Source organism: Aquarana catesbeiana, linkage group LG02 (assembly GCF_042186555.1).
Source record: "Aquarana catesbeiana isolate 2022-GZ linkage group LG02, ASM4218655v1, whole genome shotgun sequence".
NCBI classification, from domain to species: Eukaryota; Metazoa; Chordata; class Amphibia; order Anura; family Ranidae; genus Aquarana; species Aquarana catesbeiana.
The window spans coordinates 806010557-806082645 of NC_133325.1; the positions used below are offsets into that span (position 1 = coordinate 806010557).

The window sequence follows — 72089 nt, forward strand, 5'->3', positions numbered from 1 at the left end:
AGAAAGATGAACAGGGTAAAAAATTAGATAATGGTAACTTAAGATATCACCTGAAATAAATTCCCTAGTACATCATGATTTTTTTTTTTGTTTTGTTTTTTTACTTTTTTATTTACACTTTTATTTGTAACTGTAATGGTTCAGTTCCAGGTTCGGGTCTCTCAAAATGTGATGGCATCTTGGGAGACCCTGTGAAAGTTTGCCTAGTCTGTGCAATGCTGTACCCTGCGCTAATACTCAACTAGTGTATGGTAGTGTTCAAAACATTCACCAATGCAAAGACCAGGATTATCAGGACAGGAGGGACAATAATAACAGGTGTCACGCCTATATCCGCTCTTTCTACAGACACAACATTTTCTTTGGGGGGCTCATTGGGTAGGGGTACTTGGGAGGACATAAGGAAAATTCCTCTCATGCAGCCGGCTTACTGCATTTGGATTGGGAAGGTGCGGTGGAGCACCATCTGGATACAGAAGGGCTCTGATGATCTCTTCCTGGAATTTAAGGAAGGATCCAGTCCATCCTGAAGCTCTGTATAGCACATGAGCGTTCAGCAAAGCCAATTGAAATAAGTATACAGACACTTTTTTATACCAGCGTCTGGCCTTACGGCAACTAGGTAAAGCGCCAACTGGTCATTGAGGTCCACCCCTCCCATATTGAGGTTATATTTGTGGACACAGAGGGGTTTCTCCACAACACCAGTCGCCGTAGTAATTTGGACAGTCGTTTCTGCATGAAGGGAGGTAAGAACGAAAACATTCTTATTATCCCTCCACTTCATAGCGAGCAAGTTATTACACTTCAAGCAGGCTCTCTCCCCCAGCGTAAGACTGGAATCTACAAGCCACTGGGGAAAGCCCCGGCGATTAGATCGCACGGTGCCACATGCTCCAATCTGAAGATCAAACAAGTGACCAAAAAGTGGCACGCTCGTGTAATAATTGTCCGCATACAAATGGTACCCCTTTCCGAATAATGCCCCGTACACACGGTCGGATTTTCCGATGGAAAATGTCCGATCGGAGCTTGTTGTCAGAAATTCCGACCGTGTGTGGGCTCCATCGGACATTTTTCATCGGATTTTCCGACACACAAAGTTGGAGAGCAGGAAATAAAATTTTCCGACAACAAAATCCGTTGTTGGAAATTCCGATCGTGTGTACACAAATCCAACGGACAAAGTGCCACGCATGCTCAGAATAAATAAAGAGATGAAAGCTATTGGCCACTGCCCCATGTATAGTCCCGACGTACGTGTTTTACGTCACCGCGTTCAGAACGATCGGATTTTCCGACAACTTTGTGTGACCGTGTGTATGCAAGACAAGTTTGAGCCAACACCCGTCGGAAAAAATCCTAGGATTTTGTTGTCGGAATGTCCGAACAAAGTCCGACTGTGTGTACGCCCTATAAGGGTAACACCAAGTCCCACACAATCTTGCCAGCGCTTCCTATGTAGTCAGGGCAGTTTGTCAGCTCTACGTGACTATCTCTTCCCTTGTAAACCATAAAACTACATGTAAAGCCTGTGGCCCTGTGACAGAGCTTATACATCTTGACAAGCGGCCAGAAAACTTAATCAGGGACTCATCAACGCAGAAAACTTGATGGGGAGTAAACAAGTCTACAAAACTTTGGTTGAAGTGGTTTACAAGGAGCCAAATTTTGTAGAGCCGAACGTATCCAGGGTCTCCACGAGGACGACAGAGTTCATTGTTGTTGACGTGCATGAACCGCAAAATCTCCTCGTATCGTGCCCTGGTCATGGAGTCAGAGAACAAGGGCATATGGTGAATTGGGTCAGTGGACCAATATGACCACAACTCACTCTTTTTATTTATGCCCATGTTGAGGGAAAGGCCCAGAAAGGTCTTAAATTTGAAAACTGTAATTGGTTTCCAATCTCTGGCAAGGGAGGACTGGGGATTAGCGGCGATGTATTGACCAGCATTTAAATTGCTTTGGTCCACAATAGATCTATAGAGATCTTCGGTGAAAAACAGCGAATAAAAATAAAGTGACGTAAAATCAACTGTTTCCACCTGAATGCCGGGTTGGCCAGTGAATGGGGGAAGTACGGGTGCTGCAGAAGTGGTGGGTTCCCAATTAGGATTGGCAAATTCTGCAGGAATGCTATGGGCACGATGGGCCTGTGTTCGTCTTCTTGGTGGCAGTGCGACACTACTTGTGCTTGCCACCTCACCAGCTTGAACTGCACTTATGGGACTCGCCACGTCACCAAGTGTTACTGCAGTGCTGGATGTACGACCAGGATGTACTAGGCTGCTGGTGCTTACCAGTTCACCAGAAGGAATAGCGGCACTAGTACTTCTCTGCTCCATATGAGAGCCCTGCGGTTCTTGCACCTCAACAGCAGAAGAAGATCAGGGTCTGGTACGCCTGACCTCGGCAGGGACCACAACTCCGTCGTCAGAGCTATCTGTCATGGAGCCGCTGTCCTCTACAGGATCGTATTCTGAGCCTGAATCTGACAGATGAGTGACTTCCTCTTCACTATCTGTCATGCTCAGAAACGTGTAGGCCTCTTCATTAGTGTACCTTCGATTTGCCATTTTGGGCTCTAAATTTACTGGTACACTAGTGAGACTCACAGGTAAAAAAGCTCCTAGACTGTTAGCAACTGTATCAAATGCTACCAAAAAAACTGTTAGCGATCGCAGGGATCAGGCCTGACTCTGCAAACACTGCAGTTATGTGTGTTTAGTATTTTGTAAGTGACAGTGATCGATTGATACTGCACTTGGGTGGGTTGGGCAGGGCTGGACTGAGGGGCAAAACACAGGTGCTAGCAGGTATCTGGGCTCATCCCGCTAACACCGTGTTTTTGGGAGGCCTAAACTGCTGGGGACGCTAGTATAGATCTGATCAGATCAGATATTGATCCGTTCAGATACTATAGGACTAAGGGAGGTGTATGGTGCGTGCATGGGTATTAGCGGTACTGGCACTAATCCGACACTGCCTGGGGCTACACAGACCCTAACTGACCCTAAAACCTAACTGATATCACACGCCGGGCGATGAGGGGGTTAAACCTTTATTGGGTAACAAATGGCGGGTATAAAAAACAAACTAACCAGTGTCACCCGTAACACTTACACAGTGATCACTGGTGAAAGGGTTAACTAGGGGACAATCAGGGGGTTAAAACCTTTATTAGGTAGTATATGGGGGTACCTGACACTATAAAAAGCTGACGGTGAACCTAAATACTTACCTGGCTAACTAGCGTCACTTGTGACACTAATACGGCGATCAGAAAAAAGATTGCTTAGTGACATTGGCGACAAGCGAAGAAGTTAACTGGGGGGTGATCAAGGGGTTAAACCTTTATTAGGGGGTTTAGGGGGGTACCCTAGACCAAAAGGGGCCTACCACTAACTGCCCTACCACTTATACCAGTCACAAATGACACCAATGCAGTAATCAGTAAAAAAAAACCTGCTATTGGTGTCACTGTGACAGGGGATGCAGGGGGGTGATCGGGTGATTGGGTGGTGGTTTGTGTGCCTACTTGTTCTAATGTTAGTGTAGTGTTGGTGCACACTTACTTGATGTCTTCTCTTCTCAACGAAAAGACCAAGACGAGGAGAGATGACATCACTTCCTCTGCTTCTGTTTACATTACAGAAGCAGAGGAATCTTCTCATTTGTCAGGAGTGATCGCGAGGGGGTGGCCATGAATCGGTGGCCTCCCCCTCAGCATGGATCGCTCATGTAATGATTCCGAACGCCGCAGGCACTGGGGGGGCCTAATCAGGCCCCCCACCCGCTGGGAGGCAGGAACGTACAGGCACGCCCATTTGCCTGCCCGTGCCATTCTGCCAACGTACATCGGCATGTGGCAGTCGGCAACTGGTTAATAAAGGACTTGTCCCAAGGCATGTATTGTCGTTTTCACCATTTTCACACTTTTTTTGTGAAATTGTAAGGGTACATTTGTACCCCGTTAACATTTCACACAGGGGAGGGAGTCCGGGATCTGGGGGTCCCCTTGTTAAAGGGGGCTTCCAGATTCCGATAAGCCCCCCGCCCGCAGATCCCCACAACCACCGGGCAAGGGTTGTGGGGATGAGGCCCTTGTCCCCATCAACATGGGGATAAGGTGCTTTGGGGAGGGCGCTACCCCAAAGCACCCTCCTCATGTTGAGGGCATGTGGCCTGGTACGGTTCAGGAGGGGGGGTGCTTTCTCGCCCCCCCTTTTTTCCTGCAGCCTGCCAGGTTGTGTGCTCGGATAAGGGTCTGGTATGGATTTTGAGGGGACCCCCACGCAATTTTTTCTTTAAATTTTGGCACGGGGTTCCCCTTAATATTCATACCAGACCCAAAGGGCCTAGAAATGGACTGTAGGGGAATCCCATGCCGGTTTTTTCAATGACTTTTATGTGTATTGCTGGGACCGACAATTCTTTATAGCGAGCACTTTTAAATGACTTTTTTTCCTTTAGAAATGTCATTTTGCTCTTCCATAGACTTTTAAAGGGTGTTCCGTGGCTTTTGAATTTGCCGCGAACACCCCAAATTGTTTGCTATTCGGTGAACAGGCAAACACCCGATGTTCGAGTCGAACTTATGCTCGACTCGAACATCAGGCTCATCCCTAGTAGCTGGGACGTAGAAACCTGCCTGCTCAAAGTTGGAGATTGCAGGGCATTGATGGCTGAATCTGAGCATGGTTGTAGCCTATACTTGCCCCCCAGGGCCGTCTTTAATATTTATTGAACCCTAGGCAAACATTTTTTTGCCCCTCCATGCAATTTCGCTCTCCACCTGCCTGCACATCATGGACTGGGGTGGTGAGGGGACCTATCAATAGAAAACTCCTAAGGATCAGTGGCAGCGTTGGGGGGAGGGAAGGGTGTTATCAATGGCAATGCCGATTTTTTTTTTTTTTTTTTTTTTTACCGATTACCAATATAAGATGAGTTTCAACACTGGCCATCAATGTAATAGGGGTTTACACTGACCACTAATGTAATAGGAGCATTCACATTAACCACCAATGTAAGGAGGGATTTACACTGACCACTATTGTAAGGGGAACATTCACACTGGCCACTAGTGTGAATGAAAGGATTCTACACAAAGCCACAATGTAATGAGAAGATTTACACTGACCACCAATGCAACTGAGACATTTAGCCTGCGTTCACATTTGTGTGTGTCGGGAACGCATGCAAAATCGCTTTCCTGACACCACACAAACATGCTGCCCTTTAGCAGATAACACAAACATGCTGCCCTTTAGCAGATATACAGCTGTACCATTAATTGTTAATGACACCCTCACACATCTGCTGACATGTGCTGTGCAACCGTGTGATTTTGAAAAAGCGTTAGGGACTTTCTTCTGCATTTCTAGCATATAGAGCAGCCCATTGAAATAATTGGGCTGCCCTACACGCTACCTACATCTTTATCCACCCTGTCAGTACACCTTTGCAACCTAAAACCCATGCTAACGTCTGCACCCAAAACCATCCTCTCCACTCCAACCCTCCATCCCTTTAACTCTACCCGCCTCCTCTGCTAATCTTTGCACCCACCTTCCTTACCCCTCTATACATCCCCTCCTTGCTCACCTGTTCACCCAAACTGTAATTCCTTCTCTGCCTACCTCTGCACACCCCACACTACCCTCCCCTCACCAATTTGCTTACCTTTGCAGAAAAGGCTGATGTTAGGCTGAATGACCACAGTTGCAGTCAGGACTTTCAATCATGCCCCTTTACCTCCCCAGTGGGCAGCATTCAGTACAGGTGATGGTGGTTGTGACCTCAGGGGGGCATAATGTACATATGAATGGCGCCTCTATTTACATATAAATGCCACCGGTCCGCGGCTATTTAGATATCAATGCCGGTTATTTACATGTAAACACAGGGTCTGCAGGTGAGTCATCTGTACACAACAATAGGGCAGAGCTGGACAGCATTAGTAACAGATCTTCACACTGAGATGTCGGGACACAGCATGGGACTAAAATTTCAAGGGAATTTAAACCGGGATAGTTGGCAAGTATGAGGCAGCTGCTTTGGGCCCCACAACAATGACAGGGCCCAGGGCAGCTGCCCCCTTTGCCCTGCCTTAAAGAAGGCCCTGCTTGCCCCCACCCTTCATGTACTGATACTGAGCTCCCCCCCCTCCCCCCCTAAGAAGTGCTGTAAGGAAAACCTCTGACACTCCTTGAACGTTCATCCCTATCTTTTGAGGTTGATGATAGTTAATCTTGTATAGGGGGAGGGGTGGAAATGGAGGAGCTTGAAGTAGCAGAAGAGTAGAGTGGTTCTTTTACTCTCTATCACTAGTCTTTGTAAATTGCAATCAGAACAAATTTTGGATACTTTACTCATTTATCTTATCCTAGTAGAGATTGTGGTCTCCTCAGGTCAGTCAAAGCTCTTCATGTTTGTTGGTGATTGTCAGGAAGGTGGGAGGATTATCAGGGTGGTATACCAATGAGTCCTAGGGGAAGGAAATGAGATGGAAAGGAGGTGGAACTGAAGCCGATGTCGGTATTATTGGTATAAGAATATTTTATTGATAATACACAAGAAAAAAAATATGTTAATCAATAATAAAGATCTACTGTATCTTCTACGGTGGTTGTCAGATAAAAAGCAACAAAAGCTGCATATAAAAAATAATATATTGTGTGTATATATAAAGTCAAAAAACAACTGTTGAATAATACGACTAAGCACAAATAAAAGCAGAAAACATTCAGATACAGCCACCAATGGTCACCAATCCTTCAAGTCACTTGTCAACTTTGAGCCAAAGATTTAAGCTAGCCCTAGATGGCTCAAATTTCAACCAATGCCTGCTGAATCAGCTGAAATTGGAGAAGTTGGTGGCCCCGAAAGTTTTGCCAGTTTGAGTTTCTTTACATACTGTGTGCTTTGTTCTCATACAATTTCCAGGCCTACAATCTGGGGAGATGTTTCAATTCCTGTCATTATAGTAAGTTGGTTCCATTTCCATCTCCATCTGATCCCTTCTCCTTGTCTTCCTCTCACTCCGATTCTTCTCATTCTTCATCTTCCTCAGGTCATTGACTATAAAGATGAGGAGAACAGTGTAGAAGACAAAGACTGCAATGGGTGACAGGAAGTGACGTATCCTAGACCAAACTTGTCCTAAATGGAGATAATGGGGTATAAAGAGAGAGTTGTACAGAATAGTAAATATTATATACCAAACCCAGTCAGATCTTCAGTACAGCAGTGTCAGTATAACAGGACAGAACAAAATATTATAGGGCTGCACCATCTTTAATGCATCTTTTAGGGTGTGCCCCCAAAATCTTTGTTAGTATAACAGGACAGTCACACTGGTAACAGGGCAGAGACTGGTTGTCTTGATAAGGATATAGCCGGCCATTTAATAACTCGTCCAGTAAACATGGAGGATAGAAGAAGGTCAGATTATCATCACACAATGACAGCGGGCAGAGTGAGGACATGACTATGATGGCCGCTCCCATTACAGTCACCGACGGCCACAGATAGTTCCCAATCACTTCTTGCAATCGGGAGTCTTCCAATCATGTGGCCACCGTGACAGCCAATCACAGTGGTCACATAGCCAAAAGCCCTACCCCGCCTCCCAGAATAGCAAACCCCCTAAAGGGGCGGCGGTAGCTGGCACCAAGGGTTTAAACCTTATAAGCCATAGCAGGGTCCCACATACTGCATGGTGGGTTATGTTTACTGGGTTTGCTGATACCATTCTTTCCTTTCGTTTTCTATGTAAGGTGTTTTTGACTATTTGGCTGTGTGTTAATTGTATAGAATTATTTTTAGATAAGTGATATATTTTTGTACTCGGTTCTCAGTGGCAGTCTGTCCAGCTGTGTTTTCAGATTTTTTTTGGATTATACAATTTTTGTTCTCCTTATCTCTGACCTCCACACTGCTAGACAATCCCTTAGTGACCACCTCCATTCCAATTTTGATCTCCACCTTAAACGACTACATCTACAATGTTATTCCCAGAACAATAAACCCGGAGCTAAGCAATTTAAACGTAGATTGGCTCATGCCAAAATCCCCTATCTCACTGATCATTCCGGCACCCGACACACCAACCCTAAAGATATTGCTGACCAATTTGGCTCTTTCTATGCCAAGCTATACAACCTCACATCTTCCACCACCGCATCAACTCCTGCATTTGCTGATATTGAGAGCTTCTTAAATAATTTATAGTTACCCACACTTTCGCAGGACCAGATACATTCTCTTTCATCCCCTTTCACGCCATCAGAAGTAGATAAAGCTATTGCTTTGCTACCACCCCATAAGGCCCCAGGCCTGATTGTTTTAGTAACAAATACTACAAACTATTCTCCAAAATTCTTACCCTTCACTTAAATAATTCATTCAACCATATCGCCTCTATGGGTTCCATACCTGCAGAATCCTTACAAGCCACAATCACCACCATTCCAAAACCAGGCAAGTCACACGACGATCCTGCCAGCTACAGACCCATCTCTTTACTGAACACCGACACCAAGCTATTCGCTAATTTTCTCTCCAACATCATCCCCTTCTTAGTACATATCAATCAGGTGGGTTTTATGGCTGGCAGACAATCATCGGATAGCACTAGGAGATTTATTGATCTATTGTAATGGGCAGAGCACCATCAAACGCCTTCTTTTCTCATCTCCCTTGATGCAGAGAAGGTGTCTGATAGAGTCGACTGGAACTACCTTAGAGCCATTTTCCAAAAATTTGGCTTCTCTGGAACGATCAGGAAAAGCCATCTTATCTCTTTACTCTTCCCCCAGCACTAGGGTCATAACATCAGGCATACTTTCTGAACCCTTCCACATCACCAATGGGACACACCAGGGATGTCCACTTTCCCCCTTAATATTTGCCCTAATTATGGAGCCCCTGACCCAATCCATCCACACTAATCCCCTTATCTCAGATATTGAAATTGGTTATCAGTCGCATAAAATCGGCCTCTACGCTGATGATATGATTATATCCCTCACTGACCCTGTCAAGTTTGGATGAGCTTCGAGTTCGAGTCGAACACATGTTCGACTCGAACATCGGCTGTTCGCCAGTTTTCTGAACAGCGAACAATTTGGGGTGTTTGCGGCAAATTCGAAAGCCGCGGAACACCCTTTAAAAGTCTATTTGAGAAGTCAAAAGTGCTAATTTTAAAGGCTTATATGCATGGTATTATAAATAGTGTATGGGGACCTGGGTTCTGCCCCAGGGGACATGGATCAATGCAAAAAAAAGTTTTAAAAACGGCAGTTTTTTCAGGAGCGGTGATTTTAATAATGCTTAAAGTGAAACAATAAAAGTGTAATAGTCCTTTAAATTTCGACACCTGGGGGGTGTCTATAGTATGCCTGTATAGGGGCACATGTTTCCCGTGTTAATAATGAATTGCCGGTCCGACAATACACATAAAAGTTCATTGATAAAAACGGCATGGGAATTCCCCACAGAGGAACCCCAAACCAAATTTTTTTTAAAAAATGACGTTGGGGGCTCCCCTAAATTCCATACCAGGCCCTTCAGGTCTGGTATGGATTTTAAGGGGAACCCCGCGCCAAAATAAAAAAAAAAATGGCATGGGGTCCCCCCAAAAATCCATATCAGACCCTTATCCAAACACGCAACCTGGCAGGCCGGGACAAGAGAGCGCCCCCCCCTGAACTGTACCAGGCCACATGCCCTCAACATTGGGAGGGTGCTTTGGGATAGCCCACAAAACACCTTGTCCCCATGTTGATGGGGACAAGAGCCTCATCCCCACAACCCTTGTGGGGGTCTGCGGGTGGGGGGCTTATCGAAATCTGGAAGCCCTCTTTAACAAGGGGACCCCCAGATCCCGCCCCCCCTGTGTGAAATGGTAAGGGAGTACTTTTGTACCCCTACCATTTCACAAAAAAAGTGTTAAAAATGACAGAGTTTTTGACAATTCCTTTATTTAAATGCTTCTTCTTTCTTCTATCTTCTATCTTCCTTCGGTTTCTTCCTCCATCTTCTTCTTCTTCTGGATCTTCCTCCAGTGTTCTCATCCGGCATCTTCCTCTGCTGCGTCTTCTTCCCTTCTTCTCCTCGGGCCGCTCCGCATCCATGATGAGAGGCTCCCGCTGCACTGTGTGACGCTTCTCCTCTTCTGACGGTTCTTAAATAATGGATGGCGGGGCCACCTGGTGACCCCGCCCCCCTCTGATGCATGGGGACTTAACGCGGACATCCCTATGGGTTTCCCTGTGATGTCAGAGGGGGTGGATTCACCTGGTTACATAACGGGTGACCCCGCCCCCTCTGACGTCACGGGGAATGCCACGGGGAAGTCCCCGTCAAGTCCCCGTGCGTCAAAGGGGGGCGGGGTCATGGGTGGCCCCACCCTCCATTATTTAAGAACCGTCAGAAGAGGAGAAGCGTCACACAGCGGGAGCCTCCCATCATGGATGCGGAGCGGCCCTAGGAGAAGGGAAGAAGACGCCGCAGAGGAAGATGCCGGATGAGAACACTGGAGGAGGAGGAGGAGGGAGGAGGAGGAAGAAGAAGGAAGAAGGAAGAAGAAGAAGGAAGAAGGGAGGAGGAGGAGGAGGAGGAGGAGGAAGAAGAAGAGGAAGAAGAAGAGTCAAAAACTGTCTCTTGTCATTTTTGACAGTTTTTTTGTGAAATGGTAGGGGTACTTTTGTACCCCCTTACCATTTCACACAGGGGGGGCGGGATCTGGGGGTCCCATTGTTAAAGGGGGCTTCCAGTTTCCAATAATCCCCCCGCCCGCAGACCTCCACAACCACCGGGCAAGGGTTGTGGGGATGAGGCCCTTGTCCCCATCAACAGGGGGACAAGGTGCTTTGGGGGCTACCCCAAAGCACCCTCCCAATGTGGAGGGCATGTGGCCTGGTACGGTTCATGAGGGGAGGGGGGTGCTCTCTCACCCCCCACTCTTTTCCTGCGGCCTGCCAGGTTGCGTGCTCGGATAAGGGTCTGGTATGTATTTTGGCGCAGGGTTTTTTTTTAATCTTGGCGCGGGGTTCCCCTAAAAATCCATAACCCTTCAGGTCTGGTATAGATTTTGAGGGGGACCCCCACGCCATTTAAAAAAAAAACAATTGTCTGGGGTTCCCCTTAATATCCATACAAGACCTGAAGGGCCTGGTATGGAATTTAGGGGGACCCCCATGCCATTTTTTTGAGAAATTTTGGTTCGGGGTTCCCCTGTGGGGAATTCCCATGCCATTTTTATCAATGAACTTTTATGTGTTTCACTATATTCATTAATAGCCGCGAGTAGTTTTAAATGACTTTTTTTCCTTTGAAATGTAATTTTGCTGTCGGACTGTTCTAAACACGGGAAACATGCGCCCCTTTACAGACATACTATAGACACCCCCCAGGTATGAAATTTAAAGGAATATTACACTTCTATTGTTTCACTTTAAGCATTATTAAAATCACTGCTTCCAAAAAAACGGCCATTTTTAAAACTTTTTTTTGCATTGATACATGTCCCCTGGGGCAGGACCCGGTTCCCCAAACACTTTTTATAACAATAACTTGTACATAAGCCTTTAAAATTTGCAATTTTGATTATTCATGTTTGTCCCATAGACTTTAACGGCGTTCGCGTGTTCGAACAAATTTTTTGCCTGTTCGCATGTTCTGGTGTGAACCGAATGTTCGGCTCATCCCTAGTTATTAACTATGATAGCTTTAAGGTGATTACTTCTATATATGTAAATATGTATGTTTCTGCATACAGTGATCTCTCTGAGCTCACAGATGGTCGAATTGTCCCAGGACCGTTATGGCTAGTCTTTTGTTAGTACCTGATAAAACCAGCTTCTTTGCACCTTCTTTCAAGCCTTTAACCACTTGCCCACTGCCGCACGCACATATATATGAATGGCAGAATGGCACAACTGGGCAAATGGGCGTGCAGGTACGTCCCTTTGAATTTGCCTGCCGGGAGCTCCGGGAGCTCCGTGAGACGGATCGCGGGTCCCGCGGACTCGATCGCCGCGGGGATACCTACGATCGTCTCACGGAGCTGAAAACGGGGAGATGCTAATGTAAACAAGCATCTCCCCGTTCTGCCTAGTGACACTGTCACTGATCACAGCTCCCTGTAATGGGGAGCTATGATCAGTGATGTGTCACATGTAGCCACGGCCCCTAACAGTTAGACTCACTCCCCAGGTCACACTTAACCCCTCCCCGCCCCCTAGCGGTTAACCCCTTCACTGCCAGTGTCATTTTTACAGTAATCGGTGCAATTTTATAGCACCGATCGCTGTAAAAATGACAATGGTCCCAAAAATGTGTCAAAATTGTGTCCGCCATAATGTCGCAGTCATGATAAAAAACGCAGATAATAAAAATGCCATAAAACTATCCTCTATTTTTTAGACGCTATAACTTTTGCGCAAGCCAATCAATAAACGCTTATTGCAATTTTTTTTTACCAAAAATATGAAGAAAACATTTCGGCCTAAACTGAAGAAGAAATTAAAAAAAAAAATGGGATATTTATTATAGCAAAAAGTAAAAAAAAATTGTGTTTTTTTTTTTTTTTTTCCAACATGTCGCTCTTCTTTTGTTTTTAGCGCAAAAATGAAAACCGCAGAGATGATCAAAGACCACCAAAAGAAAGCTCTATTTGTGGGGAAAAAATGATAAAAATTTAATTTGGGTACAGTGTTGCATGACCGTGCAATTGTCATTCAAATTGCGACAGCGCTGAAAATTGGCTTGGGCAGGTAGGGGGTGAAAATGCCCAGTATTGAAGTGGTTAATGCCCTCCAGAAATGCAGATCCACAATGTTACCCGCTGACTCACTGAAAGCAGAAACCCCCTGACAGATTCCGCCTCTGACAACTGCTCACCGAAAATGACAGCTCCCTGTCCCCACCACGGAACTTGCTAGGAGAGTATAGTATATCACATGTAGTTTGTTTATCTATACTTTGATCAATATTGGTTTTGCCAATGCTGGAAAAATATATCTTCATAATAAATTCTCCTCTGCTGGTGTCTTCCTTATTACCCATTGGGGAGATTTTCCCTCATTTGCTATCATGGTGACCACACAGGAAGTGAATAGAAATCTTCCCAATATGGAGCAAGACAGCAATAAAAAAACTGCCAGAAGTTCTGATGCCCTGTATACACAGGTGGACTTTTCGGCAACAAAGGTCCGACAGTCTTTCAGACGGATGGACTTCCAACGGACTTTTTAAGGAATGGATTTTCCTACACATAATCACACCAAAGTCCGACGGATTCGTAAGTGATGACGTACGACTGGATAAAATAAGGAAGTTGAAAGCCAGTAGCCAATAGCTGCTCTAGCGTCGGTTTTGGTCCGTCAGACTAGCATACAGATGAGTGGATTTTTCGATAGGAACTGTGTCCGGCGGAGTTCCGACGTAAAGATTTGAAACATGTTCCAAATCTAAAGTCCATCCGATTTTTGACAGAAACAGTCCGATGAAGGTCCAATGAAGCCCACACACGGTTGGATTGTCCGCCAGATTCGGTCCGTTGGACCAGTCTGGTCGAAAAGTCTGCTCGTGTGTACGCGGTATAACTCTTATCTCTTTTATAATATTTTATAAAAAGTCTTAGCTGGAATTGGGCTTCATCTACAATTGACCTGGTAGATTTGTTGGGGAAAAAATAGAACGTCTCACAATTATAAATTGTGAGATTATGAAGCAGCTCATTCTGGTGTCCTCCTCACATTATGTACTTGTATGACGTCTTCTACTGAATGTTGGGTCTCTGTTGAAGTTTTTTATCTCTGTCCCTCTGCATAAAAACTGTATTTTATATTAGGACTTGTTCTGTGGTGTGTTCAGTGGTGAAGGGTTGGTGGCCAGTGTCCAGGGTTCCCTCCTAGGTAGGGGTGACACAAGTCCAAAACCACACAAGCTATCCTGCCTGAAAGCTATCAAAGCTGACAGCAAATCATAGGTGTTGGAGGCATTGCCCACCCATCAACTGCATGTATACAATAGGCATGCTGTGGGGCAGGGAATACCTGCACTGCCCATTATTGGCTGTCAGCTTGGACAGCTTCTCTGTGCCCTCTAAGAATTCTTCACTCAGGGAAACCAACCCCATGGCCCCATTCATGATACACCTCTATATGGGAAGGTAAAAGGCTCTGATGGAAGCTGATCATTCTGTTATGTTATGTATTTCCTGGATTGTAATCTTTGTGTCTGGAATATTTTATCTCTCAGTAAAAACTTTAGTAGTAAATTCAGCCTGGAGACATTTCTCTCACTCACCTGCACAGGAGATGTTGATGGATCTACTTAGATTATTGATCTGATTGGTGACATCACAGAGGAGGGTTCCGGAGACCGGAGGAGGAAGAGTTACCCGGTTGTGTGGGGAGTTGCTCCCAGCTGTCCCTGATTTGGAACAAAGTCCCTCTGTCCCCCTGTCCGCTAAACTTTTCATCCAAATTCTGAATTGCTGCATTTGTAAATATCAAAAGCCAATATAAAGGAATAGTAGTGGTAAAAAAAAAGCACTTGTGGATTTAACTAATCATTTTTTTTTTGTAGAATTCCCCTTTAAGGGGGTGTGGCAGGGGATGTGTCCTATGGCCACATACTTTTGCTAATAAGTGTCCCTCATTCCCATCTCAAAAAGTTTGTCTCCTCCACCATGTCTCCTCCAACATTGCTCCTCAACTGTGTCTCCTCCACTATGTTCTTTCATGTCAGATGTCAGGAACGTGTTACCAGCCATCAGGCTAAGACCTGCTGTTATTTGCTGACAGAGAGCATCCATAGGCAAGGTCTAGGGATGAGCTTCGAGTTCGAGTCGAACTCATGTTCGACTCGAACATTGGCTGTTCGCAAGTTCGCCGAACAGCGAACAATTTGGGGTGTTTGCGGCAAATTCGAATGCCGCGGAACACCCTTTAAAAGTCTATGGGAGAAATCAAAAGGGCTAATTTTAAAGGCTAATATGCAAGTTATTGTCATAAAAAGTGTTTGGGGACCCAGGTCCTGCCCCAGGGGACATGCATCAATGCAAAAAAAGTTTTAAAAACGGCCGTTTTTTCAGGAGCAGTGATTTTAATAATGCTTAAAGTCAAACAATAAAAGTGTAATATCCCTTTAAATTTCGTACCTGGGGGGTGTCTATGGTATGCCTGTAAAGGGGCGCATGTTTCCTGTGTTTAGAACAGTCTGACAGCAAAATGACATTTTGAAGGAAAAAACTCATTTAAAACTACTTGCGGCTATTGCATTGCCGACAATACACATAGAAGTTCATTGATAAAAACGGCATGGGAATTCCCCAAAGGGGAACCCCGAACCAAAATTTAAAAAAAAAATGACGTGGGAGTCCCCCTAAATTCCATACCAGGCCCTTCAGGTCTGATATGGATATTAAGGGGAACCCCGGCCAAAATTTAAAAAAAAAAAATGACGTGGGGTTCCCCCTAAATTCCATACCAGACCCTTCAGGTCTGGTATGGATTTTAAGGGGAACCCCGCGCCAAAAAAAAAAAAAAAAACGGCGTGGGGTCCCCCCAAAAATCCATACCAGACCCTTATGCGAGCACGCAACCTGGCAGGCCGCAGTAATGGACTGGGGGGGAACCCGTCTTTTTTTCAATGAGTTTCCAATGAGTTTTATCTATATTGCTGAGACCCGACAATTCATTACAGACGCAATCAGTTTTAAATTACTTTTATTCCTTTAGAAATGTTATTTTGCTGTGGTACTGTTCTAAACAGAGGGAAAATTATCTACTTTGCAGGCATACTATAGACACCCCCAGGCACGATATTTAAAGGAATATTTCATTTTTATTGTTTCACTTTAGGCATTAAAAAATCACTGTTCCCGAAAAAACGTCCGTTTAAAAAAAAAATTTGCATTGATACATGTCCCCTGGGGAAGGTCTCGGGTCCCCAAACACTTTTTATGATAATAACTTGCATATAAGCCTTTAAAATTAGTACTTTTGATTATTCATGTTTGTGTCCCATAGACTTTAACAGTGTTCATGTGTTCTGCCAAATTTTTTGCCTGTTCGCATGTTCTGCTGCAAACCGAACCAGAGGGTGTTCGGCTCACCCCAGAGGATGTCTTCTCAAATGTGAGTGACCATATTATCATTTTTTCAAATAAATGTTTTACGGAATCACACTATGTGGAACAATTTTTTCTCCTTTTGCCATATGCCATATTGAGAGGAACCACTCACGCATTCCGGTCACTATTTCTATGGTGGATACTAGGAATGAGGTTCGAGTTCGAGTCGAACTCATGTTCGAGTCGAACATTGGCTGTTCGCAAGTTCGCCCAACAGCGAACAATTTGGGGTGTTCGCGGCAAATTTGAATGCCGCGGAACACCCTTTAAAAGTCTATGGGAGAAATCAAAAGTGCTAATTTTAAAGGCTTATATTCATGGTATTGTCATAAAAAGTGTTTGGGGACCTGGGTCCTGCCCCAGGGGACATGGATCAATGCAAAAAAAAGTTTTAAAAACGGCCGTTTTTTCAAGAGCAGTGATTTTAATAATGCTTAAAGTCAAACAATAAAAGTGTAATATCCCTTTAAATTTCGTACCTGGGGGGTGTCTATAGTATGCCTGTAAAGGGGCGCATGTTTCCCGTGTTTAGAACAGTCTGACAGCAAAATGACATTTGGAAGGAAAAGCGTTTCAGGGGAGCACCCCCTTCTTCAGAGCCTGAACGGGCAATGGCTGGTCAGCCATTGCCCGTTCAGGCTCTGAAGAAGGGGGTGCTCCCCTGAAACGCGTTAGCCATTGGCCATTTGCACCGGTCTGATCCTCTTGGCAATAGGTCCTGGTGTGTCGATCCATAGAACAGCGCATTTGCGCTCTTTTTAAAGCTGGTTTCGATAGCTCGTTTGTGAGTATAATCTTTGCTGTTTTTATGCTGCAATAAAGTTTAATAGTGGTAATGCACTAGGTTAGTGCGCCCTCCTTCTTTTTCTGTTTTTTCTAGCATGAATACCCATTGTTCAGAGGAGGGCTGCAAGACGCTAGGCAATACCTTGTTATAGGTGGTCGCACCACATGTTCAGTTCCTGGACACCTGAGCGCAGGAGAGATTTGTTTTCTGTTTATTTGGAAGGAAAAAACACATTTAAAACTACCCGCGGCTATTGCATTGCCGACAATACACATAGAAGTTCATTGATAAAAATGGCATGGGAATTCCCCAAAGGGGGAATGCGCCCCTTTACAGGCATACTATAGACACCCCCCAGGTACAATATTTAAAGGGATATTACACTTTTATTGTTTGACTTTAAGCATTATTAAAATCACCGCTCCTGAAAAAACGGCCGTTTTTAAAACTTTTTTTTTGCATTGATCCATGTCCCCTGGGGCAGGACCCAGGTCCCCAAACACTTTTTATGACAATAACTTGCATATAAGCCTTTAAAATGAGCGCTTTTGATTATTCATGTTCGTGTCCCATAGACTTTAACGGTGTTCGCGTGTTCGAACGAACTTTTTTCCTGTTTGCATGTTCTGGTGCGAACCGAACAGGGGGGTGTTCGGCTCATCCCTAGCAAGGTCCTCCTTTCAGGCTCCATTTGGCTGAATGGTACTGTCATGTACCTGTATGCAGACCCTGAGATGATGAGGAAGGTCTCTTGTACAGTTCCCATCTGCGAACCCCTGGATGTTGACACAGAGGGGGTTATTTACAAAAGGCAAATCCACTTTGCACTACAAGTGCACTTGGAAGTGCAGTCACTGTAGATCTGCGGGGTAGATCTGAAATGAGGAGAAGCTCTGCTGATTTTATCATCCGATCATGTGCAAGCCAAAATGTTGTTTTTTATTTTCCTTGCATGTCCCCCTCAGATCTACAGTGACTGCACTTTCAAGTGCACTTGTAGTGCAAAGTGGATTTACCTTTAGTAAATAAACCCCAAAGTCTACAGGGTTGAAGGAAAGGCACGAGTGTCAAGGTGTAGACACTGATCAGGAACTTGGGAGCGCTGATATCTGATGAATCAGATGTATAGCTGACAATGCACTGTGCAGATGCCGAGTTCAGTTGAAGGTGGAGCCAGGTGAAAAGCCTGGTTTGGTAACAGCCGTGTAGAAAGACAGCTGGATGTGAGAAGAATCAGAGTCAGGAAGAGGCAGAAGTTGGTAACAATACTGAACAAAAACATAGTCAGTCTCAGTACCGGGATTTGGGCTCTCAGTTTAAGACTAGTCAAATCTCACCTGAGACAGCCCTGGCCTGGGAAGCGATGGTGATTGGCCAGCTAATCACTGTTCACCTTTAAAACACCTGTGTCAAAACACCACCAGTGCTTGTGGTAGCATACCTACCTTTGTGTGTTTGTGCTTGACCCAGCTGAAATATTCTCTGATCTACCTGTGTATGACCCGGCTTGTTCTGACCCTGCTCTTCCTTGCTGCTGATTCTGTACCATTTAAATTTGGATTGTCACACTGACCAACTTAAAAGGCAGTTAAATTTGTAACGCCAAATCTGGGGTTGCAGGAGCTCCCCCTAAAAGAAGGGGGGAAATGTCAGTACCAGGGCTGTCCCTTTAAGACTGAGTAAATCTCACCTAAGGCAGTCCTGTCTGGTAGGTGATAGTGATTGACTTAGCTGTCCCTGATATAAAAGGACACTATGGGAAAGACACGGTGGAGGAAACAAGGTAGAGGCGACATGGTGATGGAGAACTAATAAAGGAACATGGTGGAAGGAGACATGATGGAGGAGACACAGTGGAGGAGAAATGGCGGTAAACGATATGTGGTGGAGGGGACATGATGCAGGAGGCATGATGGAGGAGACACATTGGACATGGTGGGGGAGACACAGTGGAGGGAACATGGTGGAGGAGAAGCAGTGTAGGGGGGCACGGTGAAGGAGACAAGGTGGAGGAGACACTGTAGAGGAGACATGATTGAGGGAACATTGTAGAGAAGACATGGTAAAGTAAACATGGTGGAGAAGACATAATGCAGAAGACACGATGGAGGAATATGGTTGAAGAGACAACTGAAGGAGACACGAGCAGACACAGTGGAGAAGATGTGGTAGAGGAGATATGTTGGAGGGGACATGGTTGAGATGATAAGATGGAGGGGACATGGTTGAGGTGATAAGATGGAGGGGACATGGTTGAGGTGATAAGATGGAGGGGACATGGTGGAGGAGACCTGATGGAGGAAACACAGTGAAAGAGACATTGTGGAGGAGATATGGTGAGGGAAACAGGGGTGGAGGGGACACGAAAAAAGGGACATGGTGGGGGAGGTATGGTGGAGCTGATTTATTAAGGGAGTAGAGCATATTCACTTTACAAGGTGAATTTTAAGTTAACTTATGCTACGTACACACGGTCGGACTTTCCGGCGGACTTGGTCCGGCACACTTTCTGACGGACTTTGTCCGCCAGGTGCGCCGGACTTTAAAACGGACGGACTTGCCCACACACGACCGGACTTTTCCGGCGGGCTAAGTCCGCCCGTCTTTCCGACGGACTTTCGCCGGAGGTACGGCGGACTTTGAGAATGAACGGACTTGCCCACACATGGACAAGTCCATTCATTTTGAACGTGACTCATGTGCGACGGGACTAGAAAAGGAAATCAATCTGGCCGCTTTTATCGGCAAGATTGACACCTTGCGAGCCCCGTCGCGGGGCATACCAGGCCCTTAGGTCTGGTATAGATTATAAAGGGGAACCCCCTACGCCGAAAAAAACGGCGTGGGGTTCCCCCAAATATCCATACCAGACCCTGATCCGAGCATGCAGCCCGGCCGGTCAGGAAAGGGGGTGGGGACGAGCGAGCGCCCCCCCCTCCTAAACCGTACCAGGCCACATGCCCTCAACATGGGGGGGTGCTTTGGGGGAGGGGGGTGCCCTGCAGGGCCCCCCACCCCAAAGCACCTTGTCCCCATGTTGATGAGGACAAGGGCCTCTTCCTGACAACCCTGGCCGTTGGTTGTCGGGGTCTGCGGGCGGGGGGCTTATCGGAATCCCGGAGCCCCCTTTGATAAGAGGGCCCCCAGATCCCGCCCCCCCACCCTATGTGAATGAGTATGGGGTACATGGTACCCCTACCCATTCACCTAGGGAAAAAGTGTCAATAATAAAACACACTACACAGGTTTTTAAAATAATTTATTAAACAGCTCCGGGGGGTCTTCCTCCGGCTTCGGGGGTTCCTCTTCTCCCGGCGTCCGGTTGGTTCTTCTCCGCTCTCTTCTCCCGGTGTTCCAGTTCTTCGGCCGGCTCCTCTGCTGTCTTCAGGTAGCTCCCTTGCCAGCAGAGGTCCGGGCTTCTTGGCTTCTTCCCTCTTCTCTTCTCCAGATGTTGACACGACGCTCTCTCCGGCTGAACTGCTCTCTGAGGGCTCCGTTGTGACTTATATAGGCGGAGACCCCGCCCCCTAATGATGTCACAGTCCCTGCGCATGCTGGGACTGTGACGTTTTAGGGGGCGTGGTCACCGGGCGATGTTGACCACGCCCCCTAAAACGTCACAGTCCCAGCATGCCCAGGGACTGTGACATCATTAGGGGGCGGGGTCTCCGCCTATATAAGTCACAACGGAGCCCTCAGAGAGCAGTCCAGCCGGAGAGAGCGTCGTGTCAACATCTGGAGAAGAGAAGAGGGAAGAAGCCCAGAAGCCCGGACCTCTGCTGGCAAGAGAGCTACCTGAAGACAGCAGAGGAGCCGGCCGAAGAACTGGAACACCGGGAGAAGAGAGCGGAGAAGAACCAACCGGACGCCGGGAGAAGAGGAACCCCCGAAGCCGGAGGAAGACCCCCGGAGCTGTTTAATAAATTATTTTAAAAACCTGTGTAGTGTGTTTTATTATTGACACTTTTTCCCTAGGTGAATGGGTAGGGGTACCATGTACCCCATACTCATTCACATAGGGTGGGGGGGGCGGGATCTGGGGGCCCTCTTATCAAAGGGGGCTCCCGGATTCCGATAAGCCCCCCGCCCGCAGACCCCGACAACCAACAGCCAGGGTTGTCGGGAAGAGGCCCTTGTCCTCATCAACATGGGGACAAGGTGCTTTGGGGTGGGGGGTCCCGCAGGGCGCCCCCCTCCCCCAAAGCACCCCCCCATGTTGAGGGCATGCGGCCTGGTACAGTTTAGGAGGGGGGGGCGCTCGCTCGTCCCCACCCCCTTTCCTGACCGGCCGGGCTGCGTGCTCGGATTGGGGTCTGGTATGGATTTTAGGGGGGACCCCACACCGTTTTTTCGGCGTAGGGGGTTCCCCTTTATAATCCATACCAGACCTAAGGGCCTGGTATGCCCCGCGCTCACCGCAATAGGAAAATCTGTTTTTCCTATTGCAGCGAGCGCGAGATGCAATACCCTGCCCTCGCGTCGTATCTGGTCCGTCGGACCAGCATACACACGAGCGGGCTTTCCGTCGGACCAGCACACAGACGAGCGGACTTTCCGCCCGAAACTGAGTCCGGCGGATAAATTTAAAACAGGTTTCAAATCTTGGTCCGGCGGACTTTGGGGAAAAAGTCCGCCGGAAAAGTCCGCTGGCGCCTACACACGGGCGGATTGTCCGGCACACTCTGGTCCGCCGGACCAAGTCCGCCGGAAAGTCCGACCGTGTGTACGCGGCATGACTAGTGTAGTCCAGATGTACCCCAATTTTACCCATACTGTTAGCCACCCATACTCCACCCTCTTACCAACTTAAATAACGAGACCACACCTTTCATCTGGAGTATAAATGGCCATAACAGCCTTTTATTAAACAACTGTATAAAATTACCTCCAATATTAACTTCAATATGAATAACATATAAACTCAGATAAAACAACATGTTTTAAACAATCTGTTGGTCAATGACGGAGCTACCCCAGTTTACCACATATCCACAAGAGGGCACTGCAGGAACATGTTTCAAAACTGATAAGGCCTCCAGCTGTACCGCTCGGAGACAACCCCCTCCCGCAGTGCAACATACCGGTATTCCTTTCAGGAATACACAGGAGGGGCCATACTATTGCTGACCCCCCACCCCTTTTAACCTTTTATTTACTGCTACCGTCACCGACCAACAACAACAAACCAGCCACAGCCCGAAGGATGAAACCTTATCCTTAAGGGCCCCTCCACACCCTCAAGGCCCGTTCTATTCCTTCCTGCAAACCCATGGTCCAAAGATCCGTCCCCACATCTGTGAGGTGGACCCCATCCCTCCTCAAATAGAGGCCTACATTTATCTCGAGCTCTCTGTGCCGAATCACCATGCCCCCTTGTTGAACCAAAAACCTCCCCACCACCCTGTTGACACGTATACGAGCCTTGTTAATCCTTTCCACAGACCTAGCATTGCGCCACGAAGTTCGTGCCACAATATCAGACCATAGCAACGAAGTGTTCGGATAAGTAGTGTGCAAGTGCAACAAATCTGCTTTTACATCCTCTATCAGGTCCCGGACCGTCCTCACCCCCAAATCGTTACCTCCAGCGTGTATGACCAACACATCCGGAGGTCTATCTAGCCAGGCAAATCGTTCCACCTCTGAAACCACTCTGCCCCACATCATTCCTGGTCTCCCCAGCCACTTGATAAAAGCCTCCCTTCTCGATATGCCTAACTGGCGCCCATCTGGTCTCGCATCACCTCTCCTTGCCCCCCAACAAACGTAGGAGTGTCCCAGTATCCAGACGAGGCGTGGAGACACTCCATCTGAAACGAAAAGACAACAAGGCAGGGTGATATCACCAACGCAACAGACCAAAAACACTCACTACCTATATGGGAAAACCAAACTTATACAACATACGGGTTTCATTTATTTTTCATTTATTTATTTATATATATATTTTTTTTTTTTTTTTTTTATTATTCCACTACTAATTGAGGGCGAATGTATGAACAGAATTTCTTTGATTCCCATCTACCGATCCTCCGCACCGCTGCTTCATCCAACCCGCATCTGGCAGCTTCTGTGGCCGCCCCAATGCGGAAGGAGTGTGAGGCGTATGCCTTCTCATCCAAACCTATCATCGATAAGCATTTTCGAAACACCGCCACAAATTGAAACTTTGAAAGGTAAGCACCATTCTCATGACATAAAAATGGACCCTCACCTACCGGTCTAATCTTCCCAAATTCACCAACCGTCCTCACCGGACATACTGGCGATCCCGGTAATGCATGCAGCCACACATCTATGCCCTTTCCCAATTGGTCTGTTTTCGACCTCCTCAGCCGTAAACACACACTTCCCGTGCGTGCCCGCACGTCTTGCACCAAAATACCCCCCGCTTCCTTTTTGGATGGGCTGACCAACTCCCCTACCCGAAACGCCCCAAAAAACGCCAGCGAAAAAGCCGCTGTAAACAGTAAACATTCATAACTTGAGCTGCACACCAACCCTAGCTGATCACAAATTGCCAACAGGTTGGCAAAAGTGACCGGTCTACGGTTATCTTTTTTCTTGTGCCCTTTCCGGTACCCTTTTAATGCCTGCCGTACCCAAAATTCCTTCGTCCAATCCTCCATCCCCTGTAACTTAAACAGAAACGACAGCGCCGCCAATTTCTTACCAATAGACGATACCCCCACCCCATTTTCCATGTTCCTGGACACAAAATAAAGGACCAATAATCTCAACTCTCCCCCGTCATCCTTTGCTCCGGATTCCCGTACAAGTCTCAACCATTCACCCCATACCTTCACATAGGCTGACCATGTGGACTCACTCACAGACTGTTGTATCCATCCTGCGATGACTCCAATGCCAGCTCCCAGATCCAACCCGGGCAAGGAATCCCTTCCTTCTCTGCAGCCGGAGCTAATTCCCTGAACTTGTCCCACTGAAAGCGAGACAGTGAATCAGCCAGCGTGTTTTCAATCCCAGGTATATGCACAGCATATATAAAAATATTCAATTGCAAGCACCGTAATACCAACTGTCGCAATAGTCTTATGACAGGTTGAGAAGACGCTGACAAGCGATTGACTACCTGCACCACTCCCATATTATCACAGTTCAGCCGCAACTTTAAATTCTGACAAGCCTTGCCCCATAATTCCATAGCCAGAACTACTGGAAACAATTCCAATAGTACCAAGTTACGAAGGAAACCTGCTTCAACCCAGGATTTTGGCAATGGTTCTGCACTCCATTGACCCTTAAAGAACGCCCCATATCCAGTAGATCCCGCCGCGTCAGTAACCAATTCTACATCGAAGTTGCTTACCGGACCAGACATCCACACTGACCTCCCGTTGTATTCCGACAAAAATTGATACCATACCTTTAAATCCTCACGATGATCCTTAGTAAGCCTAATGAAATGGGCCGGTGCTTTTACCCCAGCCGTAGCTGCAGACAGCCGTCGGCAAAAAACCCTACCCATGGGTATGATTCTACAAGCAAAGTTCAACTTACCAAGCAAAGATTGGAGATCCCTCAGCTGTATTTTTTTCATCCCATGGACCCGCCTTATTTCCGTCTGCAGATCCAGTAACTTTCCTTGCGGTAACCTACATTCCATTGCCATTGAATCAATAACAATGCCCAAAAAGCTAATCTCCGTGGTGGGGCCCTCAGTTTTGTCAGCAGCCAGGGGAACACCAAACCGTTCTGCAGTGTGTTGCAACGTTGACAATAAAATCGCACACACACTGGAAGACGGTGGGCCTATGCATAGGAAATCATCTAAATAGTGTATCATAGATTCAAGGCCGGACAAATCTCTTACCACCCACTCCAAAAAGGAACTGAAAACTTCAAACATGGCACAGGAAATGGAGCAACCCATAGGCAAGCATTTGTCCACATAAAATTGTTCCTGCCACTTGCAACCCAGCAGCCAAAACTGTCCGGGTGTACTGGCAACAGCCCAAACGCTGCCTCAATATCAGCTTTTGCCATCAGTGCCCCCTTTCCATAGCGCCTGACCCATCGAACCGCCGCATCAAACGAAGTGTATGACACGGTGCAGACGTCAGGGTCAATGAAATCGTTAACCGAACCCCCTTTTGGAAATGATAAGTGGTGAATGAGCCGAAACTTATTCGGCTCTTTCTTGGGCACCACCCCCAGAGGGGACACCACCAAGTCATTCAATGGTTTTGCCTCAAATGGCCCCCCCATCCGTCCTAAAGCCACTTCCTTTTCCAATTTCTCCCCCACCACCCCCGGGTGTTGCAACGCAGATTTTAAATTCCGTGCTACTGGAGGAACCACCGCCAATGAACATGGAATTTTGAACCCCTCTCTAAAACCCTCAGTGATCAGTAACGCCGCTTTCCTATCCGGATACTTACTTAGGAAAGGTTGCATCCTTTCCACCTTCACCGGCGTCATCCCTCTTGTGAGCAAACTCCCCGGTACGTTTACCTTTTTTGAAACACCGAGACAGGGTGTGGGCTCCCCCACAGCCTGAACACTCGTGCTTGAATTTGCAGGAACCCCCAAATTTACAGGATCCTTCATTATACTGCCAGCATACCCCCCATTTTCTGCCGGCCGGTAGTCCTGAGGAGTTAGTACCCCCGGCCCCCCCTTGAAATAACTGAGGCGGGGTCCTAGCCGACGACATCAGCTTCATCCATAGGCTAATATCCTTATGGTCCCAACGCAGAGCCGGACGCACCGCTCTGCGTTGACGAAACTGCTCATCGTAAGGTAACCACGCAGTTCCCCCGTACACTCTGTGTGCCTCACCTATAGCATCCATATAACAAAACAACCCCGAACAATGTTCAGGGTTCTTTTCGCCAATGACACTAGCCATGATAGCGAACGCTTGCAACCAATTCACAAACGTCCGCGGTATCAATCTATATCTCCTCTTCTCCTCATCCTCCTTCTTGGAATCATCGGGTTTAACCCTATCCAGGTTAAACTTTTCCAATGGCAACAAGGAGAAAATTTCCACGTACTCACCTTTTATGAATTTTTTCTCTCACTTCAGGTTTCAAGTGTGCCCCTAACGGGCCTTCAAAACAAACATATATCTCACATTTTGCAGCATCTGCCAGCCTAACCACATCAGTCCTGCCTTTTGTTTCTGCAGCCCCCTTCTCACCTGCTGTTTCCTTGTCTGCCACCTTCTCTGGCGTTGTGGTAGCTGGCACCTCTGTAACCGCAGCCCCTGTCGCCCTTTGTGCATCCCCTTGCGGAGCCTGCCCTGGTCCCTCTCCAAAGCGACCAACCAGGGCCCTTAAACCCTCCAATAGCTCCTGGAGCTGTCCCCCTGACCCCGAACTGGCGGGTGCAGTACTCGCCAGTTGTTGGTCAGTAACCTGACCCACCCCGCTCTGCGAAGGTGTCACCATCCCTCCTGCAGTTGTTGTTATCCCCCCCAGCAAGTCCTGCAAAGCATTGGTAAAGGAAAAGTTATCACTAGACTTACCGGGCTGACCAGGATTCCTCCCAACAGCCGCTGTGCTGCTCTCTCTTGCTGGTTCCGGCTGCTGTAGCCCATCTTCCTCATCGGACACCTCGTCTTCGGACTGTTCCCCTTGCACTGGGACTGGTGTCAGAGGTAGCCCCCCAGGAGAAGCCCTCCTGGAGGCCGGAAGCCCACGCTGGTGTGAGGCCTGCACCGTGCGACGAGTCACTGCTGCTCCCTGCTGCCCTGAACTTCCAGCTACCAGGCCAGCCTGGGCGCTGTTTCCATCGCCATCTTGGGACATGTCCCCCCCACCCGGTAAGCTCCGCCCACCCGCGGTGCCGCTCGATCCACGCGACCCGGACGCTGCTGCTCTCGGCGCCGTTCTCCCCCTTCTGTCCACCCGCTCACACTCGTGCAGAGGTACTGAGGGGCTGTTCGAAATCCTCCGTGCAGTGCCAGCGTGCGGGGAAGTGGCGCCATGTTGGCCCGTGGCCCCGCCCACCGCTCCGTGACCGCGGCGTGTAACCCGCCCGGGCCCCACCGAATCACCCGCGTGGCTCCTCTTGGCCGGCGGTGCCGATTGCTCCCCCCTTGGGCTCCGTGTCAGACGACCCTGTCCATGTCCTGGCCCAGGTGAATAGCGCGCGCCGGAGGCCGCGATCTCTGCGCACGCGCAGACGGCTCACCTTCACCCCCTGCATGGCTTGCTTCTCCCCCGAGCATCGCTGTGACCTGGCTGCGAAGCCAGTCGGATCCATTCGCCGCCGCCGCCTGCCGCAACCGCGCCAAAATCGCCTCAACGTCCGCCATTGTGTCTGAGGAGCAGAGAAATTCTGCCTCCTCGTGTCTCCTTCCCAGCACACTGTTCCGTTTTTGCTCCTCCCCTCTTTTATAAGGCCACTCCTCCTTACTTTCCTGTTATCTCCTCCCACACTTTTCCTTGAAACATTAACCCTATGTGTGTCACTAGACACACTGTCATGCCCGGCCCTGCACTATTCCTCTTCTTTCCATCATTCCGGGCCTCACTTTAGTGAATGAAGTAAAGATAAGTGAAAATTTATTTTGCAAAGATTATCCAATCATGTGCAAGTAAAAAAAAAGACAGGATATTTCCTTACACCCATTCACTAAAATAAGTGGAAATAACTGTGCAAAGTGAAGATGCTCAACTTCTTTAGTAAATCTACCTAAAGAGTCACTTTATTGAATATGATGAACCCAAAGGATTGATATATCGATATAGATCTCTACTGGTTTATTTCAGACAATTAAATACAATTTCCTTTTTTAATAATTTCAAATGAAGAGTGGAGACGGGGGGGGGGGGGGGGGTTGGTTCTATTTCCCAGATTGGAGACAAAGGAGCTATTTATTGATATAAATCTCATTTACTGGATCGCAGACAAATATATATTGTCAGGGATTTTATTCAAGGGGAACGCAGTTCCGGGAACCTCCATCACTGAATGTGTGTAATGGAAGGGATGCTGGGGGGTGCGGGAGGGTCTATTGTTGCTGGGATCTATTGTTTCGGGTGGGTCTGTTGTAGCTGGGAGGTTTATTGTGGCTAACGGGGGAATCTATTGTTGCTGTGGGGTTTTATGTTGCTGGGAGGGAGAGGTGTATTGTTGCTGGCTGCTGGGAGCTCAATTGTTGCTGGTGGAGGTCTATTGTTGCTGAGAAATCTATTGTTGTTAGGAGGGGTCTATTATTGCTGGGGGGGAGACTACTGTTGCTGGGAGGGGTACATTGCTACTGGGGGATCTATTGCTGCTGGGATACAAATTATAATTCATACAAATTACATAGCACCCCAAAATGAATGGTTCTGTATTCTCTAAAAGGGGGAGTGCTGGGAGGTGGGTAGGGGGCGGAGACAAGGGGTAATTCAGAAGGGGGGGTATCTACACCTATTCTCTTAGAAGAAAATCCCTTTATATTGTCATCTACAGACATTTCTTCATCCACTTCTGATGTCTCCTCACCTTGACAGGTGACCCCGGCTCTGCAGTCCTCCAACCGGCTGACCCCATTCTTCACAGTACAGGTGATGTTCCAGGGCCCCTGTGACTGCATTGATCAGATCCAATATATACACAGCATGCCCCTCCCCCATCCTTACCTATAATCAGGTGTGCAGACATCTTCCTGGAGACTGGAGGAGATAGATTGTGTCTGTGTGCACCCCTCCCCCAAACACTAAATCCCCCAACTAACATGACACCCATTTTCTTCAGTCATGTGACCCCCATCAGGGTTGTCACCCCACACAGCTTTTATTTACTGACAAAACATTTCGAATCTACAGAAGAAGCTCATTATATTACTGACAACCTGAAATATGACAGAAACTCCTATTAGAGACGACTCTTTCCTAAGAGGTGAAACCTGATTGGTTGCTGTTGGCAGAAGCTCCGCCCTCCATTGGGGATCTGTTACCCCGCCATCAATGATCACATCTACCACATGGGGACCCCGAGCAGAAGGCACAGCACAGTTCAGATCACAGCAACTTCAGGAGGGCTGAGCACTGCAGATGTGAATCCACAGGGAATGGTGAGGATGGGGCAGTAATCAGAGGACATTGTACATACGTCTCTCCCAGATCTTCTACTATATAATGTATGGATAGAAAGACACGGGGAGGACACTGCTAGGACTGGGGGTGGGGGTTGGATGGACTTACCTTCTACATGGATGATGTATATAAAGACACGGAGCGGGGAGGACACTGCTAGGACTGGGGGTGGGGGTTGGATGGACTTACCTTCTACATGGAAGGTGTATATAAAGACACGGAGCGGGGAGGACACTGCTAGGACTGGGGTGGGGGTTGGATGGACTTACCTTCTACATGGAAGGTGTATATAAAGACACGGAGCGGGGAGGACACTGCTAGGACTGGGGGTGGGGGTTGGATGGACTTACCTTCTACATGGATGATGTATATAAAGACACGGAGCGGGGAGGACACTGCTAGGACTGGGGGTGGGGGTTGGATGGACTTACCTTCTACACGGACGGTGTATATAAAGACACGGAGCGGGGAGGACACTGCTAGGACTGGGGGTGGGGGTTGGATGGACTTACCTTCTACATGGACGATGTAATAATCTCTCTGTATACGCTCTCCTGTAGAGTTGTATACAATCACAATGTATATCCCATCATTCTCTGGAGTCACATTGGATATGATCAGACTTCCATTCTCTGATAATCTTGTATTGGTGAAAAATTTCTTCTCATATTTCTTCAGTGTACATTCATAGTGTAGAAATATTCTGGTGTAATCAGGTCTGGTTGGGTCTTTATATATCCAATCAATCAGGTCACATCTCCCTCTATCTGTATGGTTGAGGGTGAGATGATGTCTGATGGGGAGGAGAAGGTCAGATCCCAGCCGGGTGAATATTTCCTCCGGGACATTTCCTGTACAGACAGAATACAGATCCCAGTCAGGTCACAGTGTACGCTCCCCTCCCCCTCATATAACACACATTGATGTAGAACCATCTGGAATCTCATGATACTAATGAATAAAAAATCTAACATCTGGATCAGAAGAGGGGCTTGTTGTCTAGTACCCGGGAGCTGCAATGGGCACCAGGTCCCGCCCCCCTATCCCTCCTTGTCCGCCCTCTGGGCATGGGGGATTGGGCAGGCTGGTGTCCTCATGCACATCGGTGGCGTGCATGAGGGCGTACGTGTGACGTCATTCTTCTGCGTCACTGTGCTGGTGTGCTTTCCACCATCTTGGCTGATTCATGTGTGGGGGGTGGTTTTTATCTCCAATTTCTTGGCGGCGGATGCCTCCCACTATTTATCATGCCAGCGTGATGCTGGCAGAGACCCAGGGGGTAGACATGTGAAGAACGAAAACATTTGAATTTTCGAAATAATTTTCCAAAGAATAAAATAGCATAAAAAAGAATAGAATAGAAAATATAACAGAAAATAAAATAGAATAGAATAAAGTAAAACAGAACAATATAGGATAGAAAATAGAACTGAATGGAATAGAATAGAATATAATTAAATAGAAAGATTATAACCATCTTCTGAATAGAATTATAATCATTTTCCAAAATTCAAAAAGAATCAATTTGAATAGAAGATAACACAATAGTATAGAAAAAAACAGAATAGAATAAAAAAGAATAGAATGAATATAACCATCTTCCAAATCTAATCTATTCAAATTGATTATTTTTGAATTTTGGGAAATGGTTATATTTTTTCTATTCCATTGCTTTTTTTTCTATACGATTGTTATTTTCTATTTTAATCTATTCTATTATATTCAAATTCAAATTGATTCTATTTGATTTTTGGGAAATGGTTATATTCTATTCTATTAGTCTATTATGCTTTTTCTATTATCTTATGTATTAAAATTCAAATTTATTCTATTTGGAATTTCAGAAGATGGCTATATTCTATTCTATATGTTATTCTAGTCTACTCTGTTTTTATTTTCTATTCTATTTTGCTCTGTTTTACTCTATTATATTTTATTATATTATTTTTTTTCTATTCTATTTTATTCTCTTTGGAAATTTGAAAACTATTTGAATTTGAAAATTATACAAAAACGATTTAAATTCAAATTTCGTACACATTTTTTAAAAAAATTCGGACGAAATTGGATACTATTCGGTACTATTGTAATTCGGAAATTCGGATACATCCGAATTTCCAAAGAATTTATTTTCACCTGAATCTCAATTCGGAACAAAACAAACGTCAGACGTCTACCCGGGGGACATGTCGGTTGCATATATACATCCCCACATGAAGCAGATCGCCTTCCCTGCTGCACTATTTGATGGTATTGTACTCCATACTTGGATCATGGGATCACGTAGTACCAGAAGGGACTTCACTTGGGCGTTGGATTCCCTTTTCATTCATTCACATCTCTCATTTTATTTTCTGTTTCTTTTGGAGAGAGGTAATTCTCCATGAAACTCTCAGTGCTCTATCTGCACCTTCTGGTGACACGAGGTGACATTCTCCAACTCACATCTTCTGGTTTTTCTCCATTCCTGATGGGTATGAGCTCTATCTATCACTCTGAGGTAGCAGCATCTGATTGGTCACACTCATATACATTCATTTATCTTATAGATCGCTTTGGAGCCGTTATTTGGCTCTATTACTTAGCACAATATGACGACCTTCATCCTTCTGGGAAGAGTTGTGTATGTGCCCGATGCTCCTATGGACCTCTATGACCTCAGCTCCCGGGATAGACATCTCTAGCGCTCCCTTATTTACAGTATCGCATAGGCTGAATCCAACACTCTATGTAAGTCACTTCGGGTTGGATAACTTTTCTCCTCCCGATTTTTACTTCTTTTTCAATACTTGGGTTTTAACCTAGACTACAATGGTGTCCATGTAAATTTTTTTCAGAAATGTCCAGCATCCGCTCCTGATGAGTGGAATGAATCCACAAAACGCGTTGAGTTTTATAGGATGCAGTCTCGATTTTCTATGTAGGGTTTTAACCACCTTATTTACAAGCCTTGACTCTAATATACGATCATACAATGCCAAAGGTTTATTATTTTATTACACTATAGACCCCATGACACTTTATATTATGTCTTACCATACGGTCAATTTCAATGTGTATTTTCTATATTCAGGTAACAACCTTTTATGATGTGTCTTACATACAAGAAATGACTGTTATTTATGTACCCAATGCAATGTCTTTACATTGTTTATGCTAATAAATACATTATTACTTTTTCACCTAGTTGATTATTACTTGCATCATTTAAAGTCCCAACCTCTCCCATTGTATCTCAATGAACAGGGATGGAGATGCACACATACACACACACAGTATCTCACAAAACTGAGTACACCCCTAAGTAAAAATGTCCAAATTGGCCCCAATTAGCCATTTTCCCTCCCCGGTGTCATGTGACTCGTTAGTGTTACAAGGTCTCAGGTGTGAATGGGGAGCAGGTGTGTTAAATTTGGTGTTATCGCTCTCACTCTCTCATACTGGTCACTAGGGATGAGCTTCGAGTTTGAGTCGAACTCAAGTTCGACTTGAACATTGGCTGTTCGCCAGTTCACCGAACAGCAAACAATTTGGGGTGTTCGCGGCAAATTCGAAAGCTGCGGAACACCCTTTAAAAGTCTATGGGAGAAATCAAAAGTACTAATTTTAAAGGCTTATATTCATGGTATTGTCATAAAAAGTGTTTGGGGACCTGGGTCCTGCCCCAGGGGACATGGATCAATGCAAAAAAAGTTTTAAAAATGGCCGTTTTTTTGGGAGCAGTGATTTTAATAATGCTTAAAGTCAAACAATAAAAGTGTAATATTCCTTTAAATTTCCTGTGGGGTGTCTATAGTATGCCTGTAAAGGGGACCATGTTTCCCGTGTTTAGAACAGTCTGACAGCAAAATGACATTTCAAAGGAAAAAAAGTCATTTAAAACTACTCGCGGCTATTAATGAATTGCCGGTCCGACAATACACATAAAATTTAATTGATAAAAACGGCATGGGATTCCCCCACAGGGGAACCCCAAACCAAAATTTAAAAAAAAATGGCATTGGGGGTCCCCCTAAATTCCATACCATACCCTTCCGGTCTGGTATGGATTTTAAGGGATACCCCACGCCAAAATTTAAAAAAATGGCGTGGGGTCCCCCCAAAAATCCATACCAGACCTTTATCCGAGCACTCAACCTGGATGGCCGCAGGAAAAGAGGGGGGACGAGAGAGCGCCCCCCCTCCTGAACCGTACCAGGCCACATGCCCTCAACATTGGGAGGGTGCTTTGGGATAGCCCCCAAAACACCTTGTCCCCATGTTGATGGGGACAAGGGCCTCATCCCCACAACCCTTCCTGGTGGTTGTGGGGGTCTGCGGGCGGGGGGCTTATCGGAATCTGGAAGTCCCCTTTAACAAAAGGACCCTCAGATCCCAGCCCCCCTGTGTGAAATGGTAAGGGGGTACACAAGTACCCATACCATTTAACAAAAGTGTCAAAAATGTTAAAAAGACAAGAGACAGTTTTTGACAATTCCTTTATTTAAATGCTTCTTCTTTCTTCTATCTTTTATCTTCTATCTTCCATCTTCCTTCGGCTTCTTCCTCCATCTTCTTCTTCTGGTTCTTCCTCCGGTGTTCTCGTCCGGCATCTTCCTCCGCGGCGTCTTCTTCCCTTCCCTTCCCAGAAGACGAGAAGCATCACGCAGCGGGAGCCTCCCATCATGGATGCGGAGCGGCTCGAGGAGAAGAAGGGAAGAAGACGCCGGACGAGAACACCGGAGGAAGAAGCAGAGTATTGGAGGAAGAACCAGAGGAAGAAGACTGAGGAAGAAACTGAAGGAAGAAAGAAGATAGAAGACAGAAGATGGAAAAAAGAAGCATTTAAATAAAGGAATTGTCAAAAACTGTCTCTTGTCATTTTTATCATTTTTGACAGTTTTTTTGTGAAATGGTAGGCCCTTACCATTTCACACAGGGGGGCGGGATCTGGGGGTCCCCTTGTTAAAGGGGGCTTCCAGATTCCGATAAGCCCCCCGCCCGCAGACCCCCACAACCACAGGGGCAAGGGTTGTGGGGATGAGGCCCTTGTCCCCATCAATATGGGGACAAGGTGCTTTGGGGGGACCCCAAAGCACCCTCCCAATGTTAAGGGCATGTGGCCTGGTACGGGCTAGGAGGGGGGCTGTCTCGTCCCCCCTCTTTTCCTGCAGCCTGCCAGGTTGCGTGATTGGATAAGACTCTGGTATGGATTTTTGGGGGACCCCACGCCATTTTTTTTTATTTTGGCATGGGGTTCCCCTTAATATCCATACCAGACCTGAAGAGCCTTGTATGGAATTTAGGGGGACCCCCACGCCATTTGTTTTTAATTTTGGTTCGGGGTTCCCCTGTGGGGAATTCCCATGCCGTTTTTATCAATGAACTTTTATGTGTATTGTCAGACCGACAATTCATTAATAGCCGCGAGTAGTTTTAAATGACTTTTTTTCCATTGAAATGTCATTTTGCTGTCAGACTGTTCTAAACACGGGAAACATGCACCCCTTTACAGGCATACTATAGACACCCCCAGGTATGAAATTTAAAGGAATATTACACTTTTATTGTTTGACTTTAAGCATTATTAAAATCACTGCTCCCGAAAAAACGGCCGTTTTTAAAACTTTTTTTGCATTGATCCATGTCCCCTGGGGCAGGACCGGGTCCCCAAACACTTTTTATGACAATAACTTGCTTATAAGCCTTTAAAATTAGCACTTTTGATTATTCATATTCGAGTCCCATAGACTTTAATGGTGTTTGCACAAATTTTTTGCCTATTCGCATGTTCTGGTGCGAACCGAACAGGGGGGTGTTCGGCTCATTCCAACTTTTCACTAAAACTATTGCGTTTTTTGTATTGAATTTTGGTTTTAGGTGAAATCTCTACTTTGCACTGAATTTCAATAGATAGTCTCAGAGGGCAATTCATGCCCCCGCCCACCCATTGTTTGGGGTTTTTAAAGCTGAGGTTTGTATTGTATAGCATGCAGTAGAAAAGAAAGGCTTCCCCTCCCCCTCCCTCTTTCTGTCCATTGATTTGTAAATAAACCAGTTAGATGGGTTTTTAGAGCTTTGCAAGTATGCAACAGGAAGTTCTTTACAAGATGTGATGTACAACAGGAAGTTGGTGGAAGGATCTGGGGGTCTTTTGGAACAAGCATGTGGACAAAGGGACTTGTGTTTGGAAGGACGAAATCACTTTGGTTTTTAAATTTAATTCCAGTTATTTTGTGAAGTTTTATACTGTAATAAAGTTTTAGGTATAGAGTAAACAGGAGGCATCCATGTTATTGGTGTAATATGTAGGTACAAAGAGAAGCCACATTGTTCTGTAGAGAAAGCGGGTGTAAGTGTGCTGTGCAGTTTAGTCTGACGACGCAGTGTACGGTCGTACAGCGCAATGCGCTTTTGTATGCATACACTGTGAGGGGTAGAGACATCATTTGGGGGTTGATCTGTGGTTGATGACTAATTGTTTGGCATAGTTAATAGTGGTATTGCAGTGTAAAAGGGTGGTGCTCTGTAGTTCTGTGCCAAAAGTGTTGGGACAACAAGCCATAGAGTTATAACACCTCGGTTAGGGTTTCTAGTTGGGGGACTGGACCAGATATAGTGGTTGTAGTCAATCAATCCACCATAGAAGAAGGCACCGGGTGGTGCTCTCCTAAATGGGTGCAATGGTTTCCCTGGACGCAGGGGTAAGACGATAAGCCGATTTGAATCGCCATGGGTAATGAGCAATCCGTGCAAGGGAAGGAATGCAAGGCTTCCCACAGTCAGACGGTTGCACAATACATGAAGTCTAGTTTTGAGGAAAAGGCCATTAAACCCCTTAAAGACTGGCATATACGGTCAGAGGGTACAGTAAGGTGTATTCCTTTGGAAGGTAATTTTGAGGTCTGGTGGTACGAGACCCCAGAATAAAAATACCTTGGTAATAGTTCAGCTGTGGCTTCAGAAATCTGTAATAATGAGTGAATAGATGGATGTGTAGTACACGTTTTGTGTGATTAAAATTCTCAGGCCTGTTTTTGAACTTTGTGTGGCTGGTCCATGCAAGATTTCAAGATGCTCTTGTGTTTCTCCCATTGTATTTTTTTCTATTGGTTTTCTTTTGTTTTTGTTTTTTCATTTTTGTTTTGGGAACTATGAAAAATCTCCCCCACATTTGTATCTCAATGTTTGTCTCATGTTTTAGTCTTCTCATTGTTTGTATGTAGTAACATGAATATGTTTGAACGTACTGCGACAGTCCTCTTACGTGTCGTGGGTGTTGTATTTTAGTAAGAACGTGAAAGTAAGGGTTACAGAGGGTTTAGCTATAGTCGGTGTTGAGGAATGTCAGTGATAGGGATGAGCTTCGAGTTCGAGTCGAACTCATGTTCGACTCGAACATTGGCTGTTCGCAAGTTCGCCGAACAGCGAACAATTTGGGGCGTTCGCGGCAAATTTCGAATGCCGCAAAACACCCTTTAAAAGTCTATGGGAGAAATCAAAAGTGCTAATTTTAAAGGCTTATGTGCAAGTTATTGTAATAGAAGGTGTTTGGGGACCTGGGTCCTGCCCCAGGGGACATGGATCAATGTAAAAAAAAGTTTTAAAAACGTCCGTTTTTTCAGGAGCAGTGATTTTAATAATGCTTAAAGTCAAACAATAAAAGTGTAATATCCCTTTAAATTTCGTACCTGGGGGGTGTCTATGGTATGCCTGTAAAGGGGTGCATGTTTCCCGTGTTTAGAACAGTCTGACAGCAAAATGACATTTCGAAGGAAAAATTACATTTAAAACTACCCGCGGCTATTGCATTGCCGACAATACACATAGAAGTTCATTGATAAAAACGGCATGGGAATTCAACACAGGGAAACCCCGAACCAAAATTAAAAAAAAAAAAAATGACGTGGGAGTCCCCCTAAATTCCATACCAGGCCCTTCAGGTCTGGTATGGATTTTAAGGGAAAAACCGCGCCAAAAAAAAAAAAAAAAACGGCGTGGGGTCCCCCCAAAAATCCATACCAGACCCTTATCTGAGCACGCAACCTGGCAGGCCGCAGGAAAAGAGGGGGGGACGAGAGTGCACCCCCCCTCCAGAACTGTACCAGGCCACATGCCCTCAACATTGGGAGGGTGCTTTGGGGTAGTCCCCCAAAACACCTTGTCCCCATGTTGATGAGGACAAGGGCCTCATCCCCACAACCCTGGCCGGTGGTTGTGGGGGTCTGCGGGCGGGGGGCTTATCGGAATCTGGAAGCCCCCTTTAACAAGGGAACCCCCAGATCCCGGCACCCCCCCTGTGTGAAATGGTAAGGGGGTACTTACCCCTACCATTTCACTAAAAAAACTGTCAAAAATGTTAAAAATGACAAGAGACAGTTTTTGACAATTCCTTTATTTAAATGCTTCTTCTTTCTTCTATCTTCCTTCATCTTCTTCTGGTTCTTCTGGTTCTTCCTCCGGCGTTCTCGTCCAGCATCTCCTCCGCGGCGTCTTCTATCTTCTTCTCCTCGGACGGCTCCGCATCCATGGCATCTGGGGAGGCTCCCGCTCTTCTCTTCTTCTTTTCTTCTCTTCTTCTCTTCTTCATTTTCTTCTCCGGGCCGCTCCGCACCCATGCTGGCATGGAGGGAGGCTCCCACTGTGTGACGGAGTCTCCTCGTCTGACGGTTCTTAAATAACGGGGGGCGGGGCCACCCGGTGACCCCGCCCCCCTCTGACGCACGGTGACTTGACAGGACTTCCCTGTGACGTCACGGGGAATGCCACAGGGAAGTCCCATCATGTCCCGTGCGTCAGAGGGGGCGGGGTCACTGGGTGGCCCCGCCTCCCTTATTTAAGAACCGTCAGACGAGGAGACGCCGTCACACAGCGGGAGCCTCCCTCCATGCCAGCATGGATGCGGAGCGGCCCGGAGAAGAAAATGAAGAAGAGAAGAAGGAAGAAGAGAAGAGGATGAAGAAGAAGATGAAGAGAAGAACGGGAGCCTCCCCCATGCCATGGATGCGGAGCGGCCCGAGGAGAAGAAGATAGAAGATGCCGCGGAGGAGATGCTGGACGAGAACGCCGGAGGAAGAACCAGAAGAGCCAGAAGAACCAGAAGAACCAGAAGATGAAGGAAGATAGAAGAAAGAAGAAGCATTTATATAAAGGAATTGTCAAAAATTGTCTCTTGTCATTTTTAACATTTTTGACAGTTTTTTAGTGAAATGGTAGGGGTAAGTACCCCCTTACCATTTCACACAGGGGGGGGGCCGGGATCTGGGGGTTCCCTTGTTAAAGGGGGCTTCCAGATTCCGATAAGCCCCCCGCCCGCAGACCCCCACAACCACCGGCCAGGGTTGTGGGGATGAGGCCCTTGTCCTGATCAACATGGGGACAAGGTGTTTTGGGGGCTACCCCAAAGCACCCTCCCAATGTTGAGGGCATGTGGCCTAGTACGGTTCAGGAGGGGGGGCTGCACTCTCGTCCCCCCCTCTTTTCCTGCGGCCTGCCAGGTTGCGTGCTCGGATAAGGGTCTGGTATGGATTTTTGGGGGGACCCCACGCCGTTTTTTTTTTTTTTGGTGCGGGGTTCCCCTTAAAATCCATACCAGACCTGAAGGGTCTGGTATGGAATTTAGGGGGAACCCCACATCATTTTTTTTTAAATTTTGGCCGGGGTTTCCCTGTGTTGAATTCCCATGCCGTTTTTATCAATGAACTTCTATGTGTATTGTCGGCAATGCAATAGCCGCGGGTAGTTTTAAATGTAATTTTTCCTTTGAAATGTCATTTTGCTGTCAGACTGTTCTAAACACGGGAAACATGCGCCCCTTTACAGGCATACTATAGACACCCCCCAGGTACGAAATTTAAAGGGATATTACACTTTTATTGTTTGACTTTAAGCATTATTAAAATCACTGCTCCTGAAAAAACGGCCGTTTTTAAAACTTTTTTTTGCATTGATCCATGTCCCCTGGGGCAGGACCCGGGTCCCCAAACACTTTTTATGACAATAACTTGCATATAAGCCTTTAAAATTAGCACTTTTGATTATTCATGTTCGTGTCCCATAGACTTTAACAGTGTTCGCTTGTTCGAGCAAACTTTTTTCCTGTTCGCATGTTCTGGTGCGAACCGAACAGGGGAGTGTTCGGCTCATCCTTAGTCAGTGACAATTTACCAATGTACATGACCAGTGTAGGAACTAATATCCACAACTTCCACTACCCACTCTTTATTTACTAATCCCCTTTCCTTTTCCCTTTCTTATCTATAATATTTAGATAACACACACAGGAGTTGTTTTGGAGTAAAAAAACGGCCATAGCAGCCTACTTTATTATAAAACTATAAAACCAACTTTTAAATAACTTTAAATAACTTTTTTAATGAACATTTGTACAACTATGTATAACTTTTTTAACTGACAGTTTTGACACCTCCCAATCTTTGGTCTTCTGATGGCACTCTTAACTTCACCTCCTCCATTTCAAAGCTTCACCATCACCATTACACTGCGGTACCATAATTTTACCATACCAGGCCTCCAGCCGTATTTAAAACAGCACGGTGACAACACCCTTCCCGCAGTGTAAACATTTGTCTTCCAGCCTAGCCTTCCGCTGTAAGAACAGAACACACCAGAGGGGCACATAATACTGAAAGCCCCCCACCATTTACCATCACCTCTGTGTATTTTGTACCACCATCAGAGACCAAAGATGCTGCCACAGCCCGCAAGGATGACCCCTTAGCCTTAAGGGCACCTCCACACCCGCAATGCCCTCTCAATGCCATCCTGAAGCCCGAGAGCCCAAAGATCAATGCCTACTGCAGTAAGGTGCACCCCATCTCCCCTTAGGTACATCCCCACATTAACCTCCAACTCCGTGTGCCTCACCACCAATTCCCCATTATTAACAACAAACTTTCCAATCGCCTTGTTCACTTTAATTCGTGCTTTGTTGATCCTAGTTACCGATCTCGCCATGCTTGTAAAACTAAAACATCCGGGGGTCGGTCGAGTCGAGCATAGCGTTCAACTTCCGGAACAACTCTACCCCACCCCATGCCTGGAAAGCCCAACCAGCGAATACATGCCTCCCTCCTGGAAATCCCCAGTTGCCTGCCTTCTGGTCTGACGTCCCCCCTTTTTGTACCCCAGAAAACATAGGAGTGCCCTAAGATCCAGACGAGGTGTGGTTGACCCCCATCTGCAAAGACAAAACACAACAAAAGACAAATTGAAACATGTGAACTTCCCCCACCCCTGTCGTCAAGTACATGTGATCATAATATATCTATCTTTTTTTTTTTTTTTAAACATCATTCCGATGACAAATGAGGGCGCACATAAGACTGGAACCTCTTGGATTCCCACCTCCCAATCCTCTTAATTGCTGCCTCATCCAACCCACACCTGGCAGCTTCAGTAGCCGCCCCGATGCGGAAGGAGTGTGAGGCAAATTGCTTACTATCCAACCCTGCAGCCCCAATGCATTTTCTAAACACTGCAATGAATTGAAACCTGGATAAAAAAGTCCTATCTTCATGCACAAACAAAGGCCCTTCCCCAACCGGGCAAAATAGCAAAAATTCCTCAACTACTTGAACCGGGCAAATTCCCAACCCTGGTAACCTGAACAGTTGCACTTTTACCCCTTTCCCGGCTTGGTCTGTTTTAGACCTGCACAGTTTTAGCAACACCCTATCCCGTTTTACTTCCACATCCTGCATCTTCAAACCCCCTGCCACTTGTTTTGCTGGACTCACCAAATCACCCACCCTAAACGCTCCAAAAAACGCGATAGAAAAAACTGTCTTGAACAAAATTACTTCATAACCCGACTTACATACCCCACCTAGTTTATTACACATTACCTGCAGTATTGAAAAAGACAACCAAGGCCACAGAGTCTCTGCGCTTAGGACAGATGGCAAAAAGGAGAGAGAAAAGAACAGGGGGGGAGGGAGGGGGGGGGAGAGAGAGAGAGAAGGAAAAGAGAAAAAGAATGAGAAAGGGGGAGGAAGTCAGAGGGAAGGTGCAGGAGGTGATTGCCCCAATGAAAGAGAAAAGATGAAGGGAAAGGAAGGAAAGAGCTGCCCAAAAAAGAGGGTATAAGGTATGCTGCCTCCCCTGGTTGAGCCCTCAAAGAGGACTAACATGTATAAAGGGTTGTGTATGGGGGTATGGCGCTCCCTTTTAAATTGTATAAGTCATGATGATTGTTAAACAGTGAGTAATAGAAATTAAAAATATATCATACACAAAGGGTGAAGACTGCAATAACTCATAATTAACAAACCCTATACCTTTGTTTGAAAGTGTGAGTCAAAATATCATATGGTGTAAAACCCTATTGTATTGCATAAACATGTATACCACATGTAGGTAGTGGCAAAAAGTGACCACTAGGTGCTGCTGCTATGTATAATATGCAGCTGATGTGATGATTCCAACGTGTACGTGTACAAACGTAAATGACAAATGCAATCAAATCCAAAACATATATTGAAAAGCCATATATGAAACAGAAACTAAAAAACACCAAAATTATAAAAAATTATAAAAAAGTCTGTTCAAAGGTGGTGCGTCCCAAATTGTAAATAGCAAGAAAAAAGTTCCAAGAACTTGGTGACTGTAGTGCCCACACAGGTGAAAATCCGTGACTTCTGTGCTCCCCTTTTGGCTCCCCACTCACCGACTCCCAGTACCCCTGCAGGGGTGACAGACACTTCAAGATCCCACTGCCGTCCGCTTGGCCGGTATCCCGTGGCTACTGTGATGTAATGTCCTCTCTCCCAGGAGTTCCAGGTTACCACTTCATACCACGTCCAAGAAGGGGATCGCCAGAAAAATCCTCACAAGAAAAAGATGCCACCTCATAGTGTAGTATGATTAAAAATCTTTATTAGCATCAAACTCCCCGATAGGGAAAAAAATTAAAATTAAAATCCACACACACTACACTATGGGTGAAGCCGAAAGCCAGGAAGTGCTTTCCCGCAGCGTGCGGTCCGGCTGCGTTCCAGGCTCACTCGCTCCGTACCCGGAAATGACGTAAGAGCGTAGCCCCGACTTACGCGTTTCGTCATCGACGTTTTCAAAGGCGGTCTGTCTTCTCCTGGCTCTCCTCCACTCCTAGCTGCTGAAGGGCTGCCAGCAGCATCAGGTAGCTGGCCTCCAGCTGTGCCACCGCTCCTCCCCGTCAGATCTCCCCCCTAGCAGATGCCTGTACTGCGGGGGGGGGGCGTTCTGCTGCTGTCCTGTCTTCTGGGTGGCGATGCTCGGGCGCCATTACGGCCCGAAGTCCTGCTCCCCCACGCTCCGCCGTTGTGAAGGATTCCGCCCGGTCCCCCCAGGGGTGGCGGCGGACACCCGTTTTGCTGGGGGAGCCGACGGGTCCGTTCCCGGGCTCCTCTTAGGGCGAGCTGTTCTGTTTGAGGGGCCTGGTGAAAAACGCTCAGGCGGCCGAGAGCGTGATGTCGCTTCCCCCCCGCGCCGGACCCCCCCCGCTTCACCTAAAAGCAATGTGGCTACCTGTGCCTGTAGCCAGTCCTGTCCCCTCGTGGCCGCCGCCGTTCGCAGCCCTGTTAGGATCAGATCTATGTCTGCCATGCTGCTGAAAACTGCTTCTCTCCCACTGTGTCCAACTTCCCCTTTGTCTGTCTCCTCACACTGCTCCTGCTTAAACCCCGCCTATTCCTTTTATATCTCTCCACCCCCTAAGTTAACTTCAATCCCCTCCCTCTTACTACCCTTTACTTTTTAACCCTCAGTTGTCTCCTGTTCCACCTTGTCATGCCCAGCCCTTCATTACCATTCCATACTTCCATTATTCCGGCCCTCTCTTGAATGTTCTATTGCTTATCATTCTTTGCTGGTTAATATACGAAGGATAGAGTAATAACTTTTGTTTATAAGTATATTTTCAGGTCCAGGGCTGAAAGTGTGTGTGCATAGAAAGCAGGTGTATGTAGATAGCTGTACACATGCATAAATAGACACGCCTGAGAAGTTAAAAGTATCATAGGCTATTTCACTGTTTGATTGTTTTTTCTGCACCATTCTAAACCCTGCATGTCTTCCTCCAGTTTGTAATGAGGAAGAAAATGGGGGAATAATGGTAAGTGGCAATTTTCAAATCAATAATACTAACCACTCTAATTCTAGCCAAGTTCTTATTTTGATGCGTGCTCTGGTAACAGTGATTGGAAAATGGCATTCACCGCTACAGGCAGATCCACAGCTGTCTTGGGAACACCTCTCACTCTGATGTTGTTCCTTCTGTTGCAGTTGTCAAGGCCCTTGAGTTGGGACTTCAGCTGGGTGACTGTATCTGTGAGCGCCTCATGGTCTTTACGGAGGTCCTCATAAGCTAAGATATCATGCTTCATTTCCAGCATGTCTGTGCGGCTTCCTAGCGCAGTTATCTCTTGTGTCAGGGCGCTGTAGTCCTGCCTGGAACTTATGGGCCAATCTGTCATACATTACGGAGAGGCTATCCTCCAAGTCAGCCTTTGTGAGTTGGGGAGCATACTCACTATGATCTGCAGGTGGCGAGGTTGCTGGATCCGGTGATGGAGATGCCTCGTGGGCCTGCTCTGGCAGAGCTCCATCTTTGGTCATGGTTGTTTGTTCCCGTACCCTAAGCAAATAGTTAGGGACCACTGCACAGTCTTTTTCTTGTTGCTGGAGTTTGGCATGCACTGGCTTCTCCCTCAGGGGTGCTGCTATAAAAGGTGCTGAAATTCAGTGCTCTTTGGCCCCGGGGAATGAATTTAAGTCTCCGCTTCCCTCGGTGCTCCGGTGACTAGTCACCATCCAGTTTCGCACCACGCATGCGCCCCCCTTATTATGTGTGTTTTATGGATTGTTGTCATCTGTCTCCCTGTGTCTGATTTAACCAAGGAGCGTGCTAGCAGAGCGCACTTGGGTTGAATCGGGACCAGCGGTAAAACCGTCAGTATGAAAACCTTCTAATGGGCTTGGAGACGTGTTCTCTGTGTTTGGGGCATTTGCCGGTTTGTAAGCATCAAGCGCAATGCGCTGGCTTCTTGCCTTCAAATGTTTATGCACATTAGAGAAGCAAAGTCTGCATAACGAGAGAAACATATTATATCTCTGTGTGGCTACGCTATCCCTTTTGGATACACATCTGTATCTGTATAAGAGGGCATTGATATCTGTATAAGAGGGCATTGATATCTGCCTTGTCGGCATACTCGTACCGTATATTGACAACACCAGTAGCAATGTCCCCGCAGATCTTCTCAAGCCTGTAAGAACAAGTAGAATGATCTTACTAGATACTGATTACTCTGAGCAGTATTGAGTGGGCTTCATGCTGACTAAGATGGTGGATGTGGCTGGGAGAGCAATGTACATGCCTCAAGTGGATGAGACATGTGCACTTCTCCCTCCCACTCCTGTGGATGCCCTCCCCTTTAGTGTCATTTGCTGTGTAGTGTCATTTCCTGTGATGTCATTTTGTATGGAGGAAGCGATTGGCTGTTGAGGCCATGACTTCCTGTTTGTCACTTCCTTTTGTTGTCCATGAATAAAAGCCAAGAGCCTGAGCTCAGGAGAAGCAGATGAAGGAGCTAAGATGGGGACTATGGGGCTGACTTACTAAGAACAATGCTTTGCGCCGGTTCATACCTTAATTGTTGCGCCGGATAAATCATTGAACCGGCGCACACAGACGCGCAACACGATAATAAATATGTAAATGTCAACTGGTGCCAGGGTCACTGCTGTTTTCTCATTGATAATAGCGCACACCCATCTCATTGGATGTGTCTTGTTAGGCAATTAGTAGTTGTTCTCACTTAATTAACCCTTTTGCTGCTAATCTCATTCCTATTACTTCTAATATATCTTTGAATTTTTTTTTTTTTTTTGTATTTTTACACAAATATTTTACACAAATATTTCAATACATTACAAAGAAGAGAAAAACGTGCTTCTAAACCCAAACCCCAGATCTTGGTCTTTAAAGGGGACCATACACTGCAATCCGAAAACAATTAGAAAAATTTGAAAAATTAGATTAGGCAAGAGCCTGTTTGATTTCCAAAAATTTGAATTAATTGTTCAAGTGCGTATTCCTATTACCTATATTGAAAAACTAAATTAAGTGCAGCGCAAATACTATAAAATTATATATTATATACTGGGAATGACAGTCCATGACAGCGGAGAAGGTTTCTGTTCCATAACAAGAAGAAGTTTTACTGTAGGAAGTTTTTACTTCAGGAGGATTGTGTTTCTCATTTATATGGACTGTCATTCCCAGTATATAATATATAGTTTTATAGCATTTGCGCTGCACTTAATTTAGTTTTTCAATATGTTTTATGGGCTTGGTGTTAACCCTTAGTGTTCAGCTTGCAATTTTCTCTTAATTTTTCTTGTGTGTTTGCGCTGATTGTTTCCAATTTTGGTTATGTTCTCTTACCTATATTGCAGAAATATTGAGTTGTACAGAGATTGGACAATCAGATTGCATAGTGCATGACCATCTGAAGTGCCAAATTTGGAATGTAGATGTGCGATGACCCAATTGTATTTTCACAAGTGGACTCAAGAACCTACATCTATAGTTACATATTGTGCAGCACAGTGGTGCAGATAGCACTTTCACCTAGCAGCAAAAAGGGTCGCTGGTTCGAATCCCGCCTGTGACACCATCTGCCTGGAGTTTGCATGTTCTCCCTGTGCCTGCGTGGGTTTCCTCCAGGTACTCGGGTTTCCTCCCACCATCTAAAAACCTGCTGTAAATCTGATCCTGTCTAAATTGGCCCTAATATGTATGAATGTGTTAGGCACCCACACAAACACTGCCCCATGTTAAAAAAATACATTTTTTTTCTTAATGTGCAAAAAAGATCATCTCTTCCTCAGAGAACTTAGCAGCAGTACAAGCAACTTCCTGTAGGGGCGTGATGTCGTTCTGGCCACCACTTTCCGAGAACCACATATGCGCATACCTCCACGCACACAGCAGTTGCACATCTAGCTGCAGGAACTCAATTTTTATGGAAATTAATAGTAAAGCAAATGCAGATTTCCAGGGCCTGAACTAAAAAATGTTTATAGTGAAAGGCAACTGGTGTTTTCTATTAAACAAGGTCTAAATGGGCCATTGACATGCATCACAGTTGTATTTAGGAATGAGTCTTTGCAAAGTTAAACTAAATTCAATCCTCTCTTTTTATGCTTGGGAATAGAGTGCAGAGGGATTAGAAGTCTGGTCAGTTTTTGGGGATGTCTGCACCTCTGATAGGGTGAAGACACCTCAAAAATTTTGCCACTTTCTCCTTCAAATGTATTCACTTCCTGTCACATAGCCAAACAGGAAGTAAGGGTAAAACCCCACTAATGTCTTTCTGTCTTTCCTTGGGGACATGCAGCTCAATCTAAATAGTTTCCCTATTCGGTAAATTGCACTCCAGCATTTTGCTCTGTACACCCCAAATTATGAGGTATCTTGGACTTTGGGGTTTATTTATTAAGGCAAATCCACTTTGCACTACAAGTGCAGTTGGTGGAGATCCGAGGGGGACATGCAAGGAGGATAAAAACAGCATCTTTGCTTCTACATGATTGGATGTTAAAATCGCCAGTGCTTCCCCTCAGATTTTCAGCGAATACACTTGTATTGCAGAGTGGATTTGCCTTTAATAAACCTAAAAATACCTAAGAATTTGGGGTGTACACAACAGAGTGCAATTTTCCTCATGGGGACACTAGTTAGATTGACCTGTGTGTCCCCATGGAAAGACATTGGTAGGGTTTTACCCTCACTTCCTGTTTGGCTATGTGACAGGAAGTGAAGCCATTTTTAAGAAAAGTGACACAAAGCCCAACCTAAAAAAGACAAGCAGGGGTTCTAACTCACTTGGTTTCCCTCAAATGGCCACAATTAGAATAGGATTCTCTTGAGCTAGATTTTAGCTCAGTGCTCTAAATCAGTGCTTCTTAACACTGTCCTCAAGTACACCCAACAGGCCATGTTTGCAGGTTATCCTTCATCTTGCACAGGTGCCTTTAATCACAGTCAATGGCTTGGTGTTTTGGACAGCCATTTTAAAACAGATAAAATTCCCAAAATGTCCTGTCGGGGGTACTTGAGAACTGAGGTTGAGAACCACTGCGCTAAAATAGAAAATTGAATACTTACCTCTCTGTAATTTCTTTCCTGGTAACTATCCATGGCAGAATACACAAAATCCATGCATATGCTACCATGAAGGCACTAGGAAAGTAACTTAGACAAATCACACATTTTTGGGATTTGCCATGCCAATCAGCCTAGTTAAAGTGGTTGTAAACCCTCAGATACAACTTAATCTTATCTGAAACTACATAACACAGGCAGCTAATCACTGCCTGTGAAAGTGCACTTGTGTAGTTTCATTAAAAATCGTCTTCTTATCAGCCATGACGTAATGCGTGATTGCGCAGTATGCTCTTCCTTAACGGCATGTATAGGGTGCCGTTTGTTTATTTTGCATCTCTGTAATTGATAGTGAGCGAGATTCCCCTCTGAACGGCACAGAGGACGTCTCACGATGTTGAAAATATTCTAGTCTTCCTTACGACGATACGGCACATGCGCGAGATTTCGGCAGTGATGCGAACTAAGGGACGCTACGGCGCATGCGCGCGATTCCGGCAGTGATACGAACTAAGGGCGGAAATTATGTCTGCATCGGCTTGTGAAAACCAAACTAAGAATGGCGCGGACGATACCCGGAAGAGACAGCAAGATAAACCTGATAAAAAAGGTACTTTTAAGAATCGTTCAGGACTAATTTATATATCTATTGCTTTGAAAGGTTAAAAAACATAGAAATATTATAAAAATACGATTTTTTTTTGGTGGGGTTTACTTCCTCTTTAAGCTGCAGCTGGGAAATGTGTTGCATGAAAAGTAACAAAAAACACAAAACAAAAATTTGCTACAAATTTTATTGGTCAACAAAACAGGACTTGGAAAAGAGCAAGGAAAGCAAAAAAACACATGTATGTTCTTCTTCTTATTATTATACAGGATTTATATAACGCCAACAGTTTGCGCAGCGCTTTACAACATGGGGGCAGACAGTACACTTACAATACAAATCCATAGAGGAGGGATCAGAGGGCCCTGCTCATTAGAGCTTACAATCTAGAAAGGAGGGTCAAGTGGAAACAAAAGGTAATAACTGTGGGGGATGAGCTGATGGAAAAAATGAAAACACAGTTGTTAGGTGTGGGTAGGGTAGGCTTCTCTGAAGAGAAGGGTTTTCAGGGATCGTCTAAAAGCTAATAAAGTAGGAGATAAGCGGACAGATTGGGATAGGGCATTCCATAGGATTGGAGAGGCTTTGGAAAAGTCCTGGAGGCGAGCATGGGAGGAGGTGACAAGGGAGCTAGAGAGCAGGAGGTCTTGAGAGGAACGAAGAGAACGAGTAGGTTGGTATTTAGAGACTAGGCTAGTGATGTAGCTGGGGGCGAAATTGTGGATGGCTTTGTACGTAGTTGTTAGAATTTTGAATTTAATTCTTTGGCCGAGCGGAAGCCAGTGGAGGGATTGACAGAGAGGGGTAGCAGACACAGAGCGATTGGTAAGGTGGATGAGTCTGGCAGCGGCATTCATGATAGACTGAAGAGGTGATAAACTATGTAGAGGCAAGCCAATGAGAAGGGAGTTGCAGTAGTCGAGGCGATAGATGACAAGCGAGTTAATTAAGAGCTTTGTTGTTTCATTGGTTAGAAAGGGGCGTATTTTAGAGATGTTGCGGAGGTTGAGGCGGCGGGATTTGGACAGTGATTGGATGTGTTGCTTGAAGGAGAGTTTAGAGTCTAGGACTACACCAAGAACCTTGGCATGTGGGGATGGGCTTATAGTTGTGCCATCGATTTTGACAGAGAGATCAGGGGAAGGGGCATATGGGGGGAGGAAAAATTATAAGTTCGGTTTTGGATAGATTGAGTTTGAGGAAGTGGTGTGACATCCAGACTGATATAACTGAAAGTAAATTAGTGATACGTGAGGAGACAGAGGGCTTGAGCTGAGGGTAGAGAAATAGATTTGGGTGTCGTCAGCGTAGAGGTGGTATTGGAAGCCATAAGAGGCCATCAGTTGACCCAGGGAGGCGGTGTAGATAGAAAATAGAAGAGGTCCAAGAACAGAACCCTGAGGGACCCCAACAGAGAAAGGAAGAGAAGAGGAGGAAGTAGAGTCGTGAGAAACGCTAAAGGTGCGGTTGGATAAGTAGGAAGAGAACCAGCGAAGGGTACAGCACAGAGACCAAAGGCATGTCGTTTTGTGAGGAGGAGGGGGTGGTCAACCGTATTAAAGGCAGCAGAGGGGTCCAGGAGTAGGAGTACAGAATAGTGTCGATTGGTTTTGGCCGCTAGTAGATCGTTTGTTAGTTTTAGAAGAGCAGTTTCTGTGGAGCGTTGAGGAAGAAATCCAGACTGAAGGGGATCAAGTAGGTTATTATCAGTGAGGTGGACGCTCAGTCGGTTGTAGACCAGACGTTCAAGGAGTTTGGATAAGAAGGGGAGCAAGGAGATGGGGCGTAGGTTGTTAAGATTGGATGGGTCCAGTGAGGGCTTTTTAAGTATGGGTCTGACACGTGCATGTTTTAGAGAGTTGGGGAAGATGCCAGAAGAGAGGGAGAGATTGAAAATGTGGGTTAGAGAGTGTAGAATAGAGCCAGAGGGTGAACGTAGCATTTGTGAGGGAACAGGATCCAGAGGGTAGGTGGTAAGGTGGACATTAGCAAGTAGTTTAGCAACTTTGTCTGTATTGGTGGGGTTGAAAGAGGGAAATAATGATTGTGCCTGTGGGCATGAAGTATAAAGCGTTCATTTGGGACACTAACAGAATATGGTCAACATGAGTTAAAGGAGTGCGCCCACAAATGGATATCTATTAAGGATTTAAACAGTCACAACATCTTGTGAGAACCTTTTTGAAAAATAATGCAGCACAGACAATTAAATCAAAACGAACAACCTACAGGCGACACACATTGACAACAAACATATTTCAGGGGAAAATATTACCCACCCAAAAAGATACAAAAACTTGCTCGAAAACACATCTGTTTTGCAAAGACATAAACAAAATAAAAAGAGAAAATACATGTTACAAACTCGATAAGGACACCCAAATGTACTCTCTTTTTTTTTACCACTTCAGAAAACTCTCGAGAGACTATTTAGCTTGATGCTCATTCACTGTCTCCAACAAGGTCTTACATCATCGTGGAAGAGACTTAATTTACAATCAACATCTCCATTTTTTAAACTTCCAGATGCCTTCGGCATCCACACACTTCTTTTTATCCAACACGAAAAGAAAGTATAGCTTGCTTAGCCATAATCCTATACATTGTTTACTAATGAAACCTTTTTATATACATACAAGTTGTGTGCATCACACAGCACTTCCTTTAGTGCACATAACACTAACCACAATACTCTCTGTTTATCTTTTTCCAGTTTCCCCAAGCCATACATCATCATTTTACACTCACTCACCTTCACTCCTGTTATTTCTTTCACCAGATTTTGACTCTTATTGATCACATCTTTCGCTACACCACACCCCCAGAACACATACTCACTATCTTCTACACCCCCACAATTCATTCTTGGACAAATATCAGACACACACGAATCCCTCCTTTTCATAAATAGCTTTGTAGCCAGACATTCATGCAAACTCATCCATACTATCTGTCTCTGCACATTTGTCACCCCATATACACTAATTTTCTTCCATACTTCCCCAGCCACTGACACATTACCTCCCCTAAGGTTACAAAACATACTCCTTCTCTATCAACCACTTTCTCACCTTCACTTTATCCCTCTCCCCTTCTCCTAAATCTGCCAACTTAAACTTTACCCTAAACTTTTCCAATACCCAGTAGTCGCTTGCCACCGCGTAGGCCACCGGTATCCTTGAATCCCTTCCCAACCACCCCCACCTCCTAAACAACCATCCACCCGAAAAAGCTATCATGCTAGCACACACTCCACCATTCCTCAAAACTTTCACCACGCAAAACCAATAATGCACTAACAAAAACACTCTCGCATTCGGAAAACCCAACCCACCATTACATTCACGTCTACACACATATTCTCTATTGACCCATTCCATTTTCGACCCCCACAAAAAGGTAAACAATAACTTTTTAATTTTCCTTAATCTTATCTCCCCAGGAGGGAAGATATTACTTGCATACAAAATTAAAGGTAAGATAACTGCCTTGACTACTAAAACTTTCCCATAAATCGACAATTTTCTTAGACACCAAAACCTCAACTTCTTGGCTATCTTTTCTCCCACTTCATTCCAGCACACTTCCCCTTTCATTCCATAGTGAAACACAATAACCAAAATCCTCACTCCATCCTCAACCTTCCCAATCTGATCATTTACACATTCCACTTGTCTCCCATACACACCCAAACTACATTTATTCCAATTCACACGCATTCCCGCACATACACAAAAAATAGACAAAAGTAACTTCACCCTTCTTGCGCCCACCACCGACTGACACACTGCCATCACATCATCAATATAACCTAAACATTTCAAAATTTTCCCCTCACTCCCAGGCACCAAAAAGCCCCTCACCACCTTATCCCTCTGTATCATCCTTAACAGCGGATCAATAAAACAAATAAAGAGAATAGGGGACAGGGGGCACCCCTATCTTACCCCAGATTTAACCAAAAAAGCCTGCCCCAAACTCCCATTAACCAGAATCCAACTACTGATCCCCCAATACAACTCTTTTTTTACATTAATGAGCAGCTGTGGTATACCCATCCACTTCAAAACCTCCCACAAAAACCCATGATTCGCTTTATCGTATGCCTTCTCAAGGTCAAATGATGTCAGGATAATCAAACTATTCCTATCTTTACAAAAATTAATTATATCCCTAACTAAGATTAAATTTTTAAGGATTATTTGACCCGACACTGCACAGGTCTGTGTCTCGCTAACCATCCTACTAATGACCTTAGATAATCTCCTCACCACAATTTTTGCAAAGACCTTGTAGTCTGAATTTAGTAAGGAGATAGGCCTCCAATTTTGAATATCCATCTTATCCCCCTTCTTATAAATTAATACCACTACCCCTTCTCTCATAGATTCGGATATAAAACCTTCCCTCATCTCTCCGCTGTTAATGGCTCCACACTGGTGGGTGGCACTTCTACTCTTTCCTTCACTCTCTCATCCACACCCTGCTGCCCGCTTTCTTTCTCTTCCACCACTACCTTCTCCTCTCCCTGTTTTTCAGGAGAGTCAGACAGCACCTGTGTGGACACTGGTTGTCCACTCTAAGCGGTGTGCCTGACAGCTTCAGCATAAGAGACATAGGCCCTTCTTACTTTTGGACAATTCTTCACTGTGTGATCACGCTGTCCACATATATCACAGGCCCGCTTAATCAAGCAAGCCTCAGCCTCATGTCCCTCCTCCCCACAGTTCGGGCAGTGCATCTCCACATTACATTCATCTCTGGTATGCCCAAACTTATGACATCTTCTGCAGTATGTCGGTTGACCAGGGTAGTAGAGAAACCCTCTATTTCCTGCTATTGAAAAATTAGCTGGTGGATGCTGCACTCCACCAATCCCTTCAGAATCCACCTTTAGCTTGACTAAAAAATTTCAATTTGCCATTAAAGATCCCCAGACAATTAGTCAGCCTGAAGCCTCCCTTCACTGCAGAGCAGTATCTCTTCAAAAAGGCCACTACCAAGGCAATGGCCGTGAAGGGGTTAAACAGGTGAACAACCAATGGTTTCTCCTCCATAGCATACAAGGGTTCCACTATGAGAGGCCTTATAGACTCATGGTTAGCTTTTTCTTCCTTACACTTCTCAATAACTCCCATGCAAAAATTACTATGCACAAAAGAAACATCATAGTACCTTGGTGCTGCATGGTCCTGGATAGGGATGAGCCGAACACCCCCTGGTTCGGTTCGCACCAGAACCTGCGAACGAACCGACAATTTGCACAAACTTTAGAACCCCTTTAAATTCTACGGGACTCGAACGTTCAAAATCAAAAGTGATAATTTTAAAGGCTAATATGCAAGTTATTGTCCTAAAGGATTTGGGGACCTGGGTCCTGCCCCAGGGGACATGTATCAATGCAAAAAAAGTTTTAAAAACTGCTGTTTTTTCGGGAGCAGTGATTTTAATGATGCTTAAAGTGATTAAAAAAAGTGAAATATTTCTTTAACTATCATATCTGGGGGGTGTCTATAGTATGCCTGTAAAGTGGCGCATGTTTCCCGTGTTTAGAACAGTCCCTGCACAAAATTACATTTTTAAAGAAATAAAAGTCATTTAAAACTGCTTGCAGCTTTAATGAAATGTCGGGTCCTGGCAATATGGATGAAAATCAGTGAGACAAACGGCTTGGGTACCCCCCAGTCCATTACCAGGCCCTTTGGGTCTTAGATGGATATTAAAGGGAACTCCGCACGCAAATTAAAAAAAGGAAAGGCGTGGGGCCCCCAGGCCCTATATACTCTGAACAGCAGTATACAGGTGGTGCAAACAAGACAAGGACTGTAGGTTTGTTGTTAAGTAGAATCTGTTTGTAATTTTGAACTGATACATTTTTAAAGTGTAGCTCCGGCCAAAAAAATCTATTTTTAAGCTTTTTGGAAAACATAGGGAAGGGTTATCACCCCTGTAACATTTGTTTTGCTGTCTGTGGTGTGATGCAGTCAGTGTGCTGCCCTTAAGCTGGCCACTGGAGGGCATCCTGCCTCGTTGGTGATGTGCCTCCTCCTCCTCTCAGCTATCAGGCACCCACGTGTAGTCAGTGACCTCATCATCCCCTCCCTCCTCATCACTGGAGCAAAGCTGGCAGTATGCTGCAGCTGGGGGAACATGACTGCCAGATTGCTGTCCTTCTTGGGCACCCCCTCTCTCTGGGCTCACGTTACTGCCTTCCTCTAGCTGGGTACCATCATCAGAGCCTTCAAAACACTGAGCATCCTCCTGGAGCATGTACCCAAAACTGTGGTCAAACAGTTCGAGGGACTCCTCAGGAGGACATGGTGGGGCTAGGGAAGGAGTCACTGATGCCATTGAGCCGAGGGAAGAGGCCACGTTGGCAGCTGCTTAGCCAGACAAAGTACCCTGAGCCTGGGTGAGAGAGGATGAGGAGGATGACGACTTGGTCATCCACTCTACCAAGTCTTCTACATGTTGCGGCTCAACACGGCCAGCTGCCGAAAAAAAGGCCAAGCGTGTCCCACGGCCACGTGCTGATGAGAATGCACCATGTCCACGACCAGCACTGTTGCCTCTAGACACAGAGCCTGCTTGCTCTCTTTTATTGGCTTGTGACTGTCTGCCTCTCCTTGTTGGCCTTCCAGACATACTAATGGCCTGCAGTGAGATGTAGCTGCACAAAGCTGGGATGTGTATATATATACTGATTAGGGATGAGCCAAACACCCCCCGGTTCGGTTCGCACCAGAACCTGCGAACGGACCGAAAATTTGCACGATCGTTAGAACCCCATTGACGTCTATGGGACTCGAACGTTCGAAATTAAAAGTGCTCATTTTAAAGGCTAATTTGCATGGTATTGTCCTAAAAAGGGTTTGGGGACCTGGGTCCTACCCCAGGGGACATGTATCAATGCAAAAAAAACTTTTAAAATCGGCGGTTTTTCGGGAGCAGTGATTTTAATGATGCTTAAAGTAAAAAAAAAAGTGAAATATTCCTTTAAATATCGTACCTGGGGGATGTCTATAGTATGCCTGTAAAGTGGCACGTGTTTCCCGTGTTTAGAACAGTCCCTGCACAAAATATCATTTTTAAAGGAAAAAATCTCATTTAAAACTGCTTGCGGGTTTAATGTAATGTCCGGTCCTGGCAATATGGATGAAAATCAGTGAGACAAATGGCATGGGTACCCCCCAGTCCATTACCAGGCCCTTTGGGTCTTAAACCCCGCACCCAAATTAAAAAAAGGAAAGGTGTGGGGCCACCAGGCCCTATATACTCTGAACAGCAGTATACAGGCGGTGCAAACAAGACAGGGACTGTAGGTTTGTTGTTAAGTAGAATCTGTTTGTAATTTTAAACGGGTACATTTTTAACGTGTTTAGCTCAAGCCAAAAAAAAATGTTTAAGCTTTTTGGAAAACATAGGGAAGGGTTATCACCCCTGTGACATTTGTTTTGCTGTCTTTCCTCCTCTTCAGAAGATTTCACCTCACTTTTTGTCCCAATGACAAATGTTTTTTGAAAATTTGGGTTTTTTGTGGAACAAGGATTGGAAAGCATCAGTGGAAAGGAGAAATGTTTTTCCCATATTAACTCTTACAGGAGAGAATTTCACTTCCTAGGGGTAGATTTCATCTCACTTCCTGTTGTCTCCTTCCGTTTGCAAGTAGGAGTCATTTGTAAGTTAGATGTTTGAAAGTAGGGGCCTGCCCTATATAATCAGCAGAAATTTGGGCCTTAGGTGTTGTTGTGGCCACAACACTGTAAGCCCTCACAGGGCCCTGCTGTGAAATATTAGATCAAGAATTGTAATTACATGCCCCTGTTGAACAGGGGCTGAAAAATTAGGCCTTAGGCACTGGTGCTGGTGCCACAACACTGCAACCCCTCACAGACACTCTAGTTGGAACGCAGGAACGAGCCCTGCTGCAAAGTATTGCATCAAAAATTGTAATTACATGCCCCTGTTAAACAGGGGCAGAAAAATTGGGCCTTAGGCACTGGTGCTGGTGCCACAACACTGCAACCCCTCACAGATACTCTAGTTGTAACGCAGAAACGAGCCCTGCTGCAAAGTATTGCATCAAAAATTGTAATTACACGCCCCTGTTAAACAGGGGCTGAAAAATTGGGCCTTAGGCACTGGTGGTGGCACCCAGAACCAAAAATGTTCTTACAAGCTATCAGCGTGATGATTGAGGAGGAAGAGGATAATTTCTCAGGGATAGTCACTCAGCATCAGTATAGGCAGTCTTTGAAGGGATCTGAGATTTCAAAAAAAATTATTCGGTTACATCAGCATCAGGTGCTTGGTAGCTGGTGGTGATCCAAGACTGATTCATTTTTATGAAGGTCAGTCGATCGACCGAGTCGGTGGACAGACGCACCCTGTGATCGGTTACAAAGCCTCCAGCAGCACTGAATGTGCATTCCGAAAGAACGCTGGATGCAGGACAGGCCAGTAGCTCAATTGCATACTGTGCAAGCTCTGGCCAGTGATCAATCCTCAAGACCCAGTAACCCAGAAGATTTTCGGTGGGAAAGGTGTCCAAGTCAGATCTTGCCCCTAGGTATTCCTGCACCATGTAAAACAGACGCTGGCGATGGTTGCTGGAACTGATCATACCTTGGGGCTGCGGACAAAAAAATTGTCTGAATGCATCGGTCAGATGGCCACCTTCTCCAACGCGCCTTCTTTGACTGACCAAAGCCTCAGCAACACGTTGTCCAGAAACAGGAGTTTGTAACCTCCCAGTCTCTGGGAACGCGTTGCACAGACCTTTCTGCAAGGCCTCCCAAAGATGTTTCATCCTCTGCTCCCTCTGTGATGGCAAGATAAGGTCTGCAACCTTACCCTTGTAACGTGGATCAAGGAGGGTTGCCAGCCAGTATTGGTCCTTCTCCTTGATACCACGAATACGAGGATCCTTACGCAGGCTTTGCAGCATCAGGGAGGCCATGCAGCGTAGGTTTGCTGAGGCATTCGGTCCGGAGTCCTCTGGGTCACTAAGGACGACATGGTCCGCAGCCACCTCCTCCCAGCCACGTACAAGTCCATGTGTTTCTTGGGACTGATCCCTTAAAGACTGCTGCTGATGCTGAGTGCCAGGCTCCACCTCCATACTGACACAATCTTCCTCCTCCTCCTCCTCTTCCTCCTCCTCGTCCTCTTCCTGTGTGATCGGCGGGGACGCAGGAACACTGTCTGGATAAAGGGAGCCTTGAGAGCTAAGGAAGTCCTCCTCTTCCTGCCTCTGTTCTGCCTCAAGTGCCCTGTCCATTATTCCATGCAGTGTGTGCTCCAACAGGTGGACAAGGGGGACAGTGTCACTGATGCATGCACTGTCACTGCTCACCATCCTCGTGGCCTCCTCAAATGGTGACAGGACACTGCATGCATCCCTGATCATGGCCCACTGGCGTGGGGAAAAAAAAACAAGCTCCCCTTACCCTGTCCTGGTGCCATAGTCGCACAGGTACTCATTGATGGCCCTCTGCTGCGTGTGCAGCCGCTGCAGCATGGCCAACGTTGAGTTCCACCTGGTGGGCATGTCAAAGATTAGGCGGTTCTTGGGCAGGTTAAACTCCTTTTGGAGGTCCGTCAGCCAAGCACTGGCATTATATGACCGGTGGAAATGTACACAGACTTTCCTGGCCTGCCTCAGGACATCCTGTAAGCCCGGGTACCTGCCCAAGAACCGCTGCACCACCAAGTTAACGACGTGAGCCAAACAGGGCACATGGGTCATTTGTCCCTGTCGGAGGGCAGAGAGGAGGTTGGTGCCATTGTCGCAAACCACCATTCCTGCCTTAAGTTGGCGTGGCATCAACCACCTCTGAACCTGCCCCTGCAGAACAGACAGAACCTCTGCCCCAGTGTGACTCCTGTCCCCCAAGCACACCAGCTCAAGCACCACATGGCATCTTTTGGCCTGCGTACTTGCGTAGCCCCTTGAACGGCTATGGAGCACCGCTGGTTCCGAGGACAAAGCACAGGAAGAGGCCATGGAGAAAGAAGAAGAGGAGGGGGTGGAGGAGAGAGGTGTGTCACAATCATTAGCATTTTGGAGGCGTGGTGGCAGAACAACCTCCAACACTACTGCACCTTGTCCTGCATCCTTCCCAGCTACCAGCAGAGTCACCCAATGCGCCTTGAAACTTAGGTAACGTCCCTGTCCATGACTGCTGGACCATGAGTCAGCGGTAATATGCACCTTACCGCTGACCGCCCTGTCAGCGGTAAGGTTTAGCTGAACACTGTGAGCAGGACGCACTACACTAACTTGTAGCTTTAGATGAACACTGTGCAGAGGTCTCACTACAACAACGTGTAGGTTTAGCTGAACACTGTGAGCAGGACACACAGCACTAACTTGTAGTTCTAGATGAACACTGTGCAGAGGTCTCACTACACCAACTTGTAGGTTTAGTTGAACACTGTGAGCAGGACGCACTGCACTAACTGTAAATAGTCTAGTTGCCTGACTGTGGTACTAATAGGATCAAAAGAACACCAGCAATTTTATTCAGGTAGCTGTAAATACTGTAACAAGACAAGCCTGCCTGTCATATAGTTACATAGTTACATAGTAGGTGAGGTTGAAAAAAGACACAAGTCCATCAAGTCCAACCTATGTGTGTGATTATGTGTCAGTATTTCATTACATATCCCTGTATGTTGCGGTTATTCAGGTGATTATCTAATAGTTTCTCGAAGCTATCAATGCTCCCTGCTGAGACCACCGCCTATGGAAGGGAATTCCACATCCTTGCCGCTCTTACAGTAAAGAACCCTCTACGTAGTTTAAGGTTAAACCTCTTTTCTTCTAATTGTAATGAGTGGCCACGAGTCTTATTAAACTCTCTTCTGCGAAAAAGTTTTATCCCTATTGTGGGGTCACCAGTACAGTATTTGTAAATTGAAATCATATCCCCTCTCAAGCGTCTCTTCTCCAGAGAGAATAAGTTCAGTGCTCACAACCTTTCCTCATAACTAAGATCCTTCATACCCTTTATTAGCTTTTTTGCCCTTCTTTGTACTCGCTCCATTTCCAGTACAACCCTCCTGAGGACTGGTGCCCAGAACTGGACAGCATACTCCAGGTGCGGCCGGACCAGAGTCTTGTAGAGCGGGAGAATTATCGTTTTATCTCTGGAGTTGATCCCCCTTTTAATGCATGCCAATATTCTGTTTGCTTTATTAGCAGCAGCTTGGCATTGCATGCCATTGCTGAGCCTATCATCTACTAGGACCCCCAGGTCCTTTTCCATCCTAGATTCCCCAGAGAGGTTCTCCCCCCAGTGTATAGATTGCATTCATATTTTTGCCACCCAAATGCATTATTTTACATTTTTCTACATTGAACCTCATTTGCCATGTAGTCGCCCACCCCATTAATTTGTTCAGGTCTTTTTGCAAGGTTTCCACATCCTGCGGAGAAGTTATTGCCCTGCTTAGCTTAGTATCGTCTGCAAATACAGAGATTGAACTGTTTATCTCATCCTCCAGGTCGTTTATAAACAAATTAAATAGGATTGGTCCCAGCACAGAACCCTGGGGGACCCCACTACCCACCCCTGACCATTCTGAGTACTCCCCATTTATCACCACCCTCTGAACACGCCCTTGTAGCCAGTTTTCAATCCATGTACTCACCCTATGGTCCATGCCAACGGACCTTATTTTGTACAGTAAACGTTTATGGGGAACTGTGTCAAATGCTTTTGCAAAATCCAGATACACCACGTCTACAGGCCTTCCTTTATCTAGATGGCAACTCACCTCCTCATAGAAGGTTAATAGATTGGTTTGGCAAGAACGATTCTTCATGAATCCATGCTGATTACTGCTAATGATATCATTCTTATTACTAAAATCTTGTATATAGTCCCTTATCATCCCCTCCAAGAGTTTACATACTATTGATGTTAGGCTAACTGGTCTGTAATTCCCAGGGATGTTTTTTGGCCCTTTTTAAATATTGGTGCTTTTCTCCAATCAGCTGGTACCATTCCAGTCAATAGACTGTCTGTAAAAATTAGGAACAACGGTCTGGCAATCACCTGACTGAGTTCCCTAAGTACCCTCGGATGCAAGCCATCTGGTTCCGGTGATTTATTAATGTTAAGGTTCTCAAGTCTAATTTTAATTCCTTCCTCTGTTAACCATGGAGGTGCTTCCTGTGTTGTGTCATGAGGATAAACACTGCAGTTTTGGTTACTGAAGCCCCCCGATTCACTCGTGAATATTGAGGAGAAGAATAAATTCAATACCTTTGCCATCTCCCCATCCTTTGTAACCAGATGTCCTTACTCATTCTTTATGGGGCCAATATGGTCTGTCCTCCCTTTTTTACTGTTTACATACTTAAAGAATTTCTTGGGATTTTTTTTGCTCTCCTCCGCTATGTGTCTTTCATGTTCTATCTTAGCCGTTCTAATTGCACCCTTACATTTCTTATTGCATTCTTTATAAAGTCTGAATGCTGAGGATGATCCCTCAACCTTGTATTTTTTTGAAGGCCTTCTCCTTTGCTTTTATATGCATTTTTACATTGGAGTTAAGCCATCCAGGATTTTTGTTCGCTCTTTTAAATTTATTACCCAATGGGATACATTGGCTAATGCCCTTATTTAATATGCTCTTAAAGCAAACCCATCTCTCCCCCGTATTCTTTGTTCCTAATATTTTATCCCAATTTATGCCTTTTAGCAAGGTTTGTAGTTTAGGGAAGTTGGCTCTTTTGAAATTCAGTGTCTTTGTATTCCCTTTATGTTTCCTATTTGTGTGATTTATACTGAAACTAATTGACCTGTGATCGCTGTTACCTAAATTGCCCCGTATTTCCACATCTGTGATCAGGTCTGTATTGTTGGTAATCAGTAGATCCAGTAATGTTTTATTTCTAGTTGGTGCGTCTACCATCTGACCCATAAAATTGTCCTGCAAAACATTAAGGAACTGGCGAGCCTTAAATGAATGCTCGGTTCCCTCCGCCCAGTCTATGTCTGGATAATTAAAATCCCCCATTATGTTAACACTTCCCATCCTTGCTGCTAATCCAATTTGTGATAGGAGATCCGTCTCCACTTCCTCCCTCAGGTTAGGGGGCCTATGGCATACTCCCAGTATTATTTTCCCCTTAGCTTCATCCCTTTGGAGCTCTACCCATAAGGATTCAACCTCCTCCCTAGCTCCCTCAGTGATGTCATCTCTTACATTCACTTGTACATTATTCTTGATATATAGGCATACCCCTCCCCCTTTTTTACCCTCTCTATCCTTGCGGTATAGGGTATACCCTTGAATGTTTGCTAGCCAATCATGAGAGCTGTTGAACCAGGTCTCTGAAATTCCCACAAAATCCAATTCCTCCTTGTACAACAGTATCTCTAGTTCACCCATCTTGTCCGCCATGCTCCTGGCTTTGGTGAACATGCCACATAGTTTAGACCGGTCCCATATTGTCCTCGTATTGGGTGTTTCAAGATTGAAACTAGGACTTGCTACTATACTCACCTTGTGTTTTTGTGCTTTGGTTAACCTACCACTAATGCCCCCAATACTACCCTCTGGAATATCTTCTGCACTGGCTATCACTGTCTCTGGACCCCCCCCCCCATCGCCTAGTTTAAAAACCCCTCTAACTTTTTGCCCATCTTCATTCCCAGCAGATCTGCACCCTCCTCATTTAGGTGCAGTCTGCCCCTTCTATAGTACCGGTTACCGACTGAGAAGTCGGCCCAGTCCTCCAGGAACCCAAACCCCTCCTTACTACACCAGCTCTTCAGCTACTTGTTTACTTCCCTAATCTCCCTCTGCCTTTCTGGTGTGGCTCGATGTACCGGTAGTATTCCTGAGAACACTACCTTGGAGGTCCTTTTCCTCAATTTAGCACCTAAGTCCCTAAAATCATTCTTTAGGACACTCCATCTGCCTCTGACTTTGTCATTGATGCCAACATGCACCATGACAGCCGGGTCTTCCCCAGCCCCTCCCAGTAATCTGTCCACAAGATCCGTGATGTGCCGAACCCGAGTGCCCGGTAGACAACATACTGTTCGGCGCTTCAGGTCTTGGTTACAGATTGCCCTCTCTGTCCTTCTAAGAATTGAGTCCCCTACCACCAGAATCTGTCTTTCCTTTCCCTTTGCTGCCCCCCCCCCACTCTCACTGGAGGAGTTCTTCCCCTGGCAGCTAGGAGAGTCCCTCATCTCCAGCAGTGCTGGTCCCTGACTGGTTTCACCAATGTCACTCAATGGAGCGTACTTATTGGGATGCTCCAGTCCTGGATCGGCCTCTCTGGCACTTCCCCCTCTACCCCTCCCGACTGTCACCCATCTACTCTTTGCTAGTGCCTGCACCTCTTTGTCTCCACCCGCCTCTGTGCTGGCCCCTGCCGGCACCTGCCGTGTACGTTCCTGGCTCACCTTTAGTATGGAGGGACTTCTCAGTGCTGACAGTTGCTTCCCCAGATTCAGAACCTGGGCTTCCAGGGAAACAATGTGCTTACATTTTGCACAGCAGTATTCGCCCTCGATCGGATGATCAAGGAACGCATACATGCGGCAAGATGTACAAAGAGTCGCCTCTCCACACCCGCCGGGCATCGTACCTATTAAATTTAGTGAGGATTTGGGGATTTTACCCTGTCCAAATTACCTAACAGCTAGCTTCCTGGCACTAATACTCAAGACAATACACAGGTACACAACAAGACAATACACAGGTACTCACAGACCTATGTGAAATCGCAGAACAGTCGCAGACCTACGTGCACTCGCAATACTCAAGTATACAGTACACAATACACAAGTACTAACGATCCACACACACTACTCAGACAACACTCAGATACTCACACTACACAGGTACTATGACCCCTGTTATAACCTCCTTTTTTTAACTCTGGTTTTTAACTCCCACTTATACCAGCTCCACTTACACCAAGTTCCACAGCCTCAGACTGAGCACGCTCAGACTGAGTCCTACACCCAGTTAAATAGGCACCTGTGAGCAATTAACCACCCCCCTTAATTGATAGACTGAAGGAACCAGAGAAAAAAAAAAAAAGCTATTTAAAAAGTGACAGAAAAAGGCAAATGAAAAACTAAAAGGAAAAGCCCCAAAAATGCAACCCAGCAAACAAACAGCAAACAAACAGCAAGACTTGTACACTCTAACTCTGGTTTTTAACTCAGTAACTCAGTAAGAAGATAACAGGAACGGATCTAGCTGAACACTGTGAGGTGGACGCACCCCACTAACTTGTAGTTTTAGCTGAACACTGTGAGCAGGACGCACCCCACTAACTTGTAGGTTTAGCTGAACACTGTGAGCAGGACACACCCCACTAACTTGTAGGTTTAGCTGAACACTGTGAGCAGGACGCACCCCACTAACTTGTAGGTTTAGCTGAACACTGTCAGCAGGACGCACTGCACTAACTGTAAATAGTCTAGCTGCCTGACTGTGGTACTAATAGGATCAAAAGAACACCAGTAATTTTCTTCAGGTAGCTGTAAATACTGTAACAAGACAAGCCTGCCTGTCAGTAAGAAGATAACAGGAACGTATCTAGCTGAACACTGTGAGCAGGACGCACCCCACTAACTTGTAGGTTTAGCTGAACACTGTGAGCAGGATGCACTGCACTAACTGTAAATAGTCTAGCTGCCTGACTGTGGTACTAATAGGATCAAAAGAACACCAGCAATTTTCTTCAGGTAGCTGTAAATACTGTAACAAGACAAGCCTGCCTGTCAGTAGGAAGATAACAGGAACGGATCTAGCTAAACTGAATACAGTGTATATATATATATATATATATATATATGCAACACCTGGGATGCATATATATACACAATACACTGTAAGTGCAGCTAAACTGACTGACTGTTCTGCCTAATCTATCTAACTCAAATCAAATGACACTGTCTCTCTGTCTATCTCTTTCAACACTGGAACACACACTACACAGGGCCGCCGTGCAGGCGGGCTTATATAGTGTGGGGCGTGTACTAAATCCCCTGAGCCATAATTGGCCAAAGCCTCCTTGGCTTTGGCCAATTACGGCTCTCTGTTCAGACGGCGCTGTGATTGGCCAAGCGGGTCATAGTGCATGCTTGGCCAATCATCAGCCAGCAATGCACTGCGATACCGCAGTGAATTATGGGCTGTGACGTGCCACACGAATTTGGCGCGAACGGCCAATATCGTTCGCAATTCGGCGAACAGACGATGTTCGAGTCGAACATGGGTTCAATTCTTGAACATCAAGCCTGGGATCAATTCTTGAACATCAAGCCTGGGATCAATTCTTGAACATCAAAATTGGTGGCCTGAGGAGTCCATATGTAAGGGAGGGCAGTCTGGTCCAGAATTTGCAGAGATCCGGATAGAAGCAGATGACATCTGTGTCCCCAGGCTGTGGTACCACAAGAGGCTGCATTTTTTGGCCGACCAGACTTTACCCAGGGTCCTCACTTTCTGGTCTTCCTTTCACGCTTCCTTCCGGGCTGTGGCTGTGCAGTTGGAGATGTCGCAGGAGGAGGAGTAGGACCTGGAGGAGGACTGTGAGGACCTGGAGGAGAGGGAGGACGAGGAGGAGGACCTGCAGGAGGAGCAGGAGGACCATTGCAAAGGTGTGTCTGAGCTGTCATTTGGCCCCTCATACCTTTGTTAAGAGCCTCCAATATGAGTGCCTCACACATGACTTGTTGGCCCTCCTCCATCCTCTGCATTTTATATGCAATGACGGCAGCAATGTCCTCCTCCACGGTCTGTCGTGCTCCCAGAACCTCTGTAGCCCTCCAAAAGAGTCCTCCGGTAGCCTCCTCTAGGGCACTCCTCCTCCTGCCACTTTCTCTTTTCAGGGGGGGTGGAGGGACCTTGATATCAGCCAGCCGGCTCGGCCCGGCCACCTCCTGGCTGAGACTTCCCTGTGTATGAAAAAGGGACATGGTTGTAATGTTTTGCATCATCAATCACAATCATAAATTAGTACTCCAAACTAACATCTAGTTAACATCATTGATTGTACAAGCAGAAATATTTAGAGGAATGCTATACCTGGCTCAATCTGGGCTTCTCCACATGTTGCCTGGAAGGCCCAGGTTGGGCGTCAGAAGCCTCAGCCAGGGGGGAAGGAAGCGTGGAAGGAAGACTGGAGAGGGATGGCCTGGGTTCAGTCTGGCCTGCCAGAAAATGCAGCCTGTCATAGTACAACATCCTGGGGACATTGATGTCATCTGCTGCTCCGGATCTCTGTGAATCCAGGACCTTCTTGCGCTCCCTTACATATGTGCTCCTCAGGCCACCAATTAAGATCTTTAAATAGGTGACCACAATTTCACACAATTGCACCAGTGCTGCCTTCCTCTTTGCTTGGTTCTTGAAATGGGGGTGTTTAATCTCCCACAGACATGGCAGCTCCCTTAAGATATCTATGAATACTGACATGAAGTCATTGTCTTTCACTAAGATATCCATGTTCACTGCAAGACACAACACAAGACAAAGCCTAATGTCAGACAAAACTCTCCTAATCTTGTTACAATATAGGCTTCAATGTAGAAGCAGTATAGGCACAAGTTTGTCTCTTACCTTCGTTCGGCGCGTCCAATGCTCCTTCCTCCGCTCACAGATCGTACGTAATACGCACGCGTGTTACGCTTTATACACACTGCGCAGGCGTGTAACTCCGCCCGCCCCTGATGTTCTTTCTAGTCTATTCCCCACCCTTTTTCGTTCGGCACAGTGGGGGAAGAGCACATGGCAGAGTCACAGCAGGTGCGTGCTAATTGCAGGAACGAGGAGGAGGAGGAGGAAATCCCGGATCCGGACACGTCCCAATCCAGAAGGAGACGTTTTAAGGCCACAAATATGTCCTTTGGGGAGATGTTGGAGATGGTTGACATTATGAAGAAGTCCGACTATGACGGAAAGTATGGGCCTTACCCCAACCCCAATATCAGAAAGGCCAAGATCATGGCAAAAGTGATCAAAAGTCTGCAGAAGAATTTCGGGGTACGACGATCGAAAGATCAGCTCAGGAAGCGGTGGTCGGACCTGAAATTGAGAGAGCCAGAGCAGTACCGAAAGATCCGGAGAGTGCTGCAAAAAAGTAAGTAGTTGTGCTGTGTTCCTATTCTTTCTGTCTTTATTGCGTTCGTGCTGCTCCATATTAGGGATGAGCTTCGAGTTCGAGTCGAACTCATGTTCGACTCGAACATTGGCTGTTCGAAAGTTCGCCGAACAGCGAACAATTAGGGGTGTTCGCAGCAAATTCGAATGCCGCGGAACACCCTTTAAAAGTTTATGGGAGAAATCAAAAGTGCTAATTTTAAAGGCTAATATGCAAGTTATTGTCATAAAAAGTGTTTGGGGACCTGGGTCCTGCCCCAGGGGACATGGATCAATGCAAAAAAAAGTTTTAAAAACGGCCGTTTTTTCAGGAGCAGTGATTTTAATAATGCTTAAAGTCAAACAATAAAAGTGTAATATCCCTTTAAATTTCGTACCTGGGGGGTGTCTATAGTATGCCTGTAAAGGGGCGCATGTTTCCCGTGTTTAGAACAGTCTGACAGCAAAATGACATTTTGAAGGAAAAAACTCATTTAAAACTACCCGCGGCTATTGCATTGCCGACAATACACATAGAAGTTCATTGATAAAAACGGCATGGGAATTCCCCAAAGGGGAACCCCGAGCCAAAATTTAAAAAAAAAATGACGTAGGAGTCCCCCTAAATTCCATACCAGGCCCTTCAGGTCTGATATGGATATTAAGGGGAACCCCGGCCAAAATTTAAAAAAAAAATGACGTGGGGTTCCCCCTAAATTCCATACCAGACCCTTCAGGTCTGGTATGGATTTTAAGGGGAACCCCGCGCCAAAAAAAAAAAAAAAAACGGTGTGGGGTCCCCCCAAACATCCATACCAGACCCTTATCCGAGCACGCAACCTGGCAGGCCGCAGGAAAAGAGGGGGGGACGAGAGTGCAGCCCCCCCTCCTGAACCGTACCAGGCCACATGCCCTCAACATTGGGAGGGTGCTTTGGGGTAGCCCCCCAAAACACCTTGTCCCCATGTTGATGAGGACAAGGGCCTCATCCCCACAACCCTGGCCGGTGGTTGTGGGGGTCTGCAGGCGGGGGGGCTTATCGGAATCTGGAAGCCCCTTTAACAAGGGGACCCCCAGATCCCGGCCCCCCCCCTGTGTGAAATGGTAAGGGGGTACTTACCCCTACCATTTCACTAAAAAACTGTCAAAAATGTTAAAAATGACAAGAGACAGTTTTTGACAATCCCTTTATTTAAATGCTTCTTCTTTCTTCTATCTTCCTTCATCTTCTGGTTCTTCTGGTTCTTCTGGCTCTTCTGGTTCTTCCTTCGGCGTTCTCGTCCAGCATCTCCTCCGCGGCGTCTTCTTCTCCCCGGGCCGCTCCGCACCCATGGCATGGGGGGAGGCTCCCGCTCTTCTCTTCTTCTCTTCTTCTCTTCTTCATTTTCTTCTCCGGGCCGCTCCGCATCCATGCTGGCATGGAGGGAGGCTCCCGCTGTGTGACGGCGCTCCTCGTCTGACAGTTCTTAAATAGCGGGGGGTGGGGCCACCTGGTGACCCCGCCCCCTCTGACGCACGGTGACTTGACGGGACTTCCCTGTGACGTCACGGGGAATGCCACAGGGAAGTCCCGTCATGTCCCGTGCGTCAGAGGGGGGCGGGGTCACGAGGAGCGCCATCACACAGTGGGAGCCTCCCTCCATGCCAGCATGGATGCGGAGCGGCCCGCAGAAGAAAATGAAGAAGAGAAGAAGAGAAGAAAAGAAGAAGAGAAGAGCGGGAGCCTCCCCCCATGCCATGGGTGCGGAGCGGCCCGAGGAGAAGAAGATAGAAGACGCCGGAGGAGATGCTGGACGAGAACGCCGGAGGAAGAACCAGAAGAGCCAGAAGAACCAGAAGAACCAGAAGATGAAGGAAGATAGAAGAAAGAAGAAGTATTTAAATAAAGGAATTGTCAAAAACTGTCTCTTGTCATTTTTAACATTTTTGACAGTTTTTTAGTGAAATGGTAGGGGTAAGTACCCCCTTACCATTTCACACAGGGGGGGGGCCGGGATCTGGGGGTCCCCTTGTTAAAGGGGCTTCCAGATTCCGATAAGCCCCCCGCCCGCAGACCCCCACAACCACCGGCCAGGGTTGTGGGGATGAGGCCCTTGTCCTCATCAACATGGGGACAAGGTGTTTTGGGGGGCTACCCCAAAGCACCCTCCCAATGTTGAGGGCATGTGGCCTGGTAAGGTTCAGGAGGGGGGGGCGCACTCTCGTCCCCCCCTCTTTTCCTGCGGCCTGCCAGGTTGCGTGCTCGGATAAGGGTCTGGTATGGATTTTTGGGGGGACCCCACACCGTTTTTTTTTTTTTTTTTTGGTGCGGGGTTCCCCTTAAAATCCATACCAGGTCTGATATGGAATTTAGGGGGAACCCCACGTCATTTTTTTTTTTTTTTTGTTGGCCGGGGTTCCCCTTAATATCCATACCAGACCTGAAGGGCCTGGTATGGAATTTAGGGGGACTCCCACGTCACTTTTTTTAAAAAATTTTGGTTTGGGGTCCCCCTTTGGGGAATTCCCATGCCATTTTTATCAATGAACTTCTATGTGTATTGTCGGCAATGCAATAGCCGCGGGTAGTTTTAAATGAGTTTTTTCCTTCAAAATTTCATTTTGCTGTCAGACTGTTCTAAACACAGGAAATATGCGCCCCTTTACAGGCATACTATAGACACCCCCCAGCTACGAAATTTAAAGGGATATTACACTTTTATTGTTTGACTTTAAGCATTATTAAAATCACTGCTCCTGAAAAAACGGCCGTTTTTAAAACTTTTTTTTGCATTGATCCATGTCCCCTGGGGCAGGACCCGGGTCCCCAAACACTTTTTATGACAATAACTTGCATATTAGCCTTTAAAATTAGCACTTTTGATTATTCATGTTCGTGTCCCATAGACTTTAACGGTGTTTGCATGTTCGAACGAACTTTTTTCCTGTTCGCATGTTCTGGTGCGAACCGAACAGGGGGGTGTTCGGCTCATCCCTACTCCATATGCTTTTATTAATTGTAACGTTTAAAAGGGCAACTTTAATGTTCATGGGCCCATTATTCGTTCGTATCAAACATTTTTCTTTCGGCCTCTAAAACACCATTGTTTAGGCCATATGCATTTTCCCACATTTTTTTTGGGCCTACTTGGATGCCAAATAGTTGTTTGTGTAGATGGGTTTGTTACTAGAATGAAATGCCAACTAGATTGTGTGTAAGGAGAGGACACTGAGCAGCTGTTTTCACATCTGGACACTGGAGCACTAGTGTGGGACACAAGAACACCATTTTTATTAGGGGGCCACACAGGTGCTCCAGTGTATACTATAGGGGGGTCTCCATCTGTGAAGCTTGTACTAAACAGGTAAAGTATTGCAGCTTGACAAAGGCCAATAAAAAAAATACATCTTTGAACTCGGCTAAAATTGACAATTGTACCCCACTTCCAGGCAATGTTTCCTATTTCTAGTTCTGCCATCAAATATCTGTGTGCTAATTATACCATTTTTGTTTTACATAGGGGAGAAAAGACTCGGAGGACAACCCTCATCCAAGGAGACCACAGACCCCCCACCTCTGGAAGAAGGGGAACTAACACCAACACAAGAAGAGCAGGAGGAAGAAGAAGATGTGGTGGAGATTGGCACCACAACAGATGAGTGTCTGCGACCACAGGCTCAGGTAAAAGAGATGGATGGTGGCAGATTTTTGATACCTGTTTTTGTTTTCTTTCTCTCTTTTTAGGTGATCGTGAGGTTGTGGATCCAGAACGTTTCACATCAGAAAGTGCCCAGATCCTGATCGGGGAGATCATGGGGTGTAATGTAGAACTGCAAAACATACAGCAAAAAATCAATGATGTTATTAAAAAAAATAATAACATTATTGATGTTTTGGGTCGAATTTAAAACCCCACAAAATCACTTTTTGGATTGTGGTCCAATCTTTTAAATATTTTTGCAATGTTTTGAAAAGCCAAATTTGGAGGATGCACAGTGTGCCAACATGTGCTATCTGCCATCACGGGAGATCAATGGACGGTGGGGGGTGCAACCCCTTCCTCAATTATAAAGTAGCGTTGAGGAAGGGCTTGCTCCCCCAAAACACGTCCCTTGATCCCCCCTGATGGCAGATAGCAAATGTTGACATTCGTAAATTGGTGTGCATCTTCCAAATTTGGCTTTTCCAGGGGTGATTTCCCCCCATCTGAACGCTATATCAAACCCAGTTCCTAAATACAGATGTCTGATATAGCCTTCAGGTTTTACCTAATGTGAACTTTGTAAGTTCAAGTTTTTTGGCTTTCTTGTTGGTTTTACACAGGCCTGTTTTATCTGAAATGGACATTTCGATTTTTGATAATGCTACTGCAAAATTTGTTATACAACAAACATGTTGGTTTGTTTTAAAAACCTTTGGTAAATGCACATGTGATTGTGCAGGTCTAAAAAAGTTGCTTACTCAAGAATGTGTGGATTATTGTCTCAACACTACAACACTTTTGGGGTGATGTAATTGCTGTTTTCTGCAAAAATGGGTGTTATTTCCTAAGGGCAAATCCTCTTTGCACTACAAGTGCAGTTTCAGTGCATTTGCAAGTGCACTTGTAGTGAAATGTGTTTTTGCATTTAGGAAATAACAGCCAACAGTGCTTTGTATAAGGTTACCCAATCACGACATTTTCTGGACTCAACACATTTCTGTCAGGGTCAGCTAAAACAAACACAAGCAGTAAATGTCCACCAAGAATTTTTTTTTTTTAATTATAAAAAGGCTTCACAGATTGTCTGGCATATTGATAGCCCCCCTACCCGCAAAGAACTCCAGGTAGCGTAACCGGACATCACGGGCACTCAGGGAGGGCAAGCCAGGACGGCCACTTTCAAGCGCCGTCAGTGTGGTTTGATGTAGGATTCCGGCCTCAGGCCCAACTGAGCCAGCATAGTTGGCCGAATGTTTCCTTAAAAAGTTATGGAGAACACAGCATGCCAGTATAATATGGTTCAGTTTATACTCCGCCATATGGATGGGTGTCAGAAATAGTCGGAACCGGCTGGCCAGGATTCCAAATGTGTTCTCCACCACTCTTCGGGCTCTGGCCAGCCGGTAATTAAAAACCCTCTGTTCCGGGGTGAGGGTCCTCATTGGGAATGGCCGCATCAGGTGGTCCCCCAGCGCAAACGCTTCATCAGCAACTAACACAAATGGGAGTCCTTCCACATTGTCCTCTGGAGCTGGCAAGTCCAAGCTGCCATTCTGGAGACGCCTGTAGAACTCCGTCTGGGCGATGACTCCACCATCGGACATCCGGCCATTCTTCCCCACATCCACATACAAGAAGTCGTAATTAGCCGACACCACCGCCAACATCACTATACTATTAAACCCCTTGTAATTATAATAGTACGACCCCGAGTTGGGTGGTGGGACGATGTGGACGTGTTTCCCATCAATTGCCCCTCCGCAGTTAGGAAAGTCCCACTGCTCGGCAAAGTGGGAGGCCACAGTCTGCCATTCCTGTGGCGTGGAAGGAAACTGTTGAGGAAAAAACAATAAACATTACTATTTTTACTCAGAAACATGGCAAGCAGATTATACACAAACATTATGGGGCAACCTCCAGATAGCATTTATTAAGGGGAATTTAACAAGGCCAAAGTATAAGGTACACCTATCATATTCCCCCTCCCCCCCTCTCATGGGCCATTTCTAACATTATAGGGGGTGTGTGGAAATCTTGGACTGGTAACCCTCTTCACTTCATTGAGAGATGAATGCCTAAATAATGGGTATTACTTTGAACAGCCCCTCCTTAGTTACACTATTGGCAGACCACTGGACAGGTAAGAAGTGTCATAATACAAAGATATAAATACACATTGTACACATTTGAGGACATTTGGACATTCTGCTATTACTTATCAAGATAATAATAGGATACAAAAACTTTAAACAGTACCATTGGAAAGTATACAGGCAGGCCCTTGCACTACATGCTTTGGGGAATTCATCCATAAATCTGACCAGTAAAGAGGTGGGTACAGTGTGTATGGGTTTGGCAAAGTCAGCAGATAGATGATTGAGGATACATAGAGAATTGGGATCAGCTGACTTAGCAGTTGGGGGGAGGGAGGGTTAATAAAAGTTTATGGGGGACACCACCAAAAAAAAAACTCTGGCACTCTGCCTGAATTTAAATCAAAAATAACATTTCCAAACATTTTAGGGGGTGTTT

General features: G+C 46.0%; 1 protein-coding gene across 1 annotated transcript; it reads right to left on the reverse strand.

The window, feature by feature from the left end:
- Positions 1-6546: 6546 nt before the first annotated feature.
- LOC141127796 (uncharacterized) lies at positions 6547-31674 on the reverse strand. Its single transcript, XM_073614576.1, has 3 exons — positions 31578-31674; positions 29509-29847; positions 6547-7167 (listed from the first exon to the last, which is right to left on the reverse strand). Exons 1-3 carry the CDS (start codon positions 31672-31674, stop codon positions 6974-6976), a joined length of 630 nt encoding a protein of 209 aa, XP_073470677.1. The 3' UTR covers positions 6547-6973.
- Positions 31675-72089: the final 40415 nt, after the last annotated feature.

Coding starts and splice junctions, on each gene's coding strand:
- LOC141127796 (XM_073614576.1), bottom strand. CDS start 31,674: ATGTCTATCCCGGGAGCTGAGGTCATAGAGGTCCATAGGAGCATCGGG. Junction 29,848..31,577: donor AGGTCGTCATATTGTGCTAA/GTAATAGAGCCA, acceptor CTGTCTGTACAG/GAAATGTCCCGGAGGAAATA. Junction 7,168..29,508: donor TTACATCGTCCATGTAGAAG/GTAAGTCCATCC, acceptor ATCTCCATTTAG/GACAAGTTTGGTCTAGGATA.